The sequence below is a fragment of the Tachyglossus aculeatus genome, chromosome 18 (genome assembly GCF_015852505.1).
Source record: "Tachyglossus aculeatus isolate mTacAcu1 chromosome 18, mTacAcu1.pri, whole genome shotgun sequence".
NCBI classification, from domain to species: domain Eukaryota; kingdom Metazoa; phylum Chordata; class Mammalia; order Monotremata; family Tachyglossidae; genus Tachyglossus; species Tachyglossus aculeatus.
In genome coordinates, this window is record NC_052083.1 from 18,404,938 (window position 1) to 18,477,026 (window position 72,089).

General features: G+C 42.5%; 1 long non-coding RNA gene and 2 other non-coding genes across 3 annotated transcripts; all 3 read right to left on the minus strand.

Moving 5' to 3' along the window:
- Positions 1-26,820: 26,820 nt before the first annotated feature.
- LOC119939943 lies at positions 26,821-53,177 on the minus strand. Its single transcript, XR_005454860.1, has 3 exons — positions 53,138-53,177; positions 46,774-46,851; positions 26,821-27,044 (listed from the first exon to the last, which is right to left on the minus strand). It is a non-coding gene; the product is annotated as an uncharacterized LOC119939943 (long non-coding RNA).
- On the minus strand, positions 41,290-41,427 carry LOC119940537. Its single transcript, XR_005455010.1, has one exon. It is a non-coding gene; the product is annotated as a small nucleolar RNA SNORA7 (small nucleolar RNA).
- An 18,158-nt stretch (positions 53,178-71,335) lies between the features above and the next one.
- Positions 71,336-71,473, minus strand: LOC119940520. Its single transcript, XR_005454993.1, has one exon. It is a non-coding gene; the product is annotated as a small nucleolar RNA SNORA7 (small nucleolar RNA).
- Between the last annotated feature and the right edge of the window lie 616 nt (positions 71,474-72,089).

The window sequence follows — 72,089 nt, forward strand, 5'->3', positions numbered from 1 at the left end:
ATTAATGTCTCTCCCCCTCTAGACTGTAAGCTCATTGTGGGCAGGGAATGTGTTTATTATTATGTTGTATTCTCCCGAGCATTTAGTACAATGTTTTGCATACAGTAAGTGCTCAATAAATATGACTGACTGACTGAATGAATGAATAGGCAGGTGGGAGAACAGGTATAGAAGATATGTTGTAATTTGGGATTCGTATGAATATATTTCAGTAGCTGAGGTTCATTAATGGTGACGCGATTCTAGGTAGACCTCACCATTTTCAAGTTAGTGCTGTAATTTAAGGTTAAGTATGGCTTGTGATCCCCTCTTAGGTTAGCAACTGGAGAATTTCCAGTATTCTACCATTCTCAACTATGAGAGGGACAGTCAAGCGAGACATATCCATTCCATTCCTAGCTTGGTCAGTGGCTAGTGAGTGGAAGGCAAAATTGCTACAAGTCAAAAGTCACCCGTGCTGGGCAGGAGTGGCATGGGAGAGAATCGAGGGCAGAGATTCAAGTTTATTACATGGCAAGAGGCAATGGTAAACCAGATTTTTACCAAGAAAATTATATGGGTACACTACCAGAATGATTGCAGATGGAGGTGGGGCTTTCTGGAAGAGATGTGTCCAGTGGCATCGCTATGGGTCGGAGATGACTTGACAGTGCAAGAAAACACAAGATGGCTAGGGAATAGCACAGATCAGTTCTCATCTCCTGCCCCACTCCAGGGCACAAGCTCCTTCACTCCTCCCAAATTAATTAATTCATTCATTCAATCGTATTTATTGAGCACTTACAATGTGCAGAGCACTGTACTAAGCGCTTGGGAAATACAAATCAGCAACATACAAAGACAGTCCCTACCCAGCAATGGGCTCACAGTCTAGAAGGCGGAGACAGGCAACGAAACAGAACAAGTAGATGGATGTCAGTACCATCAAAATAAATAGAATTATAGCTATATACACATCATTAATAAAACAGAGTAATAAATATATACAAATGCTGAGGGAGAGAGGGGGACGGAGGAGAGGAGGAGGAGAGGAAAACTGGGGGCAGGGGGCTCAGTCTGGGAATTAATCTTCTTCCCATACCTCTTTATCCAGCTGCTTGGAACTTCCTGCCCCTTTAAACAAAATTACTGTTGAGTATTGTTTAAGAAGCAGATGTGGTTGATTAGACCAGTTTTCACTATCATTCAGTCAATAAATCAATCAACTGTACTCACTGAGAACTTCTGGTGTGCAGAGCACTGTACTAAGGGCTTGGAGAGTACAATCCTTCAGAGTTGGTAAAACATTTGCGGTTATAGAGCTGGCTTTGCAGATCTTCAAAATGGGATGAAGCTTAAAGACGTATTGTTGTCAAACCGTCAGTCTTCTAAAGCCAAGCTAGCCTTTTTAACGTCAACACAGTGCATTCTTGTCTAGTGTACAGCCCACAAGGCAGATTTTAGTGACATCATTCAATTCTATTTTGTTGAATACAATTTTCCATTGTAAATAGGGATCCTGAGTGCAGCCCGGATCCTCACACTGTCTTTCTTCAGGCTTACTGATAGGCCATATTATTGACAGGCCAAAATAAACTCTGAAAATAATAATATTAATGGCATTTGTTAAGCGCTTACTATGTGTAAAGCACTGTTCTAAGCGCTGGGGGGGGGGGGGATACAAGGTGATCAGGTTGTTCCACAGGGGGCTCACAGTTTTAATCCTCATTTTACATATGAGGTAACTGAGGCACAGAGAAGTTAAGTGACTTGCCCAAAGTCACACAGCTGACAAGTGGAGGAGCAGGATTTTAACCCATGACCTCTGACACCCAAGCCCGGGCTCTTTCCACTGAGCCATGCTGTCTGATGATGACATCACCATCCTCCCTATCAATCAATCAATGGTATTTGTTGAGTGTTTACTGAGATCAGAGCACTATACTAAGTGCCTGGGAAAGTACAGTGCAACAGAGTTGTTAGATGTGATCCCTGCCCACAAAGAACTTACAGTCTGCAGAGGGAGACAGACATTAAAATAGATCTGGGATCTAAAAAGCCCATAAACTTTACTCCTCTTCCATTTTCAACCTGCCTATTCGGTCAGTCATCAAATAATGTTTTTTCTTCACAACATTTCTAGAATTCACATCTTCTTCTCCAACCAAATTGCTACCACATTTGTTCACGTCCTTGTCCTGTCTTGACTTGACTACTTCATCAACATCCTCTCTGACTAACTGTCTCCAGACACTCCCCTCTCAATCAAGGTTTGATTTTGGCTTTGCTAGCCAAGAGAGGGCTGGGTGGTGGGGAGAAGGCAGTTGACTGAATTGTAATTCATTTATTGATGGATTGTAAACTTATTGTGGGCAGGGAATGTGTCTGTTTATTTACATTGGACTCTCCCAAGTGCTTAGCAACACGGTTTGCCCACAGTAAGTGCTCAATAAATATAATTCAATGTATACGTAAATTTGAACGTTGGATGTTATCTGTCACATCCTCTGCACCACAACGCTCCTTAAAGATATCTCTGCTAAATAATCTGCCATTAGCTATTCCAAGTTGCAATGGGCTCTGACCACTCTATTCCATTCAGTCAAAATATCCAAAGAGAGGTGAAGGGAAGTGATTTATCCAAGGTCACGTTTGCAGTGTTTTCTCAAAAGAGTGCAAGAAGTAGCACACTCTATCAGAGAATGGTTGTACACGTTTGAATGTATCTTGAAGAGTGAGAGAGTTGTTTTTTCATATAGATTACACTATTGGTGAGGTTGACCTAAATGTTGGGTGTGGCAACAGAGGATAATGAGTCCTTAATACTTATCATATCCCTCCTTGATTACTCAATCAGCTTCCTAGCTGACTTCCCTGCCTCCCGGCTCCCCGCAATCCAATCCATATTTCACGCTGATTCCTGATTCGTTTTTCTAAAAAAACCAAAATTCTACACATCTCCCCACTCAGCAACAAACAAAAAATCCCTACCATTGACTTTTAAGGGTGGAATATGTTCTCTCCCTCTAATTTTTCTCTCAGATCCCTTACTACAACCCAGTCCTCACTCTTTCTTCCTCTAAAACCTACAAACTCACTACGCCTCAATCTCATCTCTCTCACTTCCCCTTGTTCATGTCCTTCCTCTGGCCTGGAACTTCCTTCCCCTTCATAGCTGCCAAACCATCACCTCCCCATTCTCAAAACTCTACAAATATCATATCTTCTCCTAGAAACTTTATTTAACTAACCTCACTTTTCCTCACCATATTTGCCCTCCGCTCTTCACCACCTATGCACTATGGTCTGTTCCCATTAAGTACTTTGATATGCACCCGACCATAGTCTCACAGTATTAATATACATATTCTTATATGCTGCTGTTTCCCCTTTCTCAAATGTATTTTAATGTCTGTCTTCCCCACTATATAATAATAATAATGATGACATTTATTAATGCCATTACTGGGGGAGATTACAAGGTTATCAGGTTGTCTCACGGGCGGCTCACAGTCTTAATCCCCATTTTACAGATGAGGTAACTGAGGACCAGGGAAGTTAACTGACTTGCCCAAAGTCACACAGCTGACAATTGGTGGAGCGGGGATTTGAACTCATGACCTCTGACTCTACAGCCCGTGCTCTTTCCACTGAACCACGCTGCTTCTCAAGATTCTGGGCTCCTGTAAGGCAGGGATTCTGGCTTCCAACTATTTTGTATTATATTCTCTCAAACACTTAGTACAGTCTCCATATTCATTCAATTCATTCAATAGTAATTATTGAGCACTTACTGTATGCAAGTCACTGTATTAAGCACTTGAGAGAGTACAGTGTAACAACAGACAAATTCCCTGTCCACAGAGAGCTCAGTTTAGAGGGAGAGACAGACATTATTATACATAAATAAATGAATAAATAAATAGCACACAAATAAGCACTCAATATGTACCATTGATGGATTGATAATAATAATAATGGCATTTATTAAGCACTTACTATGTGCAAAGCACTGTTCTAAGTGCTGGGGAGGTTACAAGGTGATCAGGTTGTCCCACAGGGGGGCTCACAGTCTTAATCCCCATCTTACAGATGAGGTAACTAAGGCACAGAGAAGTTAAGTGACTTGCCCAGGGTCACACAGCTGACAGTTGGTGGAGCCGGGATTTGAACCCATGACCTCTGACTCCAAAGCCCGGGCTCTTTCCACTAGGCCATGCTGCTTTTCTAACACACTCTGTACACTCAAAGACTGTTGTATTGGTGTGACTGTCCCTGCAATATCATTCACTGTTTTTGATTTTGGCTTCTTATCCAGTAATTCTCTCAAAACAAGGGCTCAATCTGTTAGGAGATTGTATTCCACATCAACCCAAAGTTCCATTGTTCTCCATAAAGAGTTTTAATTTCAAGAAGGGTTTCCTAACTGCAGTTTGCTTCTTTGGGTCCTATTTTAAGACTTTCCGCAGAGCTGCAAAGATTCCCTAAGGTAGCTGAGAATCAACTGGTTTTGGCTCTTATGGGCAGGGAACATGTCAGTCAGTCAGTCAATAATATCTATTGAATGCTTATTGTGTGCAGAGCACTGTACTAAGCACTAGGGATAGTACAATATAACAATATAACGGACACATTCTCTACCCACAGTGAATTGTTTGGCTGGAAAAAGGGATGAACAGAGAGAACAAGTAAAGGAGAGTGGATGAGTCTACCAACTTCTTTTCAGTGTACTCGCCCAAGTGCTTAGTACAGTGCTCTGCAGCCAGTCAGTGCTCAATAAATACCATTGATTGACTGATGTCTTCTTGTGTGTTCGCAGGTGGTTAGATGGGCTGGGGCAGGGGATGCTAGATCACCCTGCCCTGTAAACTCCTGGATTCCTGTCTTTAGACATTTTAGTGAAGCTTCTTCTATATCTCATTGGCATTGTAAGCTGTTCGGCTAGATCGTGACTCCAGAGCAGGATTCATGTTTACCGACCCTGCTGCATCAATCAATTTGTATTTATTGCTGGCTTACTGTGTGAGAAGCACTGTACTAAGTGTGTGGATTTATAAAAAAGACTTTGGGCAAGTCACTTAACTTCTCTGGGCCTCAGTTACCTCATCTGTAAAATGGGGATGAAGACCGTGAGCCCCCCGTGGGACAACCTGATCACCTTGTAACCTCCCCAGTGCTTGGAACAGTCCTTTGCACATAGTAAGAGCTTAATAAATGCTATCATTATTATATAAAAAAATACAGTTGGTAGATGGGATCCTTGCCCCCACGGAGAAGCAGAATGGTCTAGTATAAAGATCACAGCCCTGGGAGTCCAAGGATCTGGGTTCTATGCCCACCTCCACCACTTGTCTGCTGAGTGGCCTTGGGAGAGTCACTTAACTTCTCTGTGCCTCAGTTACCTCATCTGTAAAATGGGGATTAAGACTGCAAGCCCCAAGTGAGACATGTACAATGCCCAACATGATTAGCTTGCAGAGTTTTGTGCAATGCCTGACACATTGTAAGTGCTTAACAAATACCATTAAAAAATGAGCTACCACCTTCAGTACGACAGTGTATGATACTCTATACAAGGAGATACTTAATAACAACTACTGATAAACCATGACTCAAGAATGAGGCCCTCTCCTTGCTTATAGATTTAAATAACAACAACAACAATGATATTAGTGATTCTCAAGTGCTTACTATGTGGCAAGCACTGTGTTAAATGCTGGGGTGAATTCAAGATAATCTAGTCAGACTCAGTCCCCTTCCCATATTGGGCTCACAGTCTAAAGGGAAGGGAGAACAGATATGGAATGCCTGTATTATCGATGAGGAACCTGAGGCACAGAGAAGTGACCTGAAGTGCTTAATACAGTGCTCTGCACACAGTAAGTGCTCAATAAATACAATTGAATGAATGAATGAATGACACAGAGCAAGATTGCTATGCCAGTTGTAGTCGTTAGGTCTTATTATTTCTAGACCATGAGCCAGTTGTTGAGTAGGGACCATCTCTATATGTTGCCTATTTGTACTTCCCAAGAGCTCAGTACAGTGCTGTCCTCACAGTAAGTGCTCAATAAATATGACTGAATGAATATTGTGATTTTGGGAGCATCCAGGTAATGCTGTTTTCAGTGGCCTTAGTGCAGAAGGATTCTTTTAGGACCTACCTGACAAAAAAGAAAACAAAATAAGGTTTTTGGGCTGGTTTTCTTTTTCATGGCAGCTTTCAGACCATTTAAAGACAATCATCCGTAACCTTGTATACAATCACCTAAAAATTAGGAGGCATTCTTTGCTTTTTTCCAGCTCTTCAAAATGCTCACGAATCTGCTCCTTACTTCTTAGGTAAAAATATGATACAAGATTTTGATTCTTGTATGAAGAAAATGTAGATGCTCTTACTAACTTCCAAGGAAGTCAGAAATAGTGCATGTTTCCCCATGAGGATGAAGAGGAAAGGACATCTGGTTCAAATGGTGTATGGCCCAATTCACTCCCAATATGTTCTAACCATGCAGTCCCAAACCACTGGGAAAAACCACCTGCCAGATCTCCGATCCACTTTTGGATTTGAGGCCCAGAAAGGCATCTAACACCCTCCTGCTTTTCTTTCTCATCATTTGAGAAAATGCTTGTCTTCCCAGTTGATTAGCACAATAGAAATGCAAATTTAAAAATAGAGGGATGAGTTCCGGCCATTCGCAGGAAATGGAAAATCAGAGAACAAATCAAAAATCAAGGGATGTGAACCGTGTCCCCGAGTCGATGCTCATAAAGTTGTGTATTCTCTGTTCTCTAGCTAAAAGGAAAATGAAGCAAAACATGTTGAATTTTCTTGCAAATCTGGAAGATGTTATAGTTTATGTAGATGAGAATACAGGAAGGTTTTTTTTTGCTGAATAAGGATTCCTTAGAGTTGCCAGAATTTTGTTAAATATAGTTAGATATAGATCAGCATTGCCATTTTTGATTAGTCAAGATTCTTCACATATGATCTAAAGGCCCTCATGAGTTCTATTTGGCAGCTACCTTCTTTTTCCGTGAGTACAGTTCTCAAACTGGATTACTCTAGAATAGAGTGCCTTCTTTTGGATCATTATAAAGCTTTCTTAGAAAATTTTGAAGGTGTTAATTAAATATTTCGGGAAAATAGCACTACACAGTTTGGGGTTTTTTTTTTGCCCCACCAAACTCTATCAAGTTTCGACTTTTGAATCGCCAGAATCTGGATTTTCTTTGTCATGATTTCCCTTAAGTGAAGGAAGATTCACCATTTTTTTCCACCTTCAGAGTGGTGATGGTCAAACCATTCGACCTTGCTCTATTCCACAGACCTCTTGGCCCATCTTGCTCATAATTACAGCTCGGAGAAGTCCCCATTATTGTATGAGAGGATGCAATTTTTCCATTGTGCATGGTAGCTTTCCCCTTTCAACAGAAACTTTACCTCTGGCAGGGTAAAGGAAGACAGGGAGTTCTGTCCTGGCTGAAGTCCAGGAGAAATGATAGGGAGCCGTAGGGAGGGTTTAGGTGGCAGAGGGCCTGGGTTCGAATTCCGAACATGCTGCTCGCCTACTGTGTGACCTTGGATAAGTCACTTGACCTCTACGGGCCTTATTTTCCCAACAGTAAAATGAGGATTAAATAAGTATCCTCCCTCCCCCATGGACCGTGAGCCCCATTTGGTATAGGGACAATGAGCTAATTAATTTGTAGCTACCTCAGCACTTAATGCAGGGCATATAGTAAGTGCTTAACAAATTCCACAGTTCTTATCCTACTTTTAATTATTTTATTCTTTGCTATGGGGTAGAAGCACATATTTCTAAAGAGGCTGGGAAATCTGATGAAAATACAGGATTGTCATTGTTTTATTTGACCAGTATCTTTAAGTCTATTTTTTTCCACACAACAACCCACAATTTGTCTTATTCTGGGCATGTGAGCTCATTACTGGGTAGGGATTATCTCTATCTGTTGGCAAATTGTACTTTCCAAGAGCTTAGTACAGTGCTCTGCACACAGTAAGCACCCAATAAAAATGAATGAATGAATGAATCTCAGATTGTCTGGGGAGACCCTAGGTATTGGAAAAAGTTGGACAAACCTATTCAGGTAAATAGATCTAATATCACCATCCAACAGTGAACACAGCTCTGGGACTCTGATTTGCACATGGCAAATCAGGAGCAGCGTGGCTCAGTGGAAAGAGCCCAGGCTTGGGAATCAGAGGTCGTGGGTTCTAATCCCGGATCCGCCACTTGTCAGTTGTGTGACTTCGGGCAAGTCACTTCACTTCTCTGAGCCTCAGCTACCTCATCTGTAAAATGCGAATTAAGACTGTGAGCCTCACATGGGACAACCTGATCACCTTGTATCCCCCCCAGTGCTTAGAATGGTGCTTTGCACATGGTAAGCGCTTAACAAATACCATCATTATTATTATGGCTTGAAATCTCCTCCCAAATCTCAGTGGGGGCCCCAACCTGAAGAACTCTGATTAAGGACAATCAGAGCAAGGTGTTCTTCAATAATTACCATCTTAAGCAACCCATGTGAATGTCTCTACCGACTCTGTTGCACTGTATTTTCCCAAGCTCTCCATAGAGTATGCTGCACATAGTAAGAGATCAATAAAAACAACAGATGGTAACCAAACAAGTCTCCAAACAAAAGGACTCTAGTTCTGTTTTTGCTCAAAACCCTTCTCGATGACCAAACTGGTCCTTCAAAACTGTTTTGGTCATTGAGGTGTTTTGTCCAGAACTCTGGAGTTTTACTTCATAAATCCAAATCCTCCCTGGCTGCCTGTCTCTAATCTAGTATTGTGACATAGTGTTAGCAGCACATTTAAGTGGGCTGGCGGACATACCCAATATCTACTGCGCTAAAGTGGTATTTTGGGGAAAAAAAAAAAAGATCAGTTGTTTTTCTAGTAGGCCCAGACTGGGAAGCTAGACAAGAGTGGAAACAAAAGGAGAGGAAGAGAAATAAGATTTATGTGTGGAATATTTTGAGAATCTTGAATGGGGAGAAAAAACAAATGAATTAGTGGAAGTTGATCAAAAAAGTCTATTTTTCTAACAAACTGTACAGATTTTTTGAGGAGTGGGGGGGTTGACATGTCCTGAACGTTTCTGTAGAGAAATAATCTGGGCAGCAGAGTGAGGTTTGGACTGGAGTGGGGAGAGACAGGAGGCTGAGAGATCAGCAAGGATAATACTAATGATGGCATTTATTAAGCACTTACTATGTGCAAAGCACTGTTCTAAACGCTGGGGAGGTTACAAGGAGATCAGGTTGTCCCACGTGAGGCTCCAGTCTCACTCCCCATTTTACAGATGAGGTAACTGAGGCACAGATAAGTTAAGTGACTTGCCCATAGTCACACAGCTGACAATTGGCAGAGCTGGGATTTGAACCCAGGACCTCTGACTCCAAAGCCCGGGCTCTCATAATCGTATATAGGTTTTTAGGCATAAGAAAATTTGCTTTATAGACTGCATTGGTTAATTAGACTGTGTGAGCATACCACGAATTTCATCATCTATCTGAAATAATTTTAGGGTAAATATTTTATGAAAGGCTATGAAGACCAGTATTCTCCCCATCTTCAAATAAATCAACCAATCACATGTTAATATCTATTATGCGCCTACTGGCTGCCAAGCACTGTGCTAAGATTTGAACCAAGGCTAATTAATGCGTGCAACTATGTGTTAGGCAAAGAAATGAAAATATTCCCACTGGATCTGAGGTGATGGAGCCAAAGAGGAACAACTGTCAAGGAAGACATGACGGCCACGTGTCCTAGGATGTTTTCTGAAATAACTGACATTTTATATTTACATATTTTAGAGTGGATGCTTTGATATTTATTGCTATTGCATGTTTTGAAAGGTTTTTTTTGCAGGGGTGGTTAATTTATGCAGCGAGGTGTCAGTGACATTATATCAGAATCGATTCAAGCACCCTGGTAATCTGATCAAACAAGAAAGGAGCATTCGGGAGCCGCACGGAGAATTTCCGTAGACGGGTGTTATCTTCCATGCGAGAATGTGGTTTGAGTGGTCCTTTCTGGGCACATCCCGGAAACGGTTAGTACAGTGTTCTGCACACAGTAAGCGCTCAATAAATACGATTGAATGAATGAATGGAAAGAGCACAGTCCTGGGAGTCAAAGGACCTGGGTTCTAATCCCAGTTCTTCCACTTACTTGCTGCGTGATCTTGGGCAAGTCACTTAACTTCTCTATGCCTCAGTTTCCTATGTTGATGATGTACTTCCCAAATGCTTAGTACAGTGCTTTGCACACAGTAAGTGCTCAATAAATACGATTGAATGAATGAATCTGTAAAATGGGGATGTAATACCTGCTCTCCCTCCTGCATAGGCTGTGAGCCCTATGTGGGACGGGGATTGTATCCAACCTGAATATCTCTTATCTACTCCAGGGCTTAGTACAGTGCATGACACATACTGAGCACCTAACAAATACCACAAATACCACTAGGAGCTTGAAAGAATGATAGAATAGAGTTGGTAGACAACACAGTCCCCATCCACAAAATCCTACTAAATTCTTATCTCCCAACCTATTCCCCCCTCTCACTCTCTACTGGTTTACCTATACACTCGAATCCTCATCCTGTACATTTAGGAATTCTCCATCGCCTCTCTTTCCAGAATATTTATGCACATATCCACAAACTCTGTTGCATCCTTCTACCTGTAATTTGGGCCCGTCTCCCCAACTACAATGCATGTACGGAATGCATTGTACTCTCCTAGGTGCTTAGTATAGGACTCTGCTCACAGTAAGCACTCAGTAAATACTATTGATGGGAAATCTTTAGGAGTCCAATAAATATCACGCAGGGAAACAATCAGTACATTCCACCAACCATCCTGTCGTACTGTCAGAGGCCATGTATTGTCAGAGGCAATGTATTAGAACCATTGATCTAACTTCGGATAGGTATCTTTCATCGATTTTTGTTCTGAAACTCACTTTATGTAAAATTTCCAAGCATGTTAGATTAGATCTTCTTTGTAATTGGCAGCCTTCTTGAGTGTGGTTTATATGTACGGCTTCATTCGCTGTCAGGATTCAGATCTTATAGAATGCAAATTTTTGCATCATTTTTTAGAACTCAGTACTCTTTTGGTTAAGTGAGCTACAACAAACACTCTCAAATAGACAGGGAAATCAGGTACCTTTCCCCATTAAAATCTTCCCCCCAATGATTTTTTAATATATTTTTATGACTTTTTACATTTACGCCACCAAAAGTACTCAATCTCCTGGCCATCTACCTTAACGTACGCGAAGACAAAATGATCTCTGATTGAGGGGGAAATGCTAGAGGGATGTGACGAGAGCATACATTTACTCTGAAAAAAAAGACCTTATTATGTAGATGGTGTTCTTCTAATGTGTTTCAAACTGTAGCTCGTTGGGCTTGCCTCCAAGATCTCATTACTAAAAGAAACCAAAAGGCCTGCAGAAATCAAATTAATTTCAAACTATATAGTTTCCTCTACTTCAGCTCGTTTTCCTGTACTGGATTTCATCATGTTATTCCTCAGAAAGAGAGGTCCTTGTCCTCTTTACATTCCCTGCTCATTTAAAATGTTTTCATGCTACAGTTTGCCACGTCAACTAATGCTTCCAGATGGACAATGGATGTCCTGTTAGCTATTATATTTTCCATGGTTTGTAATCTGGATGTTAACCCAATAACATCTGTCTGATTATTATATCTTCTTTTATACACTCAGCATCATTTACCACCACATGAAATGGCGTATGCTTGGAATGAACTTTATTAAATTATTTAGAGTTTAAGACAAACTATTATCCGTGTTATCCTGCTCACTAGATCAGAAAATTCTGCCAATGGTGGAATACGAATTTACCATTCAATTTATTTCTGAGAAAAAAAATTTATTGTGCTATTTTTAATTAGGGCACATATTTTTGATCCTATTCAAGTGAACTTTGATTGAAGATAAGTTTTTAACAGAATTAAATTCCAAAATGAATGAAGCTACTGCTTTATTGAAATTCATTCACTCATTCATTCATTCATATTAGAGCACTTACTGTGTGCAGAGCACTGTACTAAATGCTTGGGAATTACAAGTCGGCAACATATAGAGACAGTCCCTACTCAACAACGGGCTCATAGTCTAGAAGGGAAATGTGGAAAGCACCCCAAGATTGGCAGTAAACCCCAATGAATCTTCTTATTTATTAGTTATCAAGTCTTTCCCTAAAGAAGAGTGTGAATTCATCATCTAATAATGGTGGAATTAGCATCTGTATTCTGAAATGCTGACGGATTGGTAAAATTAGATTAAATTCAGTCAGTTCCTTGTCTTTAGTAAGTGAATAGGTATTAAAAAGTATAGGTGTGGCTCATAGGAGATAAAAAGAGGGAGGAGGGAATGATTACTTGAGTAAAAGAGTGAATAACTGACTTTTTCAAAATTTGCGATCAATGATTCTTGGTACACTTTTGTTATTTTTCTGTATTGGACCTGCTCCTCATATTCATTCATTCACTAATTCAATCGTGTTTATTGAGCACTTACTGTGTGCAGAGCACTGTACTAAGCACTTGGGAAGTAAAAGTTGGCAAGTTTGTGAAACCCTGCATGAAAGAGGCAGTTAGGGAATATTCAAAGCAGAGGCCTAATGAGAAGAAGGATAGCCTAGTGGATAGAGCATGGTCCTGGGAGTTAGAACGACCTGGGTTCTAACCCCGACTCTACCGCTTGTCTGCTTTGTGACCTTTGGCAAGTCACTTAACTTCTCCATGCCTCAGTTCCTTCACTTATAAAATGAGAACTAAGACCGAGAATCATGGGCGACATGGACCTTGACCAATCCGATTAGCTTGCATCTACCCCAGCACTTAGTATAGTGCTCAGCACCTCGTAAACACTTAACCCAAAACATTTTTTTTTAAAAAGAAAAAAGTAAAATTTTGAAAAAGGAAACTTTCCTTCCAAGATGTTTTGATAAACAAAAATCCAAGCAACAACCTAAGATATGCACCTTCAGGAGAAGCAGCGTAGATCAGTGGAAAGAGCCTGGGCTTTGGAGTCAGAGGTCATGGGTTCAAATCCCGGCTCCACCAATTGTCAGCTGTGTGACTTTGTGCAAGTAACTTAACTTCTCTGTGCCTCAGTTATCTCATCTGTCAAATGGGGATGAAGACTGTGAGCCCCCCTTGGGTCAACCTGATCACCTTGTAACCTCCCAAGTGCTTAGAACTGTGCTTTGCACAAAATAAGCACTTAATAAATGCCATTATTATTTATTATTATTTTTATTATAACCTACCCACACCGATAGATATCTGGAATCAAATCTCTTTTATCTCTTTACGTCTCCTTCCACTAGCTAGATCTGCTCAACGGGCTACTCTCAGGATGACCACTAATAGCCACCAAAAGGCAAGAAATATCCACTCTAAAAGAGGACTTTATCTGAATGGTTTTCCAACTACCTTATTTGCAAATCTCTGAAACTGATCAGGGATAGCCACCAAAGGCGAGAGCAATCCATTCTAAAGGAAGTCTTCACCTGAGTAACTTTCCAACTCCCCTAGAAGCAAATCTCAGACCTCAGATAAGATCAAGAAGACTCAGAGTCCAACTCAAGAGCACATCTCCCAGAAGTAAGAGGGAGAATGTACTGTAGAAACACATTCCTATGAAAACCGTTCCCTTTACAAACACAGCCAAAGATCAAAATATTACTGAAATGCGTGAAAGATAGCACATTCTGGGAAGCTGAATGGATGAGAGAGATTTGGGGTGACTCATATGCTCGAATGAATGTAACTATTTGGAGCAAATAAATGCTTTCCAGGAGCAAGATCACAACACGGTCTTTGGGACACAGTATTGGCCTGGGGGTCTGAAAGACCTGGGTTCTAATCCCAGCTCTGCCACTCATCTGCTGTGTGACCTTGAACATGTCAATTTCTCTGTGCCTCAGTTACCTCCCTTGTAAAATGGGAATTGATACTGTAAGCCCCACATGGGATACGGACTGTATCCAACCCGATTAGCTTCTATCTACCACAGTGCTTAGTACGGTGCCTGTTACATGGAAAATGCTTAACAAATACCATAAAAACAACCCAGAAATAAGGCTGATCTGGAGAATTTTGTGTCAAACGTTTGCTTTAGCCTTGGTCATGAGATCTGTATTTAATTTCCATCACTGGCTGGTAGTCTTAATACTACAAGTGCTCCAATCAAACGGCTATCGGATTGAATATTAACCATAAACCAATATTAACTATTAACCAAATAGTTGAAATAGAGAAAGCTCTGATTTAAACTCTTTTCCGCCCAAGGCCCAAGCCTCACGTTTCTGAGGTGTGTGTTTGCCATTTTAATCTGTTTGATTTTTCACCGTGTTTCAAGCATCTTCTGTCTCTGCCTGGAAACCCAAGTATCCCAGACCACTCAGTGGTTGTTCTTTCAGCCCGTCTGACCTGACCAGTGAGGAGAAGTACAGGAAATCCCACAGGAGTGACTGTTCTCTTGAAGTTTCCACTTCAATTTTACAAACCCGAGAAGTCTGGCTGAGGTCTGGATAAACATCCAGGCTCTTGGTGCCAATCCAGATTGAAAGTGCCAGACCTTCTGAGTGTGCCCATAACACAAATGGCCCTTGTGGACGCAGCTTGGGACTGACCTCTGCCCCAATCCACTAATGTCAGTGTGTGGCATTACCCTCTGGCAGCTGTACGGTCAAGAAGCCAATCAAAGCAAACCCAAGTTTGACTGGGCATTACTACTTTCTCTAGAACAAGGAAATGCAAGTGTGACCTGCGGGTTTCATTTCTGAGCCTGCCTGCCAACAACACGATGAAGTGGGATCAGAGAAGTGAGAGCCACGGCATCTCCGGAAGGGATACTTTTAATGGCCAGGTTTATCAGGATCTACAGAGCCCCAGCTTCCTTTCCCTTGGAAAAGCGTTCACCAGCTCTGGCGCTACCAACACGGACCTCTCCATTTAGAAAATGGAGAAAAAATAACTATTATATAATCCACGACAGCTATTATCAGTCCCTTGCTCCATGAGCGGGAGATGCACAACGGGAGAAGGAAGTGGTGTGGGCTCCTGTGTGATTGTATTTGAAAGGACCATGTTTTAACTTGCCACTTGAAAGGAAAACAAAGGGCAGGAAGAGTAGTTACCAAGAACAAATCTATGTATTCCATAAAACACTTTAAACCTCTAGTCGGTAAGTATGCCTTGATGGAACTATGAATTTTTGCCAGTAGTCATTTCTTAAACTAATAATTATAATAATAATTTTGGTATTTGTTAAGTGCTTACTATGTGCCAAGCACTGTTCTAAGCAAGGGGGGAGATACAAGGTAATCAGGTTGTCCCACATGGGGCTCACAGTTTTAATTCCCATTTTCCAGATGAGGTAACTGAGGCACAGAGAAGTTAAGTGACTTGCCCAAAGTCACAGAGCTGATAAGCGGTGGAGCTGGGATTAGAACCCATGTCCTCTGACTCCCAAGCCCGTGCTCTTTCCACTGAACCACACTGCTTCTCACTGAAATTGACTGAAATTATGTTCCCGTGGCAGTCTAAGGAAAACACACTGATGAGCCCCAGTTGGGAGTACTGAAATGAGACAAAGAGTAAGAAAAGGGGGGAAGGGAGAGACAGAGAGAGAGAGAGGTAGAAACAGCAGTAGTCAATGACGAGATCACCTTGAATGTTATCATAAAGACAGTCTGACTTTATGGACAACAATCTTCCTTTCCATTGCCCAAAGATTTGCCATTTTCAAAATGGCATATCATTCGGTGTCCCAAGTTCAGTACGGCTCATTTTTGGCACTAAGAGTGGAGAGGGACAAAGGCGGGAGAAGGAGGTAGGTTTAGATGCAATCCTTATAATAATAATATTAATAATAATAATAGTGATGGCATTTACTAAGTGCTTACTATGTGCAAAGCATTGTTCTAAGCGCTGGGGAGGTTACAAAGTGATCAGGTTGTCTCACGGGGGACTCCCAGTCTTAATCCCCATTTTACAGATGAGGTAACTGAGACATGGAGAAGTTAAGTGACTTGCCCAGAGTCACACAGCTGACAATTGGCAGAGCTGGGATTTGAACCCAGGACCTCTGACTCCAGAGCCATCTTTCCACTGAGCCGTGCTGCTCCAGGTCGTGGGTGGGTGGTCCGAGTTCAGAGCTCTGCACCCCACATTTCCTGGTGATTTGCTTTGCCCCTCTGGAGGAGGCTCCGTAGCCACCCCTCTGGGCTCTGGATTCACTTCTTTCCCCTGCATGGCTGAGGACAGAGCCAAACTCCAGTCTGGGACAAGCAGCAGTGAGTATGACTCAATTCAGACACCCTCCCATTCATATCCAAACTCCCCACCCTCCGCCACCTCCCACGCTGTCTGATTTTGCTACAAGAAGGGCCTGGGCTGGTATTCTGGAGACATGGGAAACAGATATCCTATTTCCCAGAGTTTCTGCTCTTGTTACGGAAAGAGATCAGCCATGAGCATGACGGCACGGACACCTTCCTGGTCACTTCCAGTCAGATCCTTGCTTCCCCCCTTTCTAAACTTGTCCATTTGCTTCCCCTGATTTGTCGATGTTGTGTGGCTGCTTGTTTAAATTACAATAACTGTGCAAATCTTCTATCTGAATACCTATGGCCATCCAAATCCCCTCAAAAAGAAGGTGTTTCTTTCCTAAAGATTGGCATTCCATTTGCCCGTTTCAGGTCATTGGGCGAAGTAATGTTGATTGGTTCCATTGTTCACATTCAAAAGGTGGAAACTGAATGTTGCATTGTACGTCAGGGAGGACAGTGGCTGCGCATACATACATAAATCCACATTTGGTTTCCACTTTGCCTCACGGGACCCCTGGCTGCTATTTTAATACCCTCTGAAAGAGGAAATCAATCAATCAATCAATCATATTTATTGAGCGCTTACTGTGTGCAGAGCACTGTACTAAGTGCTTGGGAAGTACAAGTTGGCAACATATAGAGACAGTCCCTACCCAACAGTGGGCTCACAGTCTAAAAGGGGGAGACAGAGAACAAAACCCATTACCGACAACCTCTGCAACTCCCTAACTGCCTTTCTTTATCCAGCAACCCATTTTTCTTTTTCCATATTTCCTCTTCCCCCATCACTAGGTTCCAATTTTAATTCTCTTTTCACTAATAACAGGAACCATAATATCAGTAGGTAACACAGTAAATGAAATGGTGGAAGCCAGGTGGCTGAAGTTTGAGCTAACCATCTATAAAAAGTAGTTTTAAAAACATTTATATATATGGGCTCCATACAAACACCCTTGAAGTTGAGAGTTTTTGACTCCTGTTCAACAGAACTAGCCTTCTCAGAAAATTGCAGGCTTCCTGTTCGTAGATAAATTTAGACCAACCAGAGCAAAGTCACAGATTGAGAATGGGAGACGGAAAAGGACCGGGCTGAAAAGACTGTGTCAATGCGGTCCTTGCCAGATGCTGTTCTCAGCCAAGTTTAGCCATCTGAAAAAAAAAAAACTATTTATTTTATATTTAGTATTTGCTTCAGAGAATAAATGCGCTAGTAAGTGAGTGAAAGTTTACGACAACCTCTGCTGCCAGCTCGGTTTAGGATTTATTTGGGGTGGTTTCCTGAAAGTGCATCCAAATGTAAATGCATTCACTTCTACTAGCAGGTGTAAGTGGATTATTATGCCTGAGGAATTTGTAAAAAAAAGTGCAATGTGAGTTCTAAACTTTGCAGAGAAAACTTGCGTTCAGACGCATTGGATTTTCAACCTTAAAGGAGGAGCTGGAGGAGACACAAAGAAAGAGGAAAGGTAATTCAATGAATATTTTCTTTTGGTAGCATAAAGGAGGAGGTTCACCCCCAACACAACCCAGCACACACACTCACATTGATGCAGTTGACAGTCGACAACAATTACCCTCGTCTGACAATTACTTTACCCACTTCAAAGCCTCACTGAAAGCTTCAAGAGGCCTTTTCTGACTAAGCCCCCCTTTCCTCTTCTCCCACTCCCTTCTGCTGTTGCCCTGACTTGCTCCCATTGTTCATCCCCCTCCCATCCCCACAGCATTTATGTACCACATTTATAATGTATTTATTTCTATTAATGTCTGTCTCCCTCCTCCTTGGACTGTAAGCTCTTTGTGGGCAGGGAATGTGTCTGTTTATTGTGGGATTGTACTCTCCCAAACACGTAGTATGGCACACAGTAAGCGCTCAGTAAATATGACTGAATGAATGAATAGTAGCCCTTCATTTTGAAGATGTGGGTACTGACAGTGAAATTAATGTAAGTGAGGTTGAAAAGCCTAATGTGAAAGAACACATCCTGTTGTGTTACTGCGGGTAAGGTTAGCTCCTTGTGTCACTAATGGATATTTCCAGCCTGGTTTCAAGCCTTATCTTTGCAAAACAAATTGCTCAGGAAGTGCAATCTCTCTCCCAGTAGCTGCTTCCAGACCTCAGACTCCCAACCCCGGGCTCTTTCCACTAAGCCACGCTGCTTCTGTAGCCACGGATAGACACAAGATATTCAGGTTGGACATAATAATAATGGTATTTGTTAAGCGCTTACTATGTGCCAAGCACTGTTTTTTAAGCGCTGGGGTAGATACAAGATTATCAGGTTGTCAAAGTCAGGGCTCACAGTCAATCTCCATTTTACAGATGAGGGAACTGAGGCCCAGAGAAGTTAAGTGACTTGCCCAAAGTCACACAGCAGACAAGTGGCGGAGCCGGGATTAGAACCCATGACCTCTGACTCCCAAGCCCGGGCTCTTTCCACTAAGCCAAACATGATGCATAGTCCCTGTTGCACGTGGGGCACAGAGTCTGAAGAGTAGGGACAACAGATACTCCATTTTCCAGATGGGGAAACTAAGGCCCAGAGAAGTAAAGTGGCTTGCCCATGTGGCAAAGCCATTACTGGAACCTTGGTCCTCTGACCTCCTGAATTCTGCTCTTTTCACTAGGCCACACAGCATATCCCAGAGAAGCAGCATGGCTCAGTGGAAAGAGCCCGGGCTTTGGAGTCAGAGGTCATGGGTTCAAATCTCGGCTCCGCCACTTGTCAACTGGGTGACTTTGGGCAAGTCACTTAACTTCTCTGGGCCTCAGTTCCCTCATCTGTAAAATGGGGATTAAGACTGTGAGCCCCCCGTGGGACAACCTGATCACCTGTAACCTCCCCAGCACTTAGAACAGTGCTTTTCACATAGTAAGCGCTTAATAAATGCTTTTTTAAAAAATGGCTGCACATGAATAAAAAATGGTAACTTGGACATCAGAGTATGAGATTCGCCTGAAGGCTGAAGTATTGAGACTGGCATGCCATCCTTTGGCACGGATTTTCGGCTACTGTTAGCTAACAATGTCTATATGATACAGGTGTTTTTCTGTGGAATGTTTGACCCCAAATTACCTGCCCCTTAAACGCTGTTCAGTCAGCAAGATTTGGAGAGTGAAAATCAAGTTGACTGGTTTGGGCCATGAATGACAAAACAGCAGAATTTTTTGTTGTTGTTTTCCAGAAAATTCCCTTTCCCTGTTGTTCTCCCTCACCACCACAGCCACCGACTCTCCCCTCCCACTCCAATGGTCTGAAAATGCACCATTTTGAAACAAACGTCTTGACGGAACATTGTGTAGGGCAAAACCACTTACCACATTAAAGAAACAAAGTTTACTTGGCCCCTGCCCCCAAGTCCTGCTAATTCCTTCTCAAAAACACGTGTTTGGTTTCTTGACGACATGGTCATGATTACAATTGTTTTAAAAAAATTTCCTTCAGGCATAGCATAAATCAAATTAGAGATTACATTCTGTACATTTATTTTACTTCCTTTTTTTATCTCATTCATAGAACCGTTTCTTATAACTGTGTTGTGTTGTGAATAAGAGCTTGGGAGAGTCACTTAGGGTTATTAGATGTGAAACTGCTTCGGTGCAGTGTGTGGAGTCTATGGAAACAATATTTTACTCTTTTAAATCTGCCAAGACTTGGGAAATGCAGCCATCTTTGGTTCCTCATCTTGTAAAGTGCTTTGTTCTCATTATGTCAAATAAGGGTGAGGAAACACTGGTGGTGTATGTCTTAGCTGGTCCATCTATCAAAGAGCCACTTGCGATGGGAATTTCCCATCAGCCCTTGCCCAGCCCGAGAATGATGAGCAAATATCAGCAGCATGAGGCCTACTAAACTTCCAGAATTTGGGCAAGGCTTTCCGTGGGTTTAACTGTTGTGAACGTTGGATTCAGAGCCATGAAGAGAGCTGAACCTCCTCTCCTCTGGCCACAAAAACAACTTGCTCTTGTATTTTTTATTACGCTTGCCTTTTATCTTGCTGTGTGTTTTTGTTGCTTTTTCTTTCCTCATGTGTCTGTGGTCAATACATCCTCCTTCTTTTCTTCTTAGACTTTGAACCCCCTCAGGCCAGGAACTGTGTCTATGTGCTCACGTTAGTATTTTTTTCCAGGGCTCAGTATAGTGCCTTACACGCAGTTAGCATTTAATAAATTCACCATTTTCTGTCCTCCCATCACAACCTTAGTCCTGCTTATTTTCATTGTATGTGTCTGTTTTCCGATTCCTATTGTTTCATTACTCTTTTTGTGTCTGTCAGTGGTCCCCTTTAATAATATTAGTAATAATAATTGTTGCATTTGTTAAGCATTCATTAGCCATTTAACTAAGAACTGGGGTGCGTACAAGCAAATCAGATTGGACACAGTCCCTGTCCCACATAGGGCTCACAGTCTCAATCCCCATTTTCCAGGTGAAGGAACAGAGGCCCAGAGAAGTGATGTGACTTGCCCAAGGTCACGCAGCAAACATATGGCAGAGCTGGGATTAGAACCCATCCCCTCTTGACTCCCAAGCCCGTTCTCTAACCACTATGCAATGCTTCCCCTTCCCCTCTTCATTCTTATATTGTGAGTCAGGGATCATTTCTAATTCTCACCGGTGTATTCTTTGAAGTGCTTAAAACAGTGCTTTGTTCTTGGTAAGCGTACAAGTACACTGTTTACCTTTTTTTTTTTTTTTACCTTTTCGAAGCAATATCCCCATTGCCTCAGTTACCCCAACCTTTGGTTTCACTGAATTCTCTGTAAAGCTTTTGGCTCCTTATTCCAGTCACCATTACTACTTTCCTTCAAAACCACCAAACATTTTTCTTCTCATGTTTACACACACACACACACACACACACACACAAAGACATGCATCTACTCACACATGTGCACAACACATCCACACATGCTGTCGGAGCTCAGTGCCTTAGGCCATGAAGTTTAACAATCCCACCATCTGGTTTTTCTCAATTAGATAATGTCTTTTTCATTTCTCGCTTGAGAACACTTTATTACGGCCTCCCCTTCTTTCCATCTTTTCGACGGTGATGTATTTCATAAATATACAGAAAATAAGCAATTTGTTTACAAATTCCGCGAAACAGATGTTGAACTTTATTCGGCATATGGGCACGGCCAGAACTCCGGCTGAATCCAACAGCCGGATTTTGCCCCAGGGGGAGGGCAACTTCGACTGTCCTCCCTTTTCAGACACTTCTGCCTGAGTACAAGATGATGCCAGTCGGTTGAGCTAAGCAAGCGCTTAGGGCAATGAGGTCTCCAAAAATACGACTGACCAATCGACTGTAGCTCTCCAAAGTGTCAGGAAGCCACTTGCGGTGGTGAAGAATATGTGGGAAATACTGAGCAAGTCTGGGCACTCCCTCCCTTCCCGTTCCGCTTCTGTCTGTCCAAACAGTAGATTCATTCATTCATTCAATCGTATTTTGTTGTAACCAGTAGTAGATGTTCTAACCAGTATCCAAACAGTAGATTCATTCATTCATTCAATCGTATTTTGTTGTAACAGTAGTAGATGTTCTAACCAGTATCCAAACAGTAGATCCATTCATTCATTCATTCAATCGTATTTTGTTGTAACCAGTAGTAGATGTTCTAACCAGTACTTAGAACAGTGTTTGGCACATAGTAAGTGCATAAAAAATACCGTTATTATTATTATATCATTATGTCATGTTATTATTATGTTATCAGGAGCCGGGATTAGAACTCACGTCCTCTGACTCTCAAGCCCATGCTCTTTCCACTAGGCTGGGCATGTGTCCATATATTCCCTAGGGGTCGAAGACGACTTGACTGCGTAAGACAAGACAAGAATTCCATTCTGGCCTACTGATGGTTATATTCTTCTTGCTCTTTCTGCTCCCAGTTCTTGGAAATCATTAATAAGCTGTCTGGTTTCCAAGTTAGATCGTAAGGTCATGGGGTTCTAATCCCAGGTCTGTCACTTTTCTGCTGTGTGACCTCGGGCAAGTCACTTTATTTCTCTGCACCTCAGTTACCTCATCTGGAGTTGTGGGGTGAGATTGAGTAGGAGAGGTGGATATTGAGGCGCAGACCACTTTGGGAGAGGAGGAGCGGTTCAGAGCTGAGGATGCTGGCTAGTAAGGAGTGCATGGGCCCAGGACTCAGAGAACCTGGGTTCTCATCCCACCTCCTCCACTCGTTTGCTGTATGACTTTGGTCATGTCACTTCTCTGTGCCTCAGGTACCTCATCTGTAACTGGTCTGGTCCAATCTGATTATCTCGTATCTACCCCTGTGCTTGTATAATGCTTGACACACAGTAAACACTTAATAGATTTAAGTTTATTCTACTTGTACATATTTACTATTCTGTTTATTTTGTCATCGATGTGCATCTAGCATTACTTCTACTTATTCTGATGACTTGACACCCGACCGCATGTTTTGTTTTGTTGTCCGTCTCCCCCTTCTAGACTGTGAGCCCGTTGTTGGGTAGGGACCGTCTCTATATGTTGCCAACTTGTACTTCCCAAGTGCTTAGTACAGTGCTCTGCACACAGTAAGCACTCAATAAATACGATTGAGTGAATGAATGAATAAAATGGAGATTAAAAGTGTGAGCCCCGCGTGGGACAGGGACTGGGTTCAACCTGATTTGCTTGTATCCACCCCAGCAATTAGTACAGTGCCTGACATCTTGTAGGTGCTTAACAAATACCACAATTATTATAACTAAAGTAGCAGTGGACAGGGGGAACCTGTGCTTCTAATGAACTCTCTAAGCACTAGGTATAGTCTTCTTCAATCAATCAACTAGGGGTATTTGTAGAGCATTTACTACATACAAAGCAGTGGACTTAAGCACTTGGAAAGATAAAATATAAGCATGTTGGTAGGCATTTTCCCTACCCATAAGGAGCTTACATATTAGAGAGGGAGATGAATGTTGAAATCAATTACAAATGGATGTATACATAACTGTTGTGGGGGTGGGGTGAAAATCAAAGTGTTTAAGGATTAGAGACCTAAAGTACAGTTTCTACAGAAATGTTCGGGGCATGTCAGCCCCCTCCTCAAAAATCTCCAGGGGTTGCTGCTCATCCTCTGTATCAAGCGAAAACTCCTCACTATTGGCTTGGCATGGTCTACCTCTGGTCTGGAACGCCCTCCCTCCTCAATTCTGCCAAACAATCACACTTCCCACGTTCAAAGCTCAACTGAAAGCTCAACTTCCTCCAAAAGGCCTTCCCCGACTAAGCCCCTCTTTTCCTCAGCTCCCCCTCCCCTCCTTGTCAACCCAACTCACTCCCTTTTCTCTACCCCCCCAATCCAACAGCACTTGTGTGTATATATACATATCTATAATTGTTTTTATTCATATCATTGCCTGTTTACCTGTTTCGATGTCTATCTCCCCCCTTCTAGCCTGCAAGCCTGGTGTGGGCAGGGATTGTCTCTCTTCATTGCTGAATTGTACATTTCAAGCGATTAGTACAGTGCTCTGCACACAGCAAGTGCTCAAAAAATAAGATTGAATGAATGAATCAGTACATAGGCATTGAAGAAACAGGGGAAAATAGGGGAAGTGATGCAGAAGGGAGGGAGGGCAAATAAGCCAAGTTAGGCCTTAATTAGAGAAGCAGCGTGACTCAGTGGAAAGAGTCCAGGCTTGGAGTCAGAGGTCATGGGTTAAAATCCCACCTCCACCACTTGTCAATTGTGTGACTTTGGGCAAGTCACTTAATTTCTCTGTGCCTCAGTTACCTCATCTGTAAAATGGGGATTAAGACTGTGAGCCCCATGTGAAACAACCTGATCACCTTGTAACCTCTCTAGCACTTAGAACAGTGCTTTGCACATAGTAAGTGCTTAATAAATGCCGTTATTATTATTATTATAATTATTATTAATGGCTTATTGGAGATGTGCTTTTGAGATAGGTGTAGTAGTGGTGTGCTGGATATGAAGAGGGAGGGACTTTTAGGCCGTAGATAGGATATGGGAAAGAGATCAGCTGCCAGAAAAATAAAACCGTGGTTGTTTGTGATTAGAGGAGGAAAATATGCAGGTTCGGTTCGAGTGGGAAATCAGTGAGGTAAAGGTAGGCGTGAGCTAGCTGAGTGCCTTCAAGTCAATGGTAAGGAGTTTATTTTTGATGTAGAGAAGAATGGGCAACTATTAGTGGTTTTTGAGGATTGGGGAGATGTTAACTAAAGGTTTAAAAAAAATTGACCTGGGCAGCAGAATGAAATAAATACTCAAGTGGGGAGAGACACAAGGCAGGAAGGTCAGTGAGGAGGCTGAGGCAACAGTGAAGGTGGAATATGATCATTCATTCATTCAATCATATTTATTGAGCGCTTACTGTGTGCAGAGCCCTGTACTAATCACTTGGGAACTACAAGTTGGCAACATATAGAGACGGTCTCTACCCAACAACGGACTCACAGTCTAGAAGGGGGACAGACAACAAAATAAAATATGTAGGCAGGTGTCAAAACCGTCAGAATCAATAGAATTGTAGCTATAATCAGTGCTTGGATCAGTGAAGTAGCAGTTTGGATGAACCAGAAAGGGCAGATTTTCTTGATTCTGCGAAGGTAGAGCTGGCAGAATGTGGGGGTAGATCGACTGTGTGGGTTGAATGAGGGAGATGTGTTGAGGATAAAGCCAAGGAAACAGGCTTTGAGGTAAGAAGGAAAATGGGGTTGTCTTCAGTGATGGGAAAGGCACAGGGAAGATAAGGTTTGTGTCAGGAGATGGGAAGTTCCATTTGGGACATGTAAAATTGAGTTGTCAACAGGACAACCAGGTAGAGATGACCTGAAATTGGGATGATGTGTGAGACTGTAGAGAAGGAGACACATCAGGGTTGATGGTGTAGATTTGAGAATCATCCATATAGAGATGGTTGTTGAAGCCGTGGGATAAGATGAGTTCTCAGGGGCACTCAGTAAATACCACTGTTGGATTACAGGGCTGCTTGGACTACCCCAGGCCCAAGGGATCACAGCTCAAACCTATTAGTAGGGTCCAGATCGTTCCCAGGCTAGATGCCTGCTCTGAGACATTGGGCAATCCCTTCTCTGTTCCTCATCTCCCTCATCTTTAAAATGGGGTTCAATACCTGTTCTCCCCGCTTCTTTGACCGAGCCCCATGTGGGCCCATCTGGTTTACTTGCATGTATCCCAGTAGTTGGTACAGTATTTGGCACATAGTAAGTGCTTAAAAAAATCGAACAATCAAACCTATTATTATCACTTTTCAGTCAATCAATCAATCAATGGTATTTACTGAATGTTTATTATGTGCAGAACACTGTACTAAGCACTTGGGAGAATAAAATACAACAAAATCAACAGACATGTTTCCTGCCCATAATGACCTTAAAAATATTATTATTATTATTATTATTATTATTATTATTATTATATCATTAATAATGATCTGGGATCCCCGATCCTCCCCACATGAGCATTGGTCTAATTCTGATCCTGTCCAAACTTATTATGTTCCTCCTTTCTGGAAGGAAATGAATAGCAAAGTATCATTCCATCATCTGGTCAGACATAAATTTCTTCAGAACACATCAGCTAGTGGTCAAACTCATGGTATAATTAGTGGGATTGTAAATCTTTCAGATTTACTCTTCTCAGCTTCCCTGGATAGTGCCCCCCCAACAAAAAGGAATTGCAGGGACCCTCCATTAACACCCTTAATTAGTTCCATGAAAATTGCAGGAGTGAAAGAATGTTAAGTGAAATATTATTTCCTCAAAAAAATAAAAGTGATGTAAGGTACATTAATGTATTCCCCAAATCCAATGAAAACGATATGTATATATTTAACAAACAAAAAATAAAAGCACAAAAATTACCCGATCAAAGATATACATAGATATGAAGTAATTCTGAAAGATTTTTAGATTTTGTTTATGTGTACCTACATTTCATTTTCAAAGTGTTATCTTTCCGAATTCAGTAGAAGAAAAAAAGACACCTTATACTAGAGATCTGTCACCAATCAAATACCAAACAATTGTTGAAATGGGCTCTAAATGAAGAGGGTTGTAGCAGGGCAACCTTGTAAAAAAGGTTTCTCTTTTAGGATATCTGAAGTTCACAATGGGCTCTTCCAATTAACTAGAACGCAGCACTTGTCCATTTTCTGGACTAGTCACAATGGACGATATTAATTGTGCGCCCGAAGAAAGGAATCAGATGCTTGCATCTTTATGACAAGGCTTGCCCTTTAAATCTCTGTCCTATAAACAACACATTATTTAATTTCACACAGTTATTTTTACGGTATGAAATTAGGCCAATTACAGAATGTTTGTGTCACAACATATTTTTTAATTACATGCAACATATAACTGATGCACCAATATATGGGAAACAGATGTTCAGCTTGATTTTGCAGCTCTCCACACATGGAATTTCCATTTGAAATCAATAGGGCTTTCCACAAACCATACACCTGCACCTTCAGGCCAATAAAACAGTTTCCAGATGATGTCTTGATAATACAAGAGCACTTGCATTCATTCTCCCTCGCCGTCAACCCTGTATTATAATTCTTTTCTAATTTTCTAATTTGATGTTACAATATTGCTCTATCGGTTTCCGCTCTCTTTGTGGTTTTGCAAGTCCCTGTGAGGAGGAGGATTTTATTAGTTAGGACTTCATATTCCTGTGCTGCTTGGCTAGATCAACGAAAGCCAACATCTCCCTCTAGAACAAACCACCCCCACCCCAATCCAGCATCTTGTCTTAAAAATGACATGGATTGTTTCAGGAAAACGCTATACCCTCAACTTGGAGATGTTTTTCCCAAATTTTTAAACTTTATTTGAGCTTTTCAAATAGATTTCTGCCTATGTACTCAACGTGGGCTGAATGGAAAACAAAACAGTGGCTTCTGAGTAGCTAATCCTACCCTTTCCTCTTCAGGGTTTTTCCCTGCTCTTGACTAGCATCATCTCATCATGTTAGAGCAGAGCTCTTCCTTTATCCTCTACTGCACTTTTGAGGTTGAGGAGACGTGTACACTCTAAAACTCATCTTCTCTCACCCGTCAACTCCGCACTTTAGCCACATTCAAAACCATGATTAGGAAAACTCAAATTTCCAACATACTTTTCCACTGGGTTTGGAAGTCAGGCTATCTGGCAAAGGTAAATCCAAACCAAAACGTGGCAAAGTCTTCGTAGAAGAGGAAAGGAAGCATAGTCTTTTTAAAACCAGAGAGAGTGCAGTGCATATGGGTGAGAGATTGCTTGGCCCAAACAAAAGTGCACTGTATATAAGGAATTTATCTCTATCTCCTATCAAAATATATTTGACACTGGTAAAGTTTAATTTATTATAAGAGGCAAGAATTAGAAATGTAAAACCTTTGAGGAGGTAAAATGTTACATTTTCATAATTCATTTATAAAATACACACATTGCCTCTCTATGAAACTCTTTTAACTATAATAATTGCGGTATTTGTTAAGCACTTACTATGTGCCAGGCATTGTACTTCAACTCTGGGATGGATACAAGCAAATCGGGGTGGATGTAGTCCCTGTCCCACAGGGGGCTCACAGTCTTAATCCCTATTTCACAGACGAGGCAACTGAGGCACAGAGAAGTGAAGTGACTTGTCCAAGGTCACACAGCAGAGAGGTGGCGGAGCCAGGATTAGAACCCAGGTCCTTCACTCCCAGATCTGTGCTCTATCCACTAGGCCTCACCTCTGCTCTTGCTTTAGTGAAACAAGTATGCATATTTCTTTTCCAATACTGTGATTTACCCTGTATTTTCTCCTCCAGGTTGGAAGTGGCTTTCCTTTCAGTAGAAGGAGAGGACATAGTATAATTTTATCATCTAGAAACAGAGAAGATATGAGCAGGAGCCTTGAGACTCCTCTGTGAGATTAGGCCAAAAAGATTAGCACTCAATACTGGGAAGTTAAATGCCTAGGGGGACCTTGCTGAGGTCATGAAAATCATGAAAGACTGTGGACTGAACAGAGACACAGCTGATGATTCATTAAACTTTCACATTCCAATTCTTTGAAACAATAAAGGAAGTGATAATGAAATAAATATGAAATTCTCATTAAACTATGATGACATGATCATCATTATTAGCATCATTATTATGGTATTTGTTAAGCTTTTACTAAGTGCTAGGCAATGTATTAAACACTGAGCTAGATGCAAGCCAAACAGGTCTACACAATACCCCTCCCATATGGGATTTAGCCTGATCACCTTGTAATCTCTCCAGCACTAAGAACAGTACTTTGCACATAGTAAGTGCTTAATAAATGTCATCATTAAAAACCGGTTTTTAACACCCATTTTCCAAAAAAGGTAACAAACACAGAGAAGTGACTTGTCCAAGGTCACACAACAGATAGGTGGTGAGTGGGGATTAGAACGCAGGTCTTCCGCTGGCCCAGACTGTTGAGAGCAGATGTTTCCACAGTTCTACAATAATTTCTGCCTCAAATTCTTATATCAGCCCATGCAACACATGTGCAGTGTGGCTCAGTGGAAAGAGCCCGGGCTTTGGAGTCAGAGGTCATGGGTTCAAATCCCGGCTCTGCCAACTGTCAGCTGTGTGACTTTGGGCAAGTCACTAAACTTCTCTGTGCCTCAGTTACCTCATCTGTAAAATGGGGATTAAGACTGTGAGCCCCCCGTGGGACAACTTGATCACCTTGTAACCCCCCCAGTGCTTAGAACAGTGTTTTGCACATAGTAAGCTCTTAACAAATGCCATCATTATAATTATTATTATGTGATGATCAGAGAAATACAGCTAAGCTCGCTGCAGGCAGGAGACGGTTCTACCAACTCTGTCATATTGTACTCTCCCATGTGCTTAGTTCAGTGCTCTAAACACAGTAAGCCCACAATAAATATGACTGATAGATTGAGCTGAGCCTGGTGTTAGCTTTTTCCTATTAAAAATCTATTTTCCCTCCAAATCTGTCCAAGGAAAAGGTAACACAGGCAACTTAATATCTACAGAATTGTCTTTTGCAAAGGAAGGTAGCTAGAATAAGGGGGACTCGCCACCCCCGGACTTTAAAAACATTAAGGATAGGTCTTAAAGAAAAGCAGTGTGACCTAGTGAAAGGAGCACAGGCCTAGTAGAAAGAGGATTTGGATTCTAATCCTGTCTCTGCCACTTGCTTGCCATGTGACCTTGGGCAAATCACTTCTCTGTGCTTCAGTCTCCTCAACTGTAAAACAGGGATGCGATACCCATTCTCCCTCCTATTTAGGCTGTGACCCCACATGGAAAAGATTCTGTCCTTTGACTTGATTAACTTTGTATCTACTCCAGAGTTTAGAACGGTGCTTGACACATAGTGCTGCTGAACAAATCTTTTTTTAGAAAAAAAACGAAGGGAGTAAGAAGTTAGGCAATGAGAGGAGAGTATCAAGGGAAAAGGGTACCCACTGATTTAAATTTCTGTCATATTTTCAAAATAGTCACCTAAACCGGTCTGGAATTTGGATGCCCTAGTTGAAAGATTTTGATGGTAAAATAGTTTTAACCACACAGCAGTCAGGGGAGCAAATGCATTGATCATCATGCCTGGAACACAGGTATTTATTAAATGCTTACTGTGTGCTATGCACGCAGTACTAAGTGCTGGGAAAGAAATATAAGGATGAGGTAGAGACAAGATCCCAAGTCCCCAAGGGGCTCACGGTCGAAGAATGGGGAAGGGGAAAGGTGGGGGTTGGTGATGTAACCTAAGGAAAAGTGAAACACAAAACACAAAAGGAGGATCAGGATTTGAAGTTGCTCTGAAAGTTGCGCAGACGTCACTTGGCTGCCGTTGGGTGAGCCCTTCCTCAGGCCGGAGCCCTAGTTTCCTGGAGAAGGGGCAACATCCTTCCTTCCCAGCTGGACCCCAGGAATCTGGAGTAAGGGGAGGAATGGACACTCTTGGATACAAAGTTTTACCTTGCTGATATGCAGACATACTCTTAAATCAGATTCCAGATTTTTTTTTTAAATGATATTCATGAAGCTCTGTACTAAGCACTGGGGTAGAAAAAGGATAATCAGGTTGGACACAATCCCTGTCCCACACAAGACTCACAGTCTGTAAAGTGGGAATTAATAATAATAATGATGATGATGATATTTGTTAAGATCTTACTATGTGCCAAGCACTGTTCTAAGCGCTGGAGTAGACATGGGGTAATCAGTTTGTCCCACGTGAGGCTCACACTTTTAATTCCCATTTTACAGATGAGGTAACCGAGGCCCAGAGAAGTGAAGTGACTTGTCCAAGTTCACATAGCAGACACGTGGCAGAGGCGGGCATGGGCTGTGTCCAACCTGATTACCTTGAGAAGCAGCGTGGCTCAGTGGAAAGAGTGCGGGCTTTGGAGTCAGAGGTTGTGGGTTCAAATCCCAGCTCTGCCAATTGTCAGCTGTGTGACTTTGGGCAAGTCACTTAACTTCTCTGGGCCTCAGTTCCCTCATCTGTAAAATGGGGATTAAGACTGTGAGCCCCCCGTGGGACAACCTGATCACTTTGTAACCTCCCCAGCTCTTAGAACAGTGCTTTGCACATAGTAAGCGCTTAATAAATGCTATTATTTATTAATTAATTGTAATCCACCCTAGTGCTTTGAACAGTGCCTGATATAGAGTAAGTGCTTAACAAATACCATAAAAAAGGCTGAATCCCCATTTACAGTTGAGATCATTGAGGCACAGAGAAGTTAAGTGACTTGCCGAGGTCACACAGCAGACAGGCGGTGTAGCTGGAATTAGAACCCAGGTCCTCTGCCTCCCAGGCATATACTGTTTGCACTAGGCCACACTGCTTCTCTTGGAACTAGATATAATAGGTAGTTTTTTGTAAGTCATAGGAAACATAAAGCATAATTTAGCTAGATAACCCTATCTCAAAATGTAACTCGAAGAAATATGCCATCATATGTAGTAACTGAAGGTGTGAGCCATTTCCCAATATTGGAAAATCACTTTGGATAGAGAAGCAGCATGGCTTAGAGGAAAAAAGCACGGTCTTTGGAGTCAGAGGTTGTGGGTTCTAATCCCGGATCTGCCATTTATCAGCTGTGTGACTTCGGGCAAGTCACTTAACTTCTCTGTGCCTCAGTTACCTCATCTGTAAAATGGGGATTAAGACTGTTAGCCCCCCGTGGGACAACCGATCACCCTGTAACCTCCCCAGCGCTTAGAACAGTGCTTTGCACATAGGAAGCACTTAATAAATGTCATTATTATTATTATTATATATTAGCAATTAGATATACTATAATCAGTCAATCAATCCTACTTATTGAGTGGTTAGTATGTGCAGAGAACTGTATTGTTTGGGAGAGTACAATATAACAGAAGAAGAATCATATTTGTTAAGCATCTGAAGCAGTGAGGCTTAGTGGAAAGAGCCCGGGCTTGGGAGTCAGAGGTCTTGGGTTCTAATACCGTTTCCACCACCTGTCAGCTGTGTGACCTTGGGCAAGTCACTTAACTTCTCTGTGCCTCGGTTACCTCATCTGTAAAATGGGGATTAAGACTATTAGCCCCAAGTGGGGAAACCTGATTACCTTGTATCTACCCCAGTGGTTAGATCAGTGCTCAGCACATAGTAAGCGCTTAACAAATACCATCATTATTATTGCAAATGCTTGGGTATATAGAAGAAAATCAGTTTGTACATGGTACTTATTGCACATGAAATTCACAGTCTAAGGAGGAGGGAATAGGATTTAACCCCCATTTTATAGATGAGGAAACTGAGGCATAGAGAAGTTAAGTGATTTCTAAAAGCTTCCAGAGCAGATCAGTGGTGGAGCTGGAATTAGGACCAGAATTAGGACCCAGGTCCTCTGACTCTCACGTCCAGACTCTTTCCACTCGGCCTCACTGCTTCCCACAGAGTTGGTAATGTCCCTTGCCCATAAAGAGCTTATAGTCTAGAGGCAGAGACAGACATTAATATGAATAAATAAATTACAGCAAAACACATATGTGCCGTGGGGTGGAGAGCGACATGAATATCAAGAGGTTAAAAAGTAGAAATCTAAGGGCATAAGTGATGAAGAATGGCAAGCATCGTGACCCAGAGGAAAGAACACGGGCCTGAGAATCAGGGTACCTAGGTTCTCATCCCGACTCCTCACTTATCTGCTATGTGATGTTGGGCGAGTCACTTAAATACCTCAGTCACCTCATCAGTAAAATGAGAATTAAGATTGTGAGTCCCACGTCAGACCTGGTCTGTGTCCAACCTGAGTATCTTGTATCTGTCTCAGTGCTTAGTCCAGTGTCTGGAACATAGTAGCCACTAAACAAATGCTACGAAAAAAGCAAAAAAAAGAATGGAGAGGGAATAGGGGAAATGAGGGCTTAGTTGAGGAAGACCTCTTGGAGAAGATGTGATTTTAATAAGGCTTTGAAGTTGGGGAGAATGGTTGTCTGACGTATATGAAGGGAGAGAGAGACGCAGGACGGAAGGGAGGATGTGGACGAGGAGTTGGCAGCAAGATGGAAGTGACTGAGGCACGGTGAGCATTGTAAGAAATAAGGAATAAGAAAACACCCAACAACCAGGATAGTATTTTGCTATTTAGCTATTTATTTAACTCCCTAGACTGTTGTCTATTGCCATGGTGTCTATGTGTAGCTGAGTCATGGAAGAGAGTGACTCAATAAATAATACACATACACAAACCTTTTATCCTAGTAATGGGAAAGATAATTAAAGGCTCGAACAAAGGGATAAACCAGGTATCAGGCCTTGAAATCCATCAAGTCAGACATCTCACAGACCAGTAATCCAAGTATTCCACTTTGGAGACGCTTCCCAGAAGACCGATAATCATTTTTATAGAGCAATTAAAACCCAAAGGCTAGCCACACAAGCCGAGAAAATACAGGAACATGTTTGGCTCCTATTTCTAATAGAGGAAAAAGCAATTTTAGAACTCAATAACAAGGAGTAACAGGTCCTAGCGAAGATCATTTGGAATGACAGATAATGGGTGTGGCTAGAATAATGAGACTTCATTTGAAAAACATGCATCCTATTTTATTTAAAACTCAATATCCGAGTTAAAGTAATCATCTCTCCACATTTGGGTGGACGAAATCTTTGGTGGAAGGATGTCAGGGGTGGGATTAATTGTCAATATCGAAAGTCTGTGAAAGGGAAATGGAAATAGGATATGATCTTACCATTTTCCAAATGTTCATAACATGTTTTACAAGAAAAGAGATGCGACTCGATTCTCCTCTCTCCACTTATCTCCCCCCGACAGGCCCAGAGATTCCAGTCTAGCATGCTACACTGTGTTCCCCTGCAAAAGCTACCCACTGTAGGGCTGAGCATGGAGAGGGGCGGGTCAGCGTCAGGATGCCCAAACAGCACCCAATCGGAAGGCATGTCCGCTGTGCTTCTCCTGAAAACCTGCTTAAGGAATGGTCTTTCCCGTTCCACCCTCTATGCTTTGCTAAGATGATCTTCCCATTCTCCCGAGGCTCAGTGGACAAAAAGGCTAGAGAAAAGTTTGGGCCTAGGGCCCAACGTGAGAATCTGACCATGGACATTTTGTCTATTAGATTTAAGCACTTAATACAGTGCTCTGCACACAGTAAGGGCTCAATAAATACGATTGAATTTAAGCACAATTTCAGCTTAAAGCAAATTTCATATCTCAAATCTACTTAAAAGGGTATTGACTTTCTAAAACTTGGAAGGTCAATTTCCATATGTATGAGCACCTTACTGTCTTATTTAAAAAGAGGTAGATCTTATTGGAGGGGCTCTGATCCTTTAATTCAAAATCAGGTAGAATCAAGAGGAAGACCTAAGTTGGTAATTCAGGATCTTGCTATTGGATTCCAATGAGAGGAGGTCAGGATTACATTCACCTTGCAGAGCCTGCCTTTTGCCAAGGTAATTATTCACTTCACTTTGTGTTCCAAGAGTCATTCAGGCATAGAATAAAAAGAGTTTCAACAAGTTGGAACGCCTCAATGCAGGTTATGTTTTGTCAAGTTATTTCTCAACCACTCAGTTAGGACTTTTCTAATCTAGAAAAACTTTCCACTGATCCAGCATGCCAAAATATTTCCAGGGTTCCAGTTATCATAATGAAAGTAGATTAAGTGCAAGTTGAAGCGATGTGCAAAGCACATTTTTCAAATGTATTTTGACCTAATTAACTTTCTGAAGTTGAGAATTTTTCTGTCAGGAAAAGTCTCTCAAATACTCTTATATCCACATAATGCATAAGTGAGAAATTCTGTCACAGCTGCCGATCTTCAGCGCACTTTCATGTTTCCAAGAACATTTCGTGAAAGCAACAAGGAACTTCCTACCAACAGCTAAAGATGGAATATCAATCAATCAATCAATCAGTAGGATTTATTGAGGACCTATTGTGTGCAGAGCCAGTGCTAATCGCTTCATATAGTAGCCTAGACATGGGCCCTGCCTTCAGGTAACTTGCAGCCTAGCGCGGAAAACAGACACTAAAAGGATTTACAAAGAGAAGGAAGAAGGAAAAAGGATATGTACAAGGGTTAGTGGTTAAGCATGTAACAAGCTGTGTAAGCTATGTACATGCTTGTGGGGATAGGCTGAGAAATACTGAACAGACAGCAGTGGGATTATTAAATTGGGGAGATTAGAAATAAATTGGGGATGGCCTTCTGGAGGAATTGTGATTTCAGAAGGGCTTTGCAGGTGGGAGAGCTCTGAACTCTCTGAGATTAAAGGGGATGGCGTTCCATTTGGGGAGATTACGTGAGCAAGGAGTTGGCAGTGAGAGAGATAAAAAGAGGCACAACGAGTAGGTCGGCTTGAGAGGAATGAAGAATCTGAGCTGTGGTTGACTGGGAAGGAGATACTTGATTGAGTGACTTTAAATCAATGATGAGGAATTTCTGCTTGTAACAGGGAGGAATGGATAACTTGTGGTGTTTGGCAAGTGGAAGGTGTGTTCCAAACAAGGTTTTAGAACAATGATGCAGGTTTGGACTGGTGAGGGGAGAAATGCATCAGCCTCCTCTCTGATCTCCCATCCTCCTGTCTCTCCTCACTTCAATCTATATTTCACGCCGCTGACCGGATCGTCTTTGTGCAGAAACGCTCTGGGCATGTTACTCCCCTCCTCAAAAATCTCCAGTGGCTACCAATCAACCTATGCATCAGGCAAAAACTCCTCACTCTCGACTTCAAGGCTCTCCATCACCTCGTCCCCTCCTACCTCACCTCCCTTCTCTCCTTCTCCAACCCAGCCCGCACCCTCCGCTCCTCTGCGGCTAACCTCCTCACTGTACCTCGTTCTCGCCTGTCCTGCAGTCGACCCCCGGCCCATGTCCTCCCCCTGGCCTGGAATGCCCTCCTTCCACACATCTGCCAAGCTAGCTCTCTTCCTCCCTTCAAGTCCCTACTGAGAGCTCACCTCCTCCAGGAGGCCTTCCCAGACTGAGCCCCCTTGTTCCTCTTCCCCTCCTCCCCAACCCCCTACCTCACCTCCTTCCCCTCCCCACATCACCTGTATATATGTATATATGTTTGTACATATTTATTACTCTATTTTACCTGTACATATTTATTCTATTTATTTTATTTTGTTAACATGTTTTGTTGTCTGTCTCCCCCTTCTAGACTGTGAGCCTGCTGTTGGGTAGGGACCATCTCTATATGTTGCCAACTTGTACTTCCCAAGCGCTTAGTACAGTGCTCCGCACACAGTAAGCGCTCAATAAATACGATTGAATTAATGAATGAATGAATGAGGCAGAAAAATCAGTTGGGAGACTGATGTAGTTGTCTAGGTGGGGGAAATAACGAGAGGCTGGACCAGCATTGGAGAGATTCTTGGAAGTGTGGTGGAGGAAAAACAGGCAGGATTTGGCCACAGATTAAATATGGTGGCTGAAAGAATAGGCGGGATCAAGGATAATGCCAAGGTCGAGGGCTTCGGAGACAGGGGGATGGCCATGTTGTCAACTGGTATGGGAAGAAACACTGTGACATTGTATAGGAGGAGAGGCATTAGGGCTCGAGGGATAGATAAGGGAGCCACCTGCATAGTAGTAATAATAATGATAATAATAATAATGATGGCATTTATTAAGAGCTTACTATGTGCAAAGCACTGTTCTAAGCACTGGGGAGGTTACCAGTGATCAGCTTGTCCCACGGGGGGCTCACAGTCTTAATCCCCATTTTACAGATGAGGGAACTGAGGCCCAGAGAAGTTAAGTGACTTGGCCAAAGTCACACAGCTGACAATTGGCGGAGCCGGGATTTGAACCCCTGACCTCTGACTCCAAAGCCTGTGCTTTTTCCACTGCTCCACGCTGCTTCTCTAATGGTAGGTAGTAGAAGCCGCAGAAGGCTACAAGCTCCCCAAAGGAGTGAGTAAAATTTGAGAAGATAAGAGATCCCAGAAGAGAACTCTGAGGTGGACCAACATCAGAGTGTTCAAGACAGAGGATGACCTTATGAAAGAGACTGAGAATGATCAGGCAGAGAGGTAGTGAATCAAATTAAATTCATTCAGTTTGGCAGGTATGAGATCATTGGTGACCTTCAAGAGAGCAATCCCAGGGAAATGAAAAGTAATGCTTTAAAGCAGTCTATCACCTTGCCCCTTCTTATCTCACCTTGCTACTCTCTTACCACAACTCACCGGGCACACATCACTCCTCTAATGCCGACATACTCACTGTACCTTGGGTAGGAACCGTCTCTATATGTTGCCAACTTGTACTTCCCAAGCGCTTGGTACAGTGTTCTGCACACAGTAAGCGCTCAATAAATATGATTGAATGAATCTGTCTCTCTCCCGACCTCTCAACCATGTTTTTTATGGCATTTATTAAGCACTTACTATGTGCAAAGCACTGTTCTAAGTGCTGGGAAGGTTCCAAGGTGATCAGGTTGTCCCATAGGAGGCTCACAGTCTTAATCCCCATTTTACAAATGAAGGAACTGAGGCACAGAGAAGTTAAGTGACTTGTTTCAAGTCACACAGCTGACAATTGACAGAGCTGGGATTCAATCCCATAACCTCTGACTCCAAAGCCCGTGCTCTTTCCACTGAGCCATGCTGCTTCTGGCCTGGGATGCCCTCCCTCCTCACATCTGAAAGGCAATTATTCTCCCCACCTTCAAAGCCTTGCTCAAGGCACTTCTCCAAGAGACCTTCCCTGATTAAGCTTTCTTTTCCTTTCCTTCCACTCCCTTCTCGGTGTCCCTGACTTGCTCCCTTTATTCATCTCCCCTCCCAGCCCAACAGCACATATGCACATAGTTGTAATGTATTTATTGATAAATAAATACATTGTAAGCTCGTTGTGATCAGGGAATGTGTCTGCTGCATTGTTAAATTGTACTTTCCTAGTGCTTAGTGTAGTGCTCTGTTCACAGAAAGCACTCAAAAATATGATTGATTGAATGACCAATTGTACAGGATCAACAAGGGAGTTATAGGAGGAGTTGCCTCACTGCTCTCCTGCTATAACCCAGCCCTTATACTTTATTTCTCTAATGCCATCCTGCTCACTGTACCTTGATCCCTTCTATCTCCCTGCCATATCCTGAGTCTAGCCTGGAATGCCCTCCCTCCTCATATCCTACTGATAATTACTCTCCGCACCTTCAAACCCTTATTGAAAGCACAATTCCTCCAAGAGGCCTTCCCTGACTAAGTTCTCCTTCCCTCTTCTCCCACTCCCTTCTGTATCACCCTTGCACTTGGATTTGCTCCCTTTATTCATCCCTCCTTCAAACCCATAGCATTTAACTTCATAACCATAATGTATTTATTTATATTAATGACTGCCTCCCTCTCTAAACTGTAAGTATACTGTATGCAGGAAACGTGTCTATCAACTTTATAGATTATTATATTTTACTCTCCCAAGCACTTAGTAGTTAGTGCTCGGCCCACAGTAAGCACTCAATAAATATGACATTGATTGACAGAGAAAGTGGATGCAATGGATACATCCATTCAAGGTGTTTGGAAAGAAATGACAGTGGGGAGATGGAGTAGAGGCTGGAATTTGTAACAGGATTCAGGAAAATATTTTTGTAGGATAGCGGGTATGTGGACAATGTTCAAAGGCAGAAGGATAGGAAAACTCACTGAGGGAGAGTTTGAAGGTGGCAGAAGAGAGGGAAGGAGACTGGGCTCGTGTTTTGAGAACATGAGACGGTACAGAGTTGGAATCCAAGTGGAGGGAGTAGATTTTGTCAGCAGGCCACTGATCCCTCTTGAGAGATGGCTGAGAAGATTGAGAGAGTAAATCTGGGAGTTGGAAGTACTTGGAGAGGTGGTGGGAAGACACTGGGGAGCTCACAATCAATGGTTTCAATTTGGTCTGTAAAAATAGTTGGCCAGATCAACAAGGACGAGAAAGAGGGAAGTAGAGGAAGTGGGATTTCCACCAATCAGTTGTATTTATCGTTCGCTTACTTTGTGCAGAGCAATAAAAAATCAGTCAACCAAAGGTATTTATTAAGTTGTTACCGTGTGCTGAATACCATACTAGGCACTTGGCTGAGTACAATACAGTAGAGTGGGTAGACAGGATCCTTTCCCACAAGGAACTGACAGTTTAGAGGTGGAGACTGGCATTAGAATGATTTAATTTATTTTACAGACAGGGGAAATTGGAAGAGTATAAAAATACATCTAGAAGTGTTGTGGGGCTGGGTGTGGGTGAACTTTCAAGAGAAAAGTAAGGTCTGGAATAATTGGTGGCGACAAGAAGGAGAAGTAAAGATATTGGGCTGAAGATAAGGTAGAGTTATATCAAGTAAGGAAGGATTATAAGTGATCAAAGTTGTCCTGGCTTTTGAACTTTTGTCAGCATCACTTCACAACACGAGTGTGGGAGCAAAAGAGAAGCAGCGAGGCTCAATGGAAGGATCAAGGGCTTAGGAGTCAGAGGTCATGGGTTCAAATCTCAGCTCCTCCACTTGTCAGCTGTGTGACTTTGGGTAAGTCATTGACTTCTCTGGGCCTCAGTTACCTCAACTATAAAATGGGGATGAAGACTGGGAGCCCCAAATGGGACAATCTGATCACCTTGTATCCTCCCCAGCACTTAGAACAGTGCTTTGCACATAGTAAGCACTTAACAAATGCCATTATTATTATTACTAAAAGGAACAAACTTTGGAGGTGATCTAGGGCTGGGTCTTGGTGGTGCAAGATTAATCGGGGATTGGGAATACAAGATTTTAGTTCAGCGGAGAAGGTAATGTTGATTTGTGCACCAAGTGAGAGAAAGTCAGGGAAAGTGAGGAAGAGGGAGGGTCAAAGTGGTTTGCAATAAGTGGGGAAGATTGAACGATTGGAGATTTTTCCGAGAAAAATATTCTGGGGAATCTGTGGGGAGACAGGGCAGATCAGGAGGCTCTTGTTGGAGAGTGGAATTTCAGAGTGGGTTGGGTTAAAAATGGAACAATAACTAGTGACGATGAGATTCAGTGTATGTCCAAGTTGGCGAGTGGATGATGTATGGTGGGACTAGAGGTCTGTGGAATTGAGGAGTGAGTGGAAGCAAGCAGATGGGGTCTCAGAGAGGAACACAGATGTTGATATTCAAGTCCCCAAAGATCAGGGTAGCAGAGGAGAAGAAAGGAGTTGAGAAAGGCATCAAAATTGCTCATAAAATTGGAGGTGGGGCCACAAGGGGAACAGATTTCCGGAACTAGTAATTTTAGGGTGTAGTGGCTTCAAAACAAGAGAATAGAAGTGATGGAAGGGCATAGTCTCTTTCTCCTCCCACCAGGAGTTGCGGGGAGGCTCCCTGGGGAAAGATCTGTAGGGGAGAATGTTTTTTCTGGAGTGAGCCAAGTGTCAGGGTCAACGAGGAGGAGGACCAACTGAATTAGTCCACATACATATGTAGCTGTCCAGATCACACAAAATAATCATCAATTTTGCCACCCAAATGGATGGCTATGGATAGACAAATATTTGGATACATATTTGGGTGGAGATGAGGGGTCTGTGCAGCCTCATTGCTTAAGGATTAACTTTTATCTAACTTTTAAGGATTAACAGTTTGTTACTATGCCTAAGACTATAGGTAGCAGCATCCTTCCCTTTCTTTTTTCTCCTGGTTGGTTGCTGTTTTCAGTACACTATATGCCTTCCTAGGATGCGTATGGATTATATGCATATAAAATCAGTCCAGGATTTAGCATCTTGCATAATCAGTACTTCAAACTGAGCAGCAGTTATGAGTAGCATCGAACATCAAACAAAGCAGCATGGCTCAATGGAAAGAGCCCGGGCTTGGGAGTCAAGTCATGGGTTCTAATTCCAGCTCTGCCACTTGTCAGGTGTGTGACTCCTCTGTGCCTCAGTTACCTCATCTGTAAAATGAGGATGAAGACTGTGAGCCCCATATGGGACAACCTGATTACCTTGTACCGCCCCCCCAGTGCTTAGAACAGTGCTTGGGACACAGTAAGTGCTTAACAAACGCCATTGTTATTATTATTATTTTAGAGAGAGTATCTGGTAGCTACCATATGTTGATCGCTTGGCTTTGAAGGCACATTCACACATAGGCAGATACACACACACCAAACATGAAGACAAGGAGTTGATTAAGAAACATGTTTCAGAGTCGATATAGCATTTGTTGTTGTCTTGTGCTGCCAAGTTGTTTCTGACCCATAGCGACGCCATGGACACATCTATCTCCTAACACCCCACCTCCATCTGCAATCGTCTGGTCGTGTATCCATTGAGTTTTCTTGGTAAAAATACGGAATTGGTTTACCATTGCCTCCTTTCGCACAGTAAACTGAGTCTCCACCCTCGAATCTCTCCCATGCCGCTGCTGCCCAGCCCGGGTGAATTTTGACTTGTAGCAGATTGCCTTCCACTGGCTTGCCACTGCCCAAGCTAGGGATGGAATGGGTAGGCCTCTGCTTGACTCTCCATCCCATAGTCGAGACTGGTAGAGTACTGGAAACTCTCCAGATGCGACCCAGAGAGGTGAATGCAGCATTAACAACTGCCAATATACCTAATAATAATAATAATGGCATTTGTTAAGCGCTTACTATGTGAAAAGCACCGTTCTAAGCTCTGGGGAGGATGCAAGGTGATCTGGTTATTCCACGTGGGGCTCACATTCTTCATCCCCATTTTACAGATGAGGGAACTGAGGCTCAGAGAAGTTAAGTGACTTCCCCAAAGTCACACAGCTGACAGGTGGCGGAGCCGGGATTTGAACCCATGACCTCGGACTCCCAAGCCTGTACTCTTTCCACTGAGCCACGCTGCCTAAAGGGAAGCAGCATTGTCTAGTGGATAGAGCACGGAGCTGGGAGTCAGAGGGACGTGGGTTCTAATCCCGGCTCTGCCACTTGTCTGATGGGTGACCTTGGGCATGTCACTTCACTTCTCTTTGTCTCAGTTACCTCATCTGTATATATGTATATCACTGGTATACATGTATATCACCTGTATATATGTATATATGTTTGTATGTATTTGTTACTCTATTTATTTTATTTGTACATATTTATTCTATTTATTTTATTTTGTTAATATGTTTTGTTTTGTTCTCTGTCTCCCCCTTCTAGACTGTGAGCCCACTGTTGGGTAGGGACCGTCTCTATATGTTGCCAACTTGTACTTCCCAAGCGCTTAGTACAGTGCTCTGCACACAGTAAGCGCTCAATAAATATGATTGAATGAATGAATGAATGAATGAATCTGTAAAATAAGGATTAAGACCACGCGCCCAATACGGGATGGAGACTGTGTCCAACTCGATTACCTTGTATCTACCCCACCGTTTAATACAGTGCCTGCTTTAACCAATACCACTATTATTACCATTCTTATTATTAAGGAAGACTGAGATTATGTGCCAACCCACACCCGGAAAACCCTACATCAGCTAACAGAAATATGTGCTAACATGACAATACCTCTACCTCCATGCTACTTATAAGCCACACTTAACATCAAATGGCAAGACAGAATAACAACAGCAAAGACCTGGAATACAGTGTTCATGAGAACTGAGATAAGCCTCATTGCAAAGCAGTCTTGCAGGTGGAAAAATTGTGAGGCAACCAGTTGGCAACCGGGAACAAAAGTAGCTGCTAAATTGTGAGGGAAAAGAGACAAAGACCAGCAAGAAGGGCAGCATGAATGTTTTAGACTGATTGAAACCCAGTCTCAATTGGTAGAGGTACGCTGGAAAAAAAAATACCACAGCCAGACCTTCGTAGAGAGGGGTTGTTCTTGTGGAACAGAATCTTTGGGAAGATCAGAATACCAAGAGGTAATTTCTATAAACCTACGTCAGTGATGCCGACATCGCTACATACATACATGGGGAAGTCATTTAAGCATAGACCTTTTCAGCTCCCCTCATAAGAGGCGGCATACTTTAAACTACTGGGCTAGAGCTAGGTGACTGGTAGAGAGGCAGGAGAGTGGCAGGCCTTTCAGCTGTGAATTTACAAAGATGTTTTCTTTTTATTTTAAGCAATTAGATAACTTTGCGAGTTTTTATTGCACCCATAAGCAAACCATAAATTAAATAAAACTAATATAAATGAGCTCATCACTTCTAAGGAACTGATAAACTTTTCAGATATAATGATAAATGGCCTCAATCATCACCCTAAACTCAAAATGAACTGAATCTGAACCCTTGGGGGTTTGGAGTCACATTCTCCTGTGACTTCTCATTCGTGCATCTTATAACTTCCTGGTTCTAAGCAGACTGGGAAAGGCCAAAAGATCTGAGGAACCAAAGACTGTGCTCTGTAGAACAAGATGCCAAAATTTAAGCACTGGCAATCTGAGGAGACATCTGGTTTCCATAATACTTCTAGGCAGCTGTTGCATAATTACAAAATGATGGATAGTTAGGCAAATGAAAACTTCAAACCTTTTTAAGATTCACCCATTATTAAATTTTACCGTAGCATGCGTGATTCATATTATGCTCTCTTCAATTATTGGTGGACACCAGAAAACCTGCTCTTATGCCTAAAGGTGGTTGGCAATGATTTGAAGGTAGTTTTTAAACTTGACTCACCCTACCTCGATCTCATCTCTCATGCTGGGGACACTTTCCTGGAACTCCCTCCCCTCCAATTTATGGCAGATCATCACTGTCCCTGAGTCAGAGGTCACAGGTTCAAATCCCAGCTCTGCCACTTGTCAGCTGTGTGACTTTGGGCAAGTCACTTAACTTCTCTGGGCCTCAGTTACCTCATCTGTAAAGTGGGGATTGTCTGTGAGCCCCACGTGGGACAACTTGATTACTTTGTATCTACTCCAGCACTTAGAACAGTGCTTTGCACATAGTAAGCGCTTAATAAATGCCATCATTATCATTATTACCTTCAAAGCCTTACTAAAATCACACCTCCTCCAAGAGGCCTTCCTTGACTAAGCCCTCATTTCCACTACCCCCTCTCCCTTCTGCATTGCTTATGAACTTGGATCTGTACTCTTTAAGCACTTGGGCACTTATGTACATAACCATAATTAATTTTAAGGCCCGCCTCCCCCTCTAAATCATAAACTCCTCATGGGCAGGGAACGAGTCTACCCCCTCTGCTAATATTCACTCTTTCAAGTGTTTAGCTCGTGATCTTCACACATTAAGGCCCCAAATAATACCTTCGATTGATCTATTGATTACTGAACCTGGAGAACTGCAGCAAAACTTTGAACTTTTTCAAAAGGAAACACGTTCCTATTTGATATTTGTTGGGCATTTGCCTCGTTATTAAATTCCAAATGATTAACAACATGAAATGAATTACATTTAAATAACATGGCTTAATTAGTCCCTGAGCTTAAGGTAAAGGCTTTCATCCAGGCTTACCTAGGGAACTGCAATAAACTTTACAAGCTGGTTTATGCAGGTAGTCTGATGTAAAGTGGTTGTTAAAGAGTGGGTCACTACAGGACAACCTTAAGAGAATTAGTCTCTCTGGAATCTTTCATCTAAGTCCTCAAAGCCATTTATATGCTTGCAGACTTTACTAACTCCTTGCAATTTCTAAAGGGTCTCTCTCCCAAGAGTTAAGAGCTAGAGTTAAGTCCTTTTTCTAATGTCACAGTAGGGTAGATACAAATTCATGGATTCATGCTTGTGACCTATCTTGTTTGTAGCAATACAGAAAACCAGGGTTCACTCGATCAATTGTATTTACTGAGCAGATGGAGCAAATTCTCTAGCTTTCTGACTTACAGCCCAGAATGGCCTTGGGCTTCCTCTCAGATTTATAAATGGAATAAATAACTCACTAGGCTACCCACAAAAGATCCCATCATGTAATAACTGGAAAGATGAAAATTTCTTTAGCCAGATATCAAATTGAGATCTCCATCCTTGAAGACAGTCTCTGAAAATTACTACTGTGGATAATTTTACGGAACAGAATATTTTCATCCAATTTAATATTTGTCCAGAATGTCAATACTTATTCAAAGGGCAGTAGGAAAAAAAACAAAGTTTGAATAACAAAATGAAAAACCTAGAAACATATTCCAACCCATGACATTAGAAAAGCCTCTAAGGATGGAATGTGATCACTGTTTGAGTACCACATATTCAGCTGCTCTGAATTAAAGAGAAACACATTCTGGTACAATTACTAATTTACTTAGTGTGTCAATTCTCACTTCAATTATGCCGGCAGCATTGCCAAAGAGCTGAATTTTCATACCCAACTGAATTTTTAAACTTGGGTATGACATTGTATTTTAAGAGATTCAATGTGGTGTGTATCAGCTTAACTGGAGCTGAGTGAATACGATATCATCCATCCAGTAATTATTCCATTGTAGCAATCATGCTTAGTCCATTTGGAATGGATATTAAACATGCTCCTTGCCATATGTGAGAGTAGGTACTGTAATTCGCAACATCTTCTCAGCAGTTCTCTAACCAATTGGACTAGGCTGTAAGCTTATCGTTATCTTGTTTAATGCTATATTGTACTCTCCCAAGAATTTAGTACAGCGCTTTAAACACAGTAAGTGCTCAATAAATGCAACTGAATGAATAAATGAAGTAAGGTGGTACTCTAGACTGCAAGCTCATTGTGGGCAGGGAAAGTGTCTACCAACTCTGTTATATTGCCCTCCCCAAGCACTTAAAATAGTGCTCTGCTCACAACACAGCACTCAATACCGTACTGTATACACTACAGCATACAAGCCTTCAATAAATATGGTTGATTGATCGGACTTATAATTGTAATTACATCTTATTCATTCTTCCTATTTGTCTCTCGATGAAACCTTTTCTTTCCATCTTACCTGGAACTCCTCTCCTTGCAATAACTATCACCTCGTGGTAAGCAACAAAGCATTTCCGCCAGATGATTCTGAAAATGAATCTGCTTGAAATGATTTCTTTTTGTACACTCCTGATTGAGGTCTGATCCATTGGATAGGCAAACAACAAAAACAACATAAGGACATTGTGGCTTCTGATGGGAAACCAAAGGCTGCCTGTGGCATACCCCAAATGTGCCCAGCTCTGTCCACTGGTTTGGATTCATAACAGGGGCTCTGAGAGGGAGAAAAATGAAGGGAAGAGGCAAGAGCAATTTTACACCGGGGATTGAATTTCAAGTACAATTTAGGGAAGAGAGGAAAGCAAGAGAAAAAGGAAGAGGCTAATGCCCTGTTTCATCTCAGATTCAAACTCTATAGGGCACTCTCTGTCTCTCTTTCTATCTTGGTTCTCCCTGCTTCCCAAGGCTCCTCTAAATTAATACGTTCACACTGAAAATTTCACTGAATTTGCTGCTGGACTTAACAGGCAGCTGGGATATTGGTTTAGGGTGAGTTTGGCAGAGACAGCTAGTAAACACCTAAGCAAAGATAAAGGTCCTCCCTACCTGGGGGTGGAGGGGCACTGTCTGGAGAGCTGGGAGCGCTGATCACTTCCCCCACTATGTCTCCACCATTGTGGAGCTCATTCAAGTATTTTCCCCCGAGATGAATTGAGATCTCAGTCCTCAAATGCCTCCTCTAAGGAGATACTAGTCAGCCAACATCCAACAATGTTATGGTAGATTAGGAGACAGAAATAGAACCAAGAAGGCCAAAACATCCTTTGCGAGACTGCCAAACAGTGTAGTGGCAGTTGGGAAACAAGTTTTAGACCAAACTCAAGGCTTACCGAACTGTAGTGTACAGTTGTGAGACTTTCACCATATCCAGGTGCCACATTTAGCTCCTTGAGCAGTTCCACCACTTAATGGCCAGACTCAATATCAACTGCAAAGATACGTTCACGCGCTGGGAAGTTCTGAAAAGTAGTCCGTCTCCTAGCATCAAAACTATGCTCACCTTAATACAGCCAGGCTGGGCCAGAGTTGTGAGGAGAATAAGTGATCGCAGGATACCCAACAGCTGCTGTATGGAGAGCTGAAATGGGGAAATGAAAGCAAGAATTAATTGTGGTATTTGGTAAGATCAGTGACTTGCCCATCAGAGGAAGCATTTCATGAACATGGCAATTAGTCAATCGTATTTAATGGGTGCTTGCTGTGAGCAGAGTACTATAATCACTTGGGAGAGCACAATATAGCAGAGTATTCATTCATTCAATCGTATTTATTGCATGCTTACCGTGTGCAAAGCACTGTACTAAGCCCTTGGGAAGTACAGATTGGCAACATTCATTCATTCAATTGTATTTATTGAGTGCTTACCGTGTGCACAGCACTGTACTAAGCGCTTGGGAAGTACAAATTGGTGACATATAGAGACAGTCCTTACCCAACAATGGGCTCACAGTTTAGAAGGAGGGAAGACAGACAAAAACAAAACAAATAGACACATTCCCTGCCCACATCAAGCTTACACTCTAGAGTACTGGTAAATGGATTGGTAAAGCAAAGTCTCTGACTGCTTAGGATAGACCTGAATGGCACTCCCCCATCCAAAAGGAAGTGGTTCCCTTTGAACAAAAGTGTCACCTGGAGAGAGAGACATACAGACGAAGGAGCAAACAGTGCAAGGCATTAATAATAATAAATAATAATAATGATGGCATTTATTAAGCACTTACTATGTGCAAAACACTGTTTTAAGTGCTGCAGAAGTTACAAGGTAATCAGATTGTCCCACGGGGGGCTCACAGTCTTAATCCCCATTTTACAGATGAGATAACTGAGGCCCAGAGAAGTTAAGAGACTTACATTACAAACATGCAACACTACATGAAGAGGCAAATGCACACACTGGTGAACTACCCTGTCACTAGTATCTTTGAATTTGAAGGGTGATAATAATTGTGTTGCTTGAAAAACGCGTACTATGTGCCAAGCAGTGTAATAAGCATCGGGGTAGATAGAATACAATCAAATCAGAGATGATCGTCATTCCACATGGGGCTCACGGTCTAAATAGGAGGGAAAATAGATTCTTAATCCCCGTTTTACAGATGAGGAAACTGAACTGCAGAAAACTTAACTGATCTTCCCAAACTCAAATGGCAGACAAGTGATGGATTCATGATTAGAACCCACGTCCTCTGACTCCCAGGACAGAGCTCTGCCTATTAGCTTCTCAACTAAAAATAAAAGCATACAAATGCATATAAATGCAGAACCAAATCCTGGAGCATATCGATTTGAATTTTGATTATGACTGACTAAATGGGGGTTCCAGACTCAGAAGAAAAAAAAATCCAAATAAAATAATATTTTTGATTAGCACCTTTAACCATCCCATTACCCTACAAACTTATCACTTCAAATAACTTTAAAAAAAGAAACGTTTTAAGGGATGAACATAATTATATCGATTTACATTTTGTTTGAAGTAGATATGAATTTAAAAACTAAGCAGGAAAGAGCTTGGCACAACAAATGTGTGCATCTTGCCAAACCAAAAATATCTTTAAAAAAAATATTTGGGATGTTTTGATAAACCAAAAATGATTCCAGGTCCTCTCATTCCTGCCTATAATAGTTTTCTGACTCAGCCCCTGTTTCTTTGCAAATAAATGTTGTAAAAATTGAACCATCCCAAAACAAGTATCTTACTCTGAAAATATCAATATTTCTTTTCATGTCTCCACGAGCAGACATGTCTAAGGACAACTCAATGGCTTGCAGGCTTGTGATGTCAGGAAAGTCTAACCACAGTTTACTTGTCTAGTTCTTCTTTTAAAAAAACCTACTGACCTTTCACCGATGGAAATTGGGAAGTCAAAGGAACATTAAGGGCCCTCCGCCTTCTAAAAAGTATAAAAATGTAGGAAAATACTTTTGGGGTGGTGCCTTGTCTAAAAATTAATTTGTTACTACTATCAGCATTAATAAGAATGGTGATGACAACAATGACAATGATGATGTTGATAACAATAATAGTAATAATAATGATATTTGTTAAGGACTTACTATATGTCAAGCACTGTACTAAAGACTGGGGTAGACACAAGATCATCAGGTCCCATTCGGGGCTCACAGGAGGGACAACAGGCATTGAATTCTTATTTTGTAGATGAGGGAACTGAGGCACAGAGAAGTTAAGTGATGTGCCCAAGGACTCTGACTCTCAATTCTGTGCTTTTTCCACTAGGCCACACTGCTTCATTGAAATTCTCACCTCTGCATCTTCACAAATTTGGCCACACAAAAAAGGTTGTCTCTTTGATTTTTCATTCTTAATGTCTGTGGAGTTGTTTTCTCTTTTGTAAAAATGATAATTGTGGTATTTGTAAAGTTCTTGCTGAGGACCCAGTACTGTACTAAGCACTAGAATAGATACAAGATAATGAGGTCCCACATGGGTCTTCCAGTCTAAATAGGAGGGAGAGCAGTGGTTGAATCCCCATTTCCCAGAAAAGAGAACTGAGGCACGGAGAAGTTAATCATCATCATCATCATCAATCGTATTTATTGAGCGCTTACTATGTGCAGAGCACTGTACTAAGCGCTTGGGAAGTACAAATTGGCAACATATAGAGACAGTCCCTACCCAATGACTTGCCCAAGGTCACACAGCTGACAGGTGGCAGAGCCAGGATTAAAACACAGGACCTTTGACACCCAGGCCTGTGTTCTTTTCACTAGGCCTTTCTGTTTCCCCATTTATTTTGCCTCTTTGTTTCTCGTTCCATGGGGACTTTTTTTTACCAAAAGAAGGTAACTTTCTTCTTAAGCAATCAAAACATCAATCTATGAACCAATTGGATTTATTGAGGGCTTACTGTGTAACTACAGCACTGCACTAAGCTCTTGGGAGAGTGCAGTGCAAAAGAGTTGGGAGACAAATTTCCCAGTAATGTACGTAAGTGATGTAGGGCTGAGAGCGGGGTGAATAAAGGATGAAAATCCAAGTGCAAGGGTGATGCAGAAGGGAGAAGGAGTAAGGGAAATGAGGGTTTAATTGAGCAAGGCCCCTTGGAGGAGATGGGATTTTAAATTAAATTCACATCTCCTCCAAGAGGTCTTCTCTTAATAAGCCCTCATTTCCTCTACTTCCACTCCCTTCTGTGTCACCCTTGCACTTGAATTTTTATCCTTTATTCACCCCTCCCTCAGCTTCACAGCAGCTATGTGCACATCTGTAATTTATTTATTTATTCATATTACTGTCTTTATCCCCCTCTGGAATGTAAACTCACTGTGGGCAGGGAACCTGACTACCAGCTCTGTTATATAGAACTCTCCCGAGGATTTAGTACAGTGATCTGCAGAAAGTAAGCACTCAAAAAACATCATTGATTAATTGATTGTTTGATCAATGAAGGTTTGAAGGTGGGGAGAGGGATTGTCTGTCAGATATGAAGAGGGAAGGTATGTTAGACCAGAGATAGGATGTGGGAGAGGGGTCGGTGGTGAGACTAAAATAAACGAGTATGTTGTTATTAGAGGAGTGAAGTGAATGTGCTGGATTGCAGTATTAAATCAGTGTGGTAAGATAAGTGGGGGCAAAATAATTGAGTGCTTTAAAGCCAAAGGCAAGGAGCTTCTGTTTGATGTGAAGGTGAATGGCTAATCACTGGAGATTCTTGAGGAGGGAGGAAATATGGACTGAACAGTTTTTGTAGAGAAATGATCCAGACAACAGAATGAAGTAAGGACTGGAACAGGGAGAGACAGAAGTCAAGAAGGTCAACAAAGAGGTTGATTCAGTAGTCAAGGTGGGATAGGATAAGTGCTTGGACCTAGTGGTGGCAATTTGGTTGGAGATGAAAGTGTGGATTTTCGTTGTTGTGTTGAGAAGGTTGGTCCCTATGGATTTGGTGACAGATTGCAAATGTGGGTTAAATGAAAGAGATGAGTTGAGGGTAATGCCAAGTTTATGGACTGTGAGACAGGGAGCATGGTGGTTCTGTCTACAGTGATGGGAATGTTAGTTGGATGACGTGGTTTGGGTGGGAATATGAGGAGTTCTGTTTCAGATAGGTTACATTTGAAGTGTCAGCGGGGCATCCAAACAGAGATGTCTTGAAAGCAGAAGGAGAGAGATCAGGGCTAGAAATGTAGATTTGGGAATCACCTGCCAAGAGATTTTATTTGAAGCCATGGGAGCAAATGAGTTCTCCAAGGGAGTGGGTATAGACAAAGGGGACCCAGAGGTGATCCTTGAGGGATTTCCACAACTAGAGATTTAGAGTCCATTGGATTTGGAAAAAAGGAGATCACTGGTAACTTTTGAGAGGGCAGGTTCCTCGGAGTGCGGTGGGTGGAAGCCAGATTGGAAGGGGATCCAGGGGATAATTGGAGGAGAGAAAGCAGAGACAGCAGGTCTATACAACTCACTCAAGGAGTTTGGAGAGCAATTGTACCAGGGAGATGGAGTGATAACTGCAGGGAGCCATCAGGTCAAGGGAGGGTTTTTTTTTTTTAAGAAAGGGGGTAAAGAGCATGTTTCAGTGCTGTGGGGAAGAAGCCATTGGAAAGCAAACAGTTGAAGATGGCAGTTAGGAAAGGGAGAAGGGAGGTGGCAAATGTTTTGATAAGGTATAAAAGGATGGGGTTTCAGGAGGGGGTGGATTTTGAGAGGAGATGGGATATCTTCCCTGAAGATACTACTGGGAAAGATGGGTAAGTCAAAGAAGGGGCATGGGGAGGGTGGGACTAAAGAGGTTTTAGGGAAATCATGCATGATGGTTTCAATTTTGTCAATAAAATGTGTCTAGTTCATTAGGGGCAGAAGATGGAGAGGCACGTAGCAGGGAATTTGAGGCACGAGTTAAACATCTAATAATAACAATCAATAATTATGGTATTTGTTAATTGCATACTATTTGCCAGGCATTCTACTAAGCACGGGGGTGGATACTAGCAAATTAGGTTGGACACAGTCCCTGTCCCACGTGGGGCTCACCAACTTAATCCTCATTTTACAGATGAGGCAACTGAGGCCTGGAGAAGTGAAGTGATTCACCCAAGGTCATACAGCAAAACAAGTGGCTAAGCCAGGATTAGAACCCACAAAAACACCTGAAACATCTGTTGAGGGCAATGGATCTGGGCATCAACAAGGATGGAAAAATAATGTTGCCAGATGAAAGAGAGGCTAAAGTTAAAACAGAGAGACATGAAGGTGAGATAGACAGAGTCAGATGGATATCCAGATTTCTGCCAGCAGTGATTTGCAGTTCAAACACAGGAGTGAAAGAAATAAGACTGTTCAGATTATCTAGTGCTTTCAGATCATCGTGTCAGATCAGCAATGGGATAGGGAAGCGAGTGAGTTGAGTTCAGTAGAGAGGAGGGGGTTGAGGGCATCAATTTGTGAATCAAAGGAAGGTTGTTTGTGTATGGAGTCTAAACGGGGTATGACGGGCTCAAACAGATTAGTACCGATCAAAAGATCGGAGATCACTATTGGAGTGCAAGACAGATTTGCAAAGAGGAGGCGTGTGGGAGAGAAGATAAGTGAGAAAATTGTTGCCATATAGAAGGATTTCAGAGGTGGTAGAGTAGAAATTGTACAATTACTACAGGTTGCAAAATGCTTCAAGTTGATGCTTCCAGACTGTGAGCCTGTTGTTGGGTAGGGCCCATCTCTATATGCTGCCGACTTGTACTTCCCAAGCGCTTAGTACAGTGCTCTGCACACAGTAAGTGCTCAATAAATACGATTGAATGAATTAATGAATGAATGAGAGGGAGGATGAAAGAATGGTTTCTTCTCAGCCACAGCAGTTCAGGAGGGAAATCTCTGTGTCCTGGCAAGGATAGGCAGTGGTTTCGACATTACATGGTGCTAGCTCAAAGGAGAGATCTTCGTGTCCTTGGGCAGGTCTCTGTCCCAGGAAATATTAGATAACCTCGAAGGGCTGTGGTAGCTCAGTGGAGTGAAATCTCTGTGTCTGCAGGCAGTGCTCTGCCTCAAGAGACGATAGATATCCTAGGCTGGCTGAGGCAGCTGGTCAGGGTGAGATCTCTGTGTCTGCGGGCAGGTCTCTGTCTCGGGGAATGTTAGACATCAAGTGTTGGCTGACGCAGCTCAGTAGAGAGGCAGTGATTTCCCTCCTGAACTGCTGTGGCTGAGGAGAAGCCATTCCTTCATCTTCCCTCTCCCCACTGTGGAGAACACAGAACAGGTGTGACTGACGCTCTGGTGACAAAAGCCCATCTTTTTATATATAAACAGTGGCCGGCCTTCACATCAACCCAGCTCTCTGTTTACTCCTGAGCATTTGCCTCTTCACTCTCGAAGTCCACCTTCATCGATTGATTCCCACCTGGGTTGAGGCATTGTTTTACTGTGTCCTTAAAACCTTTCCTCTTCCCTCTGTTTTCTTTTCCCAATTTCAGCTCTCCATTCAATAGATGCTTAGTATCCTGCTGTCACTCATGCTCCTCACATGTCCCACCCATGTAGATCTAGTAAAGTGAGCATAGCTTCGATGCTAGGAGTCTCACTACATTCCAGAACGTCATTGTTCCTGGTCTTCTCTTGCCACTTGCTATTGAGTCTGGCCCCAAAGTGACGCTGGTGGAATTGTTTAAGGATTCTTCACGACACAGCCTTGTTAATTGCCCTGTGACAGGAAGTCTTGAATTCTTTCCTTTTGGTTGTCTTTTAGTTCTTGGAATGTCTAAAACTGAGTTTTTCCATTCTGTGGATACTTTTACCGTTACAACATTCAGAGTGATTCTTACAAAAGGCATGGCCTGGCTTTCCTATTCCCAGTCCTCTGGGAAAAAGACTGACCTGTTACATTGTGCAAGGATGTGAATGTTAAAAAGGAAATCTTTGTTCAAAAGCCAAAGATTCATTTGAACAAGTATCCTAAGTTTACTTTGTCTTAGTCTTTGAGTTCCCCACTCCATCAACTCCACAGCCCTGGGCCACCTTATTCTCTATAATAATAATAGTAATAATAATGATGATGATGGCATTTGTTAAGTGCTGACTATGTGCCATGCACTGTTCTAAGTGCTGGGGTAGACACAAGGTTATCAAGTTGTCCCACATGGGGCTCACAGTCTTAATCCACGTTTTACAGATGAGGTAACAGACACAGAGAAGTTAAGTGACTTGCCCAAAGTCACACAGCTGACAAGTGGCAGAGCCAGAATTAGAACCCACAACCTCTGACTCCCAAGACCATGCTCTTTCCACTGAGCCATGCTCCTTCTCTGTTCCTATCTCTATTCCTCTTCTGCCCCATATCTCTGCCACCCTTAGATCCTATCCTTGCTTCCTTGATGCTCAAGTGACTAGACTGCCTTCATCCTTTCAGCTTCAGGCTTTGGCTCACTGACTGCCATATGAACTCTTCCCCCTCAACAAAAAATGCATCCTTGCTCTCAGGAATGAGAGAGAGAGACACGCACTGTGCTTGCAATGTATCCCTGGAAAACATCTCATGAAATTTTCCATGCAAATGAAGGCTTTGATCATTGCCATGTTCAGTGAGAGGGATGCAATTCAGCTCATTGTTATCATTATTGTTAATAATAATATTATGATTTTTATCATTATGATTCAGATGATTCCCAAATCTACATCTCCAGCCCTGATCTCTCTCCCTCTCTGCAGTCTCTCATTTCCTCCTGCCTTCAAGACGTCTCTACTTGGATGACTTCCAATTAGTTTAAAACTTAACACATCTAAAACAGAGAACTTTTTCTGTTCCCACCCAAACCCTGTCCGCCCCCTGATTTTCCCATCACTGTAGACAGCATTACCATCCTTCCTGTCTCACAAGCCCAAAATCTTGGCATTATCATCCATTTAATCATTCAATCATATTTATTGAGAGCTTACTGTGTGCAGAACACTGTACTAAGAGCTTGGGAGAGTACAAAATAACAGTATCCAGACACATTCCCTGCCCACATGTCTCTCACTCAACCCACATATTCAATCTATAAATCCTGTCAGTTCAAACTTCACAACATGGGTGAAATCAACCCTTTCTTCTCCAGCCAAACTGCTACCTCATTAATCCAAGCACTTATCCTATCCTGCCTTAATTACTGGATAGGCCTCCTTGGTGGCTTCCCTGCCTCCTGGGTCTTCCCACTCCAGACTATGCTTCACTCGGATGCCCGGGTCATTTTTCTATAACGTTCAGCCCACGTTTCCACACTTTTCAAGAACGTCTAGTGGTTGCTCATTCAGGTCCACAACAAACAGAAATGCCTTGCCATTTGTTTAAAGCACTACCTCACCTCCCTGATTTCCTGCTGCAATCTGGCCAACACCCTTTGCCCCTCTAATTAATAAGGGTATTTGTTAAGCACTTACTATGTGCAAAGCACAGTTCTCTAATTCCAACCTACTCACTGTACCTCAATCCCACCTATCATGCCGCTGAACTCTCATCCGCATCCCACTTCTGGCCTGGAACGCTCTCCCTCTTTATATCTGACAGGCAATTAATCTCCCCACCTTCAAAGCCTTATTGAAGGCACATCTCCTCCAAGAAGCCTTCCCTAAGTCATCATTTCCTCTTTTCCCACTCCTTTCTGCATCACCCTGATTTGCTCCCTTTATTCACTCGTCCCTCAGCCCCACAGCACTTATGTACATAGCTGTAATTTATTTCTATTTCTGTCTGTCTCCTTCTCTAGACTGTGAGCTCATTGTAGGCAGAGAACAAGTCTGCCAAGTCGGTTGTAGTATACTCTCCCAAACGCTTAATACAGTGCTCTGTGTGCAATAAGTGCTCAATAAAGATGATTGATTATTATTTCAGCTGACCTTAAAAATCATTAAGCATCACTAGAAAGAAAAGGAATCTATCGTAATGCATTCCTTTCTTCTTATTAATTGTAAAGTGGTAATACTACAATTATAAATATGCCACAGGCTACCAGCTCATTCTCTCTAGGTCTCTCATATCTCTCTGTAGGATGTCCTATTAAGGGCTGCGAAGAAAACGTGAAGCAACAATAATTAATGCACTCACTGATTATTCTACCGATGAAAATACCGAGCAAATAGCTCAGAAAGGTAAAGCACCATTCCCCTTAGATTTTCAACTTCCGTGGGTAATAGGAGAGGATCACAAGTGGAAGGCATGGAGATACCATAGCAGAAACCAAGAAATGCTGCTCAGATGTTATATGTTCCTGCACATGGTCTCAAAATACCTATGAAGAATGAAGATTACTTAGACTATGAGCCCCATGTGGGTCAAAGACTGCATGTGGCCTAATTAACTTGTATCTACCCTCAAATTAGAACAGTATTTGACACATAGTATAAGTGCTTAAGTAGTGAGCCCGTTGTTGTGTAGGGACCGTCCCTATATGTTGCCGACTTGTACTTCCCAAGTGCTTAGTACAGTGCTCTGCACACAGTAAGCACTCAATAAATACGAATGAATGAATACCATAAAAAATAATGAAGATGGCTCCAATCTCATCACAGACAAAGAGGGAGTTTGGAAGAATTGTCGGTAACATTTCAGTGCCCTTTGGGTATTTTAAATTTGCCCCACATTACTTGTGTATCTGTCTATAAATTATTTGTGTTAATGTCTGTCTCCTCCTCCAGACTGTAAGCTTACTCTGGTCAGGGAATATGTCTGCTGACTGTTTTACTGTATGTCTCCAAGCACTTAGTACAGTGGTCTGCACACTGTAAGAGCTCAGTAAATACCACTAATTGATTCTAAGCACACCCTCTTAAACTGAACTTGATGGCCTGCAAAACTAGAAGACCTTTGATCACGCAAAGACACAGTCTCAATTATTCAGGCATTTACAACAGCAGTCAAAGCTATGAAATACGGCAAAGCACCTAGGCATGTTGATTTAAACAGAGGTCTGCCAGCAAGGGTGAGATACCTAGTTGACAAATTTCTACCAGGTTGGCCGCAACAGATGGAACTTTGAGGAAAGAATACCATCTTCAAGAAGGTAAGTAAAATATCAAATTGTGGTCACTGATACGATATCTGGATACTCCTTCGTGCCAGCAAGACTACTTATGAATTGGGGACTGAAGAATATAGTCAAATGAATGCTCCCCAAAATGATAATAATAATAATGGTCCTTGTTAAGTGCTTACCTATGTGCCAAGCACTGTTCAAAGTGCTGGGGTAGATAAAAGGCAATTAAGTTGGACACAGTCTTTCTCCTCCATGGGGCTCACACTCAATCTCCATTTTACAGATCAGATAACTGAGGGCCAGAGAAGTTAAGTGACTTGCCCAAGGTCATGCAGCAGATGAGTGGCAGAGGCAGGATTAGAACCCAAGTCCTTCTGACTCCTAGGCTCAAGCTCTACTAGGCCAGGCTGCTTCTCAGTGGTCAGTGGTCTTTCAAACCACAGCATGGTATAGCCAGTACCAGGAAGTTAATTAGATTGAATAGACGGATACCTTCCTATCTGACAAATCCCCAAGATTGATAATTTTTGAACAAAGCACCTATTCCTTTCTTTCAAGGCCCAGTTTTGGCATTACTAGAGAAGAGGGGGCAGGGTAGAGAGAGGATGTAGGGTGGTCTCTTTGTGTTGAAGAGCCAACTCCCCAGAGAGAAGCAGCATGGATCAGTGAAATGTGAAGGGACTTTGGAGTCAGAGGTCAGGGGTTCAAATCCCGGCTCCTCCAATTGTCAGCTGTGACTTTGGGCAAGTCACTTCACTGTGCCACAGTTCCCTCATTTGTAAAATGGGGATTAAGAATGTGAGCCTCCCGTGGGACAACCATCATCACCTTGTAACCTTCCCCCAGTGCTTTGGACATAGTAAGTGCTTAATTGATGCCATCGTCATCATTTACCCCCAGTTTTCTTGAGTGGAAAGCCTGGGTTTGCAGACTACTCACCTCTTCCAGCCATTCACTGCTCCCCATGCTGCCGCCAGCCTCTAGCAAGGAAGGACGTGGCAGCCAGTTGAGGGGAATTCCCTGCATTCCCTGGGTTTCTGACTGGAAAAGAGAAAACGAGCTGCCAATTCTGCAGGGCTGTGTCTCTTGGGAGGAGCCAGGTGAGGGAATTCCCCTTGAGTCCCAGAGTTGCTCTTTTACCCTTCTCCGACCACAGGAAAGGAGACACAGCTGTGCCTCTGGTCTGGGCCAGGGTGGTTGGGGGCACCTTGTAGGAAGAAGATGAGGAATGCAGGAACTCCTGAGCAGCCTGAAAGCGATGCTGTTCTTTCTCCACAGTGGCAGACTGAAAACAAGTTGCAGTGAGTGGGATTCAGGTCAACAAAGCAGCATGACCTCACGGAAAGAACATCCCTCTCCGAGTCAGAGGACATTGCCATTTGACTGTTGTTTGACTGCTAAGTGACCTTGGACAAGCCATTTCACCTCTCTGTGCCTCGGTTTCCTCATTTGTAACAAAGGGCTCAATCCTTTTTATCCCTTTTACTTAGAATGTCACCCCTGGGAGGGTCAGGGGGGTTTCCATCCAGAGAAGCAGCATGGCTCAGTGGAAAGAGCACGGGCTTTGGAGTCAGAGGTCATGGGTTCAAATCTCAGCTCCACCAATTGTCAGTTGTGTGACTTTGGGCAAATCACTTCACTTCTCTGTGTCTCAGTTACCTTATCTGTAAAATGGGGATGAAGACTGTGAGCCCCCCGTGGGACAACCTGGTCACCTTGTAACCTCCCCAGCACTTAGAACAGTGCTTTGCACATACTAAGCACTTAATAAATGCCATAATTAATATTTCCAACGTGACTAGCTTGTAGTAAGCACTTAATAAATGCCATAATTATTATTTCCAACATGAGTAGCTCGTATCTTCCTCGGTGATTGGCACCTACTAAATGTTTAACAAGTACCACAATTATTATTTTTATAAAACCGAGAACAGTTTTACTGCAATGGTGAAAAAAACACTAAAGCAGAATACTGAGAGAGGTTTGAAATCTTCATCCCAGCTGGTGTAAGAAAATGATAGACAACCACTTGACCTGGAAACCGGGGATTCACCCAGATTACTTCTAGAGTTCTTTTTTGATTTTGTGACTCTCTCTGTATTCTGTGACTCTGTATTCTCCCGCAGCAAGCAACAATTCATTCATTCAATAGTATTTATTGAGCGCTTACTGTGTGCAGAGCAGGAAATGGCTTCTGGGATCCTTTTTGACTCAGAAGGTTTAGTGCTTTGGCTTCAGGAAGGGCTACAACAGGGATAAAAAAATTGCCAACCCCTTAACGTGGATGCTTTCCTTATGGAAATGGATTCATTTGATGCTTTACTTTTACCACCATTGCTATTTCAAAATTATAAAGCACCTCTTTTTCCTTATTTTATCAATCTTTAGACTGGCAATTTTTTCAAAGGTCTTCCACCCCGACTCACTCTTTCTTTCCTCATTTGAAAAGGTATAAGTCAGTTAGCTTTGGGTCATGCAGTTAGACCTACTTCCTAAACTTGAAATGGAAAATAGATGGCATGATTGTTAGAAAGACGTTTTCCCTCTTAGTGGCTTCGTTTATGCCCTAGGTTTTATGCATGCAATATATATATGCATAATAATAATGGTATTTATTAAGCGCTTACTATGTGCAAAGCACTGCTTTAAGTGCTGGGGAGGTTACAAGGTGATCAGGTTGTCCCACGGGGGGCTCACAGTCTTAATCCCCATTTTACAGATGAAGTAACTGAGGCACAGAGAAGTGACTTGCCCAAAGTCACACAGCTGACAATTGGTGGAGCCAGAATTTGAACACCTGACTTCTGACTCCAAAGCCTGTGCTCTTTCCACTGAGCCACGCTGCTTCCCCAACTATAACTGTGTTAGAAATTGAATGATAACAATTATAATTCTGGTACTCATTGAACATCTACTACGTGCTAAACCCTGTTCTAAGTGCTGGGCTATATACAAGTTAATTAGGTTGGACAGAGTCCCTGCTGGATCACAGTGTCAATCCCCATTTTACAGATGAGGGAACTGAGGCACAAAGATTCGAAGCCACTTGCCCAAAATCACATAACAGATGAGTGGTGATGCCGGGATTAGAAGCCATTATCTCCTGACTCTCGGGGCCGTGCTATATCCACTATGCCACACTGCTTCGAAGTTCATGTGTAATAGAATGACAATTAGATAGAGGTATTTGTAGGAAATCTTGATATCTTTGTAAAGGGGCTCTAAAGAGCGCTGGACCATTGGGTTTAAGGAGGATGGAGAGAGAGGAAGCAGAAAGTTCAGTGAAGAGGTTGAAGCAATGATCTTGTACTTCCCAAGCAACTTGTACTTCCCAAGCGCTTAGTACAGTGCTCTGCACACAGTAAGCGCTCAATAAATATGATTGAATGATCTATGATATAACCAGAGCAGGAACCAGAGTGGTATCTGTTAGGGTTGACAGGAAGAGGGGGGAATCCAGCAGCAGTTACGTAGGAAGAACCAGCAGTTTTGGCCAGAATATTAATTATGAGAATTTATGAATGGCAAGGAGTTCAGGGGGACACTGAAGTTTCTGGCTTATGGAAGAGGGAGGCATTCCTCGGAGTTATCAATGGAGAAGGGGAAATTTAGGAGGAGCGGGTGGTTAGGGGATAGAAGAGGAGTCCTTCTTTTTAGGACATATTGAGTGTGAGGGGCTGGGGAGACATTCAGGCAGATCTATCCTGGAAGCAAGAAGGAATGTGGAGTTGAGAAGTCACAGATAGAGAGATAGATTTAGGAATCATCTGCATAGCAGCGGTTACTGAAACTACATGTGCAGATGAGCTCCTCAGTAGTGTGAGTGTAGTAATAATAATAATTATGGTATTTGTTAAGTGTTTATTATGTGCCAAGCATCGTTCTAAGCGCTGGGGTAGATACAGGGTAATCAGGTTGCCCCACGTGAGGCTCATACTTTTAATCCCCATTTTACAGATGAGGTAACTGAGACACAGAGAAATTAAGTGACTCCCGCAAGGTCACACAGCATACGGATATTGAATTCCCATTTTTTCTTATGAACGTATCTGTAATTTATTTATTTATATTAATGTCTGTCTCCCCCTCTGGACTGTGAGCTCATGTGGCCAGGGACTGTATCTGTTTTTGTTATATTGTCCTCTCCCAAATGCTCAGTACTGTGTTCAGCACACAGTAAGAGCTTAATAAATACGGTTGAATGAATGAATGAAAGTGAGGTAACTAAGGTATAGAGAAAAAAATGACTTGCCCAAGTTCACACAGGAGGCAAATGGAAGATCTGGGATTAAGATTCAGGCCCTCTGACTCTTAGGCCTATGCTCTTTCCACCAGGCAACATTACTTCCAGTTTCTCCATATCCTAACTTCTTCATCCCTGTTGACACAATTATTACCTCTCCTGTTTCAGTAACTTTGAAACTTAGTGTCATCATTGACTCCAATCATTTCTTTATTTATTTCGTTGTGAATGTCTAAATCCTGCTGATTCTACCTCTGTAATATTTTACTGATCCAACTCTTCCACGGCACTCTTAATATCATTAATCAATCAATCAAGGGTATTTACTGAGCACTTACTATGTGGGGATCACTGTGCTAAATGCATGGGAGAGTACAATTCAAGAGAATTAAAAATAATGATGATGATGGTATTTATTAAGCACTTATTATATGTCAAGCACTGTTCTATGCTCTGGGATAGACACAGACTAATCAGGCTGGTCACAGTCCAATAGTAGACACAGGAATTAGCAGACACCTTCCCTGTCTATGATGAGTTTACAGTCTCAGTCAATCAAGAGTATTTTCTGAGCACTTTGTATAACAAACTATAATAAGATCTTGGGAAAGTACAATATAATAGACAGGACTCCTGCCCTCAAGAAGCTTAAAATCTGGTTGGGAAGACAGACACTAAAATGAATTATAGCCAGGTGATGCAAAAGAGATTAGAGATATTTGAATAGTCTTTGTGATGGGAGAGAATGGGGTGAGTAGCTAAATACTGAGGGGATGAAGTGTCTAATGCATGGGTGATATGGCAGGGAGGAAATAGGGGAGATGAGAGATTATCAGGGAAGGCCTTCTGGATGAAATATCATTTTAGTAGGGCTTTGAAAATGTGGAGGGTAGTTGTCTCCTGTATATAAGGGGGGTGGGAAGAAGGCGAAGGATGAGAGCAAGAGGATGACAGAGATAGCGATGAGGATGAGGGATAGTAAGTTGGTGTTACAGGAATGAAGAGAGTGTTTGTGTGTGTTTGTGTGAAAGAGAGAGCGAGTGAGCTTAGTTACATTGGGAGATGACCAAGGATGAGTAGTGGGGAGAGAAATAACTGCTTTAAATCTGACAGTCAGGACTTTCTCTTTGATGTGGACAGGGATGGATATAACCATTGAGGTTACTGAGGATAGGGACGGAGCTAGAGACTGTGTCCAACCTGAATATGCTGCATCTGCCCCAGTGCTTAGAACGGTGCTTGACACCTAGTAACCAAATAACAAATACCATCTAAAATTTTAAGAAAAGTTAACACAAAACGAGCAGAGAAATGTGGGTCAGGAGTGAGAGTCCAAGGATTAATTGATTCAAGTCTCTGCAGACCTGAAGTACAACCCAGATTTCTTTGCTTTCCCGAAGAGGGTCTTCCTAAAATTAAAATTCCACTGAAGTGAATAGGTGGCTCTACCATCATCTCAAAGAGGGTCTTCCTAAAATTAAAATTCCACTGAAGTGAATAGGTGGCTCTACCATCATCTCAAAGGTATGACAGTACAACTAAACAATCTCAAGAACACATCCTTCCATCCAGCCTTTGTCAATGAGGTCGTTAAAATAACAGTTTTCCTGGCATATGAAAATGCTGAATTGGCTCCAGCCTTAAATAACGTTATTATCATAGTAAAAGTCACGAACAATGGTAAAGCCCCGGAATTTGATGGTACACTTGCCAAACTTTACAATCACTATTGGAGAATCCTGCTGGAATATCTGCACAAACTCGTCCTCAACGTGTAGCGTACAGAGGTAATCCCAGGGAATTTCAAAGATGTATTCATTCAAAAAGAATGGTCAGAAAATGGCCTGGGGAAGCTCTCATTAATCCTGAGTGCTCTCTACTTTGGTGTTTCAGTCCAACCCCTGTGGCCCAGTGGGCTACTCAGGCCTCCGATACCTCAGCGGCTAGATGGAGTGGATCCATGTGGGTAGAGGGAAGAAGATCCTCTGGAACCAGCATGCCTTGGTGGAAAAAGAAGACGCATGGCCTATTCATTCATTCAATTGCATTTACTGAGCACTTACTTTGTGCAGAGCACTGTACTAAGTGCTTGCAAAGTACAATTCCACAACATATGGAGACGGTCCCCACCCAACAACGGGCTCACAGTCTAGAAGGGGGGGACAGACAGCAAAACAAAACAAGTAGACAGGTGTTAATACCATCACAATGAATAGAATTATATATTATACATTATTTATTGAGAGCTTCCTGTGTGCAAAGCACCGTACTATGTGCTTGGGTGACCAATGCAACAGAATTATCATCATCATCATCAATAAATACGATTGATTGATTGATTGATCAATCATATTTATTGAGCGCTTACTGTGTGCAGAGCACTGTACTAAGTGCTTGGGAAGTACAAGGTGGCAACATATAGAGACAGTCCCTACCCAACAGTGGGCTCACAGTCTAAAAGGGTGAGACAGAGAACAAAACCAAACATACTAACAAAATAAAATAAATAGAGTTGGTAGATACATCCCCTGCCCACAAGGGAAGCAGCGTAGAGTAATGGATAGAAGAGTGCTTTGCACATAGTAAGCACTTAATAATAATAATAATAATAATGGTATTTGTTAGGCGCTTACTATGTGCAAAGCACTGTTCTAAGCACTGGGGTAGATACAAGGTGATCAGGTTGTCCCACATGGGGCTCACAGTCTTCACCCCCATTTTACAGATGAGGGAACTGAGGCACAGAGAAGTGAAGTGACTTGCCCAAAGTCACACAGCTGACAATTGGCTGACAATTCAAACCCATGACCTCCAACTCCCAAGCCTGGGCTCTTTCCACTGAGCCATGCTGCATCTCTAATAAATAATAAATAAGCGCTTCCAGACTGCGAGCCCGTTGTTGGGTAGGGACCGTCTAATATGTTGCCGACTTGTACTTGCCAAGTACCTAGTATGGTGCTCTGCACACAGGAAGCGCTCGATAAATACGATTGAATGAATAGAACTCAGGCCCAGGCATCAGAATGACCTCCGGCAAGTCTGCCGTGTGACCTTGGGCAAGTCATTTGTTCTGCCACGGTTTTCTCATCGAGCGTCAGTGAGGCAGCCCAATCAGTCCCGCGGATCCAGAGTGTGGGAGCCCCAGGATCAAGATAGATTGCAGGCCTGTGTCTATCCGGGGGTCGGGCAGAGGCTGGCAGGGCTCAGGGTCAGTAGCGGGCAGCGGTCCGGGCCGGCCCTGACCTTGGGGTCGGGGGCCGGGGTAGGGGCAGAAGATAGAACATGAGGCTGGGAGTTAGAAGGCCACGGCTTCTAATCCCAGCTCTGCCGCTTGTCTGCTGTGTGACCTTGGCCTGGTCACTTCACTTCTCTGGGCCTCAGTTACCTCATCTGTAAAATGAGAATTGAGACTGTGAGCACCATGTCAGACAGGCACTCTGCTTGGCATATAGTAAGCACTTTAAATACCACAGTGATGATAATAATAATGATTACTATTATGATTAAAGCACACACTCGCACACAGAGCAATGTAAATATTTTGGAACCACTTTTGAAAATCAGCAAAAAAGAATGCTGTGGCTATACGGGCCTCCCTGCACATAGTAAGCGCTTAATAAATGCCATCATTATTATTACAAAGAACAGTCTGGAGTAGGGACGCAGATTTAAATACACGCATTGACACTAAAGTTACCGGAGCAGCCTATTGTTCAATTATACAAGGATAACGGGGAGATAGTAATCTGAATAAAGTTCAGTGCTCAGGAAACTGACTCGCGTGATGCTAATGTGACATCGCTCTACAGATCATTGCAAGGTCCTTGGTGGTACTGGGTTTGAGACCTAAGCCTATCACAGATATGTCTATCACAGTCATGTCTGGCTTCTAGAGTGTTCCCTCAATGCTACTTACTTGCCCCACTACGCTTAGCATCGACACCAGAAACAACAATTCTGGAATATAGTCAACATACCAAAAACGAAGAGATGCTAATCACATCACAACCTTGATAGATGGAACGGGCGAAGCCAATGGAAGAAAGAGGATACGCAGCGTGGCTCAGTGGAAAGAGCCCAGGCTTGGGAGTCGGAGGTCATGGGTTCTAATCTCGGCTCCGCCGCTTAGCAGCTGTGTGACTTTGGTCAAGTCACTTAACTTCTGTCTGCCTCAGTTACCTCATGGGGATTAAGACTGTGAGCCCCACGTGGGACAACCTCATTACCTTGTATCTACCCGAGTGCTTAGAACAGCACATAGTAAGTGCTTAACAAATGCCCTCATTACTAGATGGTGGTTGTGTGGTTGGATGAAGTAGGAGGGCAGAAGAAATATTTTAAAGACACAGAGAATCAAAATCTCAGTCAAAATGGAATAGCAAAGGGGAGTTGAATAAGGTGCCTGTTAAGTTTGGGGCTTGCTAATTTATGACTTCCATGACAGATGAAAGGCTTTCAGGAAACTTCTGTTTGAATTTTTCCTGTGAAAACGTAGGTTTCTGATCCACACACCCCTCCCGCTCCTCTGATCGATACGCCCAGGCAGGATCTGATGGGTGGGCAAATCTGTCTGGGAGTGCTCATCATGCGTAAGCTTGATGTGACTGGTAGGAAAATATGCCTAATTTCTCCGACACCAGTGATGTTGTTCCCTCTGATTTTGAACACAGAAAGGAGAGGTCAGTGGGCGCTCAGCTCCCACTCTGTTTTGCATGTCATGACCTGTTTCCCGGGTTTTCTGAATTCCAGTCACCTCCTGATAGCAAAGGCAAACATTTCTGGGAAAAGGGATATCAGAAACTGTAGGAGGTGGGAGACCTTGGAGGGGAGGAGCAGTTTGCTAGGGAATCCGGGAATTCCCAAGTCATACTTGCTCAGGAACTACCAGCTCCAGGAAAATAGAGGGTAAATGGATGGTCTTCAAGGAAGAGCGGGAAAGGGGAAGGTTTCAACCGGAGGGGCCGAGGGGGGCAGGGCAGGGGAGGAGCAAAAATAACCTTTCTAGCAGAGTTTCTCCTCCGTACCCATGAATTCTCATGAAAACCCAGGTTGGAACTCTAATCCACACTGCTCCCCTCTGCCCGCTTCACCACTTCATCTCTTTGAACACTAGTAGACTTGAGAAAATGAATAATCACTTGGTAAACCTGCCTCCAAACTCAATCACGGGAATTCACCAAACACGAGTATTGCCATCCATAAAGTCAGCCCGTTGTTGGGTAGGGACTGTCTCTATACGTTGCCAACTTGTACTTCCCAAGCGCTTAGTACAGTGCTCTGCACACAGTAAGTGCTCAATAAATACGATTGAATGAATGAATGAATACTGTCGATTATGCTATGTTTTCTAACATTTATCCTTTTTGGTCCAACAAATATTTTGCAAATCATCCTTTCTGCTGCTGAGTGAGTTATTTGAGATACTACTAGCGGGGTAACATTCACATATTTGTAAACATATTCGTAAGCATATTTGTAAGCATTCATAGCTACAGATTACTCCAGTATGCCTTTTGGATTATGAAGAAAAAACCCACCTAAGAAGCACAAATGCGTTTCTCCTGCTGGCATGTTTAATACTGCCTGGCCTTTGCTTAGCATTTTAATAGCAAAATAAGCTAAAATGGTACTGTTTGGTGAGAATTTTGCAGGTTGTCCCAAGGCCATTATTCAGCCAGTTAGGTTTTAAATAGCAAGCGAAATAAAGACTTCTATGAAACCAGCACGCTCACCCGGTAACCACAAGGTTACAACGGTACATTATGTGACTGGAGCATTTGGGGATGTGGTAGAAGAGGTAAACTAATAGGATATTGAGTAAACTTGGTATATAAACTCCTGTTCAAATTGTGAGCCAGACCAGTGTTATACTGTGGGTTTCCGATAGCAAATACCAATTAGGAAAGTTACATTACCCTAGGAATGTATGCATTAAAGTTCTTTCTAATTTTGTATTAATGACAGAGCACTGATATGTTAGTACGAGGTAACATGTTGCTGAACAGGATGCCATAGATAAGACTTTAAATATTCCACATTTACTTATCTACACAGAAAGTCAAATTCATGATACTTTATCATTTTTACATGATTTACATTGCTAGTTCACCATGTAACTGCACTTATTTTGATCTTTTACTGTCCTTGTTGTTTAATATATTCATAATGTTTTGATATAATTTTTGGATCTGGGGAATGCACTAATGGCTTTTACATTGTTTCCTGAGGGAAACTACTTTGTTGACCACTCTTTAATGGAACATCTATTTTTAGAGCTAAAGCTCAGCTAAGCCTATTATTCAAAAAATATACAATGTTTACTTGGGAAAACTGAGGCAGCGTTCCGGGACTTCAAGAGCCCAAAAGCAAATTAGACACAGGAAAGCCTGGACTCTCCGAGGAAAGAAGAGAATCTGCATGAAGGGGCTAGTGATACAGACGAATTGTATTTTCCAAGCGCTTAGTACAGTGCTCTGCACACTGTAAGCACTCAATAAATACAATTGAGTGAATGAACTGAATGAATGAATGTGAGAGAAAGCCAGTGGAGAAACCTCTATGGGTTAATAAGAGAGCTCAAGTGGCTTTCTGCATCTTCCAAAAAGTGAAAGCTCGTAATGGGCAGAGACTGTGTCCACCACCTCTGTTGTGTTTTTCTCTACCAAGTGCTTAGTACAGTGCCCTGCACACAGTAACTGCTCAGTAAACACACTTTATCGAGTGATTGTTGAAAGATGAAGGTGGAAAATGGAGCAGCAGCATATTAGAAGGAGAAGTAAGACTGCAGACAGATTAATTGACAAATCCCTCCCTTCCCTCGGGGCCAGACTAAGGACCTTGCTGTCCCAAGTTTGAGACAATTTGATAAACCAAAATTAGTCCCTCGTCGGCCACTCTGGGTTCATGATTTCTGCTATGTTCCTTCTGAGGCTTTGGGTAGATGAGAAGGCTTTAGCGGCGAAGGATTACAGACTGGAGAAAGAGCAAGGAGTGTGAGAATCAAAAACTAGGGCGATGGTTATAGTTAACTGCTCCGGGTGAGAATGATGAGACCTGAGTTATTGAGTCTTCATTCCAGTGGCCAACTTGGCCGGTTTCCAGTTTCTACAACCAACCTTACATTGCGATTGTAAGGCATCTGTAGAGACTGTTGGGTAAACCGTTTCGCAGTTTGAGAGAGGGGGAGGATTTTCAGCCATTGCAGCATGGGATCTGAGTCAAAATATGAAAGTCTTCAAACTCTCATCCCTTTCTGTTAACCCCCCACCCTCACACCTTGATATATGAAACCCCGAGATGAGATGCAGATAAAAGATAGAAAGAAATGCAAAGACCACCAGTTATTTTATAACTTCTCTGTGCCTCAGTTACCTCACCTGTAAAATGAAGATTAAGACTGCGAGCCCCATGTGGGACAACCTGATTACCTTGCATCTACCCCAGCGCTTAGAACGGTTCTTGGCACATAGTAAGCACTTAACAAATACCCTCGTAATCATCATCCCCCCATTTTACGGATGAAGAAATTGAAATTCAGAGAGGTTTAAGTGAACAAATAGTATTATAGCTATATGCACATCATTAACAAAATAAATCAAATAGTAAATATGTACAAGTAAAATAAATAGAGTAATAAATCTGTACAAACATGTATACAGGTGCTGTGGGGAGGGGAAGGAGGTAGGGAGGAGGGGTGGGGGTGAGGAGAGGAAAAAGGGGGCTCAGTCTGGGAAGGCATCCTGGAGGAGGTGAGCTCTCACTAGGGCTTTGAAGGGAGGAAGAGAGCTAGCTTGGAGGCTGCGTGGAGGGAGGGCATTCCAGGCCAGGGGGAGGACATGGGCTGGGGGTCGACGGCGGGACAGGTGAGAATGAGGCACAGTGGGTTAGCGGCAGAGGAGCGGAGGGTGCGCGCTGGGCTGGAGAAGGAGAGAAGGGAGGTGAGATAGGAGGGAGCGAGGGGATGGACAGCCTTGAAGCCGAGAGTGAGGAGTTTTTCCCTGATTTGTAGGTTGACAGGCAACCACTGGAGATTTTTGAGGGAGTGACATGACAATTTTGACACCTGTCTACATGTTTTGTTTTGTTGTCTGTCTCCCCCTTCTACACTGTGAGCCCGTTGTTGGGTAGGGACCATCTCTATATGTTGCCGACTTGTACTTCCCAAGCACTCAGTACAGTGCTCTGTACACAGTAAGCACTCAATAAATACGATTGAATGAATGAATGAATGAATTATCCTGCCTTTCTCCCAAGCTTGGCAACTGACTAAGCCTTAGAGTCTAACTTCTGTTAACCAAATCCTCAGATGGGCTATAGCAATCTTCAACCTCAGTGGCTCAGCAGATCTTGAGTTCAACGTTTTTTGTTGTGATTCTTTTTCCCATTTGTGTTATTAATTAAATCTCTACCGTCATCATTATCCTGTTAGTTTTCTGCTTTAGCCATGGTGACTGTGTTCTATGTGGGATGCTCAACTACATTCTGGGGGAATGTTTCATCTCATCTATGCCTTGGATACTAAAGAATGAAAGGTGGTCAGTAATTTTAAGCCTATTTGAGAGTCTACAGGTAAGCAGCTCCAACAAGGAAATACCACAGTGAGCCCCTCTTTTCCTCAGCTCCCCCTCCCCTTCCCATTGCCCCAACTCACTCCCTTTACTTTATCCCCCACCCCCCCACAGCACTTGTGTATATATGTACATTTATTTATTTAAATTAATGATGTACATATATCTACAATTCTATTTATTTATATCTATGCCATTGATGCCCATTTCCTTGTTTTGATGCCTGTCTCCCCCCTTCTAGACTGTAAGCCCATTGTGGGCCGGGATTGTCTCTATTTATTGCTGAATTGTACTTTCCAGAGGCTGAGTACAGTGCTCTGCACACAGTAAGCATTCAATAAATATGATTGAATGAAAGTCTAATAACACCCCATTCAATCAATCAGCAATCACTGGTATTCAATAAGCATTTACCATGGGTCCAAGATGAGTAAACAGCCAGTGAGTCCCCAGGAATAATGGCTGGACCAGTGTCTTAGCTGGGCTGGTGTTGTCCCTAAGACAGTGGCGGGACAGCAACTCACTGGCCGGCCAGCCTCAAAACCAGACTTCAAGGCCACGTGCACAGCCAGAGACCTCACAAAATCAAACAGACCCCCCCACCCCAGAGCCTTGGAGTTTGATAAATCTTTCAGAACAGCCAAATATTTTAGGGGTTGATGGGACCTGGTTCTGTTTGTAATGACAAATGCAGTCCCGAAGTCTGTAAACACCATGTTGAGATTTTGATGCGTTCCCCTGCATTTCAATTCTCATATGAAAGGGCAGCAAAGAATTTTTCTGCTGAACCCTAGAGAGCCCTGGCATCACATTATGATTCCAGGCATGCATGTTTAGCACTGTTCCTCAGAAGCCAGAGTCGAGGTGACTCTGGGAAAGATCTGGCCAGGAATGGAGAATAATGAGATTCCACAGTCATTCCTAGAGTTAACTTTATGGACTTGCTGAAATGGTACATCTTTGAAATCCAGTGGCATTCCTCCAGGGCTCCAGATGTTAGAGCAAACCTGCAAAGGCATCTGAACGGATCTTCTACTTGTCGGTTCTAGGAAGTTTACCATTAGGCCTGGGAGCCTGACTGTGCTCTCCGGAAACAACTGCGGCATCGACTTCATAAAATATTGGAGTAAAAGACAGGTTGGCAAATTACCTTTGCTTCGAGGAAATTGTCCTTCAGTGGAAGAAGATGTATTAATGATATTGTCGATACATCATTTCCTAAAGATCTTCTTCCCTCATTTTCCCATTGTGGGAAGTAGCGTGGCCTAGATGAAACAGCATGAGCCTCGGAGGAAGAGGATCTGGCTCCTAATCCCCACTCCACCACTTTCCCGCTGTGTGACCTTGGTCAAGTCACTTAACTTCTCTGTGACTCCATTTACTTGTCTAAAAAATGGAGGTTCAATTCCTGTTATCCCTCCCACTTAGTCTGTGAATCCCAGGGACTGCGGCCAACATAATTATCTTGTATGTATCCTCATGCTTAATACAGTACTTGGCATATCTTGCTTTATGCTGTGGCGTCGTCTCCAACCCATAGCGATGCTATGGACACATCTCTCCCAGAATGCCCCACCTCCACCTGCAATCGTTCTGGTAGTTTATCCACAGAGTTTACTTGGTAAAAATATGAAATTGGTTTACCATTGCCTCCTTTCAATCAATCAATCAATCGTATTTATTGAGCGCTTACTGTGTGCAAAGCACTTTCGCACAGTAAACTTGAGTCTCCTCCCTTGACTCTCTCCCACACTGTTGCTGCCCAGTAGAGGTGAGTTTTGACTGGTAGCAGATTGTCTTCCACTCGCTAGCCACTGCCCAAGCTAGGAATGGAAAGAATATGCCTCTGCTTGACTCTCCCTCCCATAGTCGAGACTGGTAGAGTACTGGAAACCCTCCAGGTGTGACCCTGAGAGGGGACTTGGCATATAGCAAGCAGTTGATAAATATAATTATCATTCTTATGTGAATAGTGTCCTCTACATCTATGAGAACTCCTTTTTGGGGTTTTCAGTCCATATTCACTCTTCAGGGATAATAATACTTGTGGCATTTAATAAGCATTATTTTGTGCCAAGCTAAGCACTGGAATAAATGCGATGCAATCTAATTATTATTATTATTATTATGGTATTTGTTGAGCACTTACTATATGCCAAACACTGCTCTAAGCGCTGGGTAGATACAGGGTAATCAGGTTGTCTCATGTGGGGCTCACAGTTTTAATCCTCATTTTACAGATGAGGTAACTGAGGCACAGAGAAGTTAAGTGCCTTGCCGAAGGTCACACAGCAGAGAAGTGGCAGAGCTGGGATTAGAACCCATGTCCTCTGACTCCAAAGCCCTTGCTCTTTCCACTAAGCCATGCTGCTTCTCAAATCAGACATTTTCTCAAATCAGACATATTCTTTGTCCCACTTGGGGGCTCTCAATGACGGGGAGGGAGAACAGGTATTTGTGCTCTATTTTATGGAGGAGGCAACTGAGTGACAGAGAAGTTAAGGGACATGCCCAAAGACTCAGAGCAGGTAAGTG